At 36.0% G+C, this 72,089-nt stretch overlaps 1 pseudogene; it reads left to right on the top strand.

The window, feature by feature from the left end:
- Positions 1 to 26,068: 26,068 nt before the first annotated feature.
- Positions 26,069 to 50,375, top strand: LOC112447528 (tigger transposable element-derived protein 1-like; annotated as a pseudogene).
- The last annotated feature ends 21,714 nt before the right edge of the window (positions 50,376 to 72,089 follow it).

Below are 72,089 nucleotides of genomic sequence, written 5' to 3'. Positions count from 1 at the left end.
ACATTTAATGTTTTCTCTCTATCTGAACCCTCCAGAGATTGGAAACGCTCAGTTTCAGCAAATTTATTAGATGAGTTAGGAAATTTATCTCACTAACAGGTACAGAAATTTAATGGAATTTTGGAGACCTTGAGAAGGGAGGAATTCACTTAGATCTTTTAGGCAAAATCTGTGATAAGTCTTTGGCATGACTTTCCTAACCCTAAAGGTTTTATTTTAAAAGTTCAGTCTGAGACTTTGTAAGAGTTTCAGTAAAGCAAAAAGGTCTAGGATCAATTATGGTTATATAAATCATCTGCTGTTGCTGCTGCTAAGTCACTTCAGTCGTGTCCAACTCTGTGCGACCCCATGGACTGCAACCTACCAGGCTTCTCTGTCCATGGGATTCTCCAGACAAGAACACTGGAGTGGGTTGCCATTTCCTTCTCCAATGCATGAAAGTGGAAAGTGAAAGTGAAGTCTCTCAGTCATGTCTGACTCTTAGCGACCCCATGGACTGCAGCCTACCAGGCTCCTCCATCCATGGGATTTTCCAGGCAACAGTACTGGAGTGGGGTGCCATTGCCTTCTCCCATATAAATCATCAGTCCAAGTCTATTGAGACCAAACCTTTATCACAAACAAGTCTTAATTTGGTTATATTTGGTAAAAGTGATGGGTGATTTTAGGGAGAAAAAGATGTTTCAATGAATGTTAAATCACCATTTGTTAATGGAGGTCTGTCTCTACTAAGACTCATTTCCTTGATAGTTCTTTACTCTTAGGTTATATTAATGCAAAATTTAATTGAATTATTTAGGGATACTCTAGGGTTGTTTCTGAAGCTTAACTCAGTAATCTGTCTTTGGATGAAGACCAGATGCCTCACCCATGACCTACAACCAAGACTGGGAGAAGACATAATTTAAGGAACTGTCTTCAACCTGAATGGAAGGAACTTTCTATCAGGTACTCTTAACTAGCTCATGCACAGTGAAATTGAAGGGAAAATTGACTCTTGCATTAACTCCCACTTCCAAAGACCCCTAAGCTGGGCTAGTCTATAGAGGGGACTGCTGACCTCAAACTCACATGGAAACAATGCTCAGAGGAAACTACACGATACTAGGACGAGAAGAAGACATCAGAAGTAGACCACTTGCCCAAGATGGTGATCTGACTTGTATAATCATTTAAAATGTTTTCTTGATTCTTTGGACCTATGCCTATCAATCAAATGTTTTCTATCATGGACATGATTCTATGCTAATTTAAAACTCAACCCACTTGTTGGGTTGTGGCCAATTACCTGTGTCTAGTACCTCTGGGTTACCTTAGTGGATTTCTGTTCTCTAGGAATCTGATTGGATACCCCCTAGGAAATTTATTTTAGATGAATGTTCAGTCCTGTTCTATCTATTCATGACATTACTAGGGGGGATCCTCTCACCTGGCCAACTAAGAATACTTGCTCTGATTTTGGCCACAGACTTAAATTTTCTCTTAGTGTCATTCAAATTCAGAGTGACGAGATAAGTCTCAAAAAAAACATTAATCTCTCATCTATTGAAAGGGAAACTCCCAAGATTATGGGGTGGATCTACATGGTTAACACCAGGTTATCATTAGAAGGACTGATGTCCAGTGAAACTCCAATACTTTGGCCACCTGATGCGAAGAGCTGACTCATTTGAAAAGACCATGATGCTGGTAAAGATTGAGGGCAGGAGGAGAAGGGGACGATAGAGGATGAGATGGTTGGATGGCATCACCGACTCAAATGGACATGAGTTTGAGTAAACTCTGGGAGTTGGTGATGGACAGGGAGGCCTGGACTGCTGCAGTCCATGGAGCCTCAAAGAGTCGGACACGACTGAGTGATTGAACTGAACTGATGGCCATTTAAGTTTAAAAGCTCCTCTATGTTGGGAAGGCTTAAATCATACTAAAAATGATCAACCTGGTAATTATGAGACAAGACTGGGTGCTTTATGAACTATGCCTATTATTACCCTTAGAGAGAGTGATTGGTATGGAATTCAGTGGATTTGTGGCACTAATTTACAGCCTTGACATCTACAGGGATGAAATTGAAGGTGTAACCTAGTATTCCCATGAATTTAAGGTCATACATATTAATAAATTAGAGGTAACCCCAAACAATCTACCACTAGTATGATCTCAATGGGTCAAAGATCTGTATTCTATTGGTTTGATCATTTAACAGCTTTTTGTACATGTGTACATGTGCCTTCAGTGGGGTTAGAGGATGTAATTGGCCATATCTAACAACTTTCATAAGCTTTAAATGATAGTAATCGGGCTATTAGACTATTGAATTCTGACATCTCTATGCTGAGAAAGACAGTGCTACACAACTGCAAAGCCTTACAGTATCTCAGGGAGATGTCTGTGCTATAATTCAAAGTGAATGCTATATTTTCATACCTGATAAATCCTTTAACACATTTGATGAACCACATGAAAAATCAAATTTCTGCTTTGTGACCCATTCCCTAGTATTCATGATCTTTAAAAAAAATAAATAAAACCAATTTGGTGTGGGAGGCTCATGGTAAAAATTAAAGTATTTACTTTTAATTCCATTAATATTATTAACTATACCATTTGTATTTGCTTGTTTCACAAGATTGTTATTTCTTGTATTACCAAGTGTATGACTGAGCCTCCAAAGAAAATAATGATGACTAGACTTGAAGCAGTTGATCAAATATATAGCTCAATAGATGATCAATGATTATAATAGCATAACTTTGGATATGGGAAGATGCAAAGAAAGGGAACACTTTCCTGGGCTATAACTAGAAGACAGATGTCCAGAGATCTTTGACCATTAACACCTAGTCCAATAATAGCACACTGAATGGCCTATCAACAAAAACTTTCTTCAGAACTGGGGACGAGCCTTCCCAGCAACACAGTACAAAATGGTCATGAAATGTCCTCCAAAGTATGGTTGGATTTATGACCACAAGGGGGTTGTGTCAACTACAAATTGGCACTTATGGCTGAACAACAAAGGCATTTACCATCTGCCCCTATGGAGATTGAAACCCATGGTGCTGTAGCTGTTGATCTTCAACAACCCCTGAGGGAGTTCCGGACGGGATGAGGCACTCTGTGCTCCAGGGAATCTGGTGGGACAGGTCTTTAGGTAGTTGGATATTTTTAGGAACAGATTTTATGATCTCATTCCTTGCATCTCCTCATATCTAGAGAAGCACTAAATCTCTTCATGGTGACATCAGATCCTCATGACTAACAACAACAAAAAAGCTTTTTGTAAAATGGGTATTTCATGGTATGGAACTCCCCCTTCACCAAAACCTTATATATTGACCTTCCCCCACTGCCGCTTTGGAGCAGTCTCTCAGAGCTATCTGAGATGCTGCCTCCCAGGCTGCAGTCCTCATTTTGCCCCAAATAAAACAACTCACAACTCTCAAGGTGTAAATCTTTTTTAGTCAACAGTGTTCAGGACTGATTTCCTTTAGGATTGACTGGTTTGTTCTCATATACATGTTACTAAATTTATTTTTGATTTCCTTCTATTAATCTGTCTCATGCCAGTTGAATTATTAAAGGAGGCAGAAGAACCTGAAAGGGGAGAGGACATCTTCCTCTTTAATTTTGTCTACTCTGTATGTCAGCTTTCTTTTCTCTTGTGTTGTTCTATATTCTTTCAAGTCATACCCACTAGCTGTTTGTTCTCCTGAGGGTTTGTTCTTGGCTCTCAGAAATCTTTATCTAAATGGTTTTAATTCACCTATTTACCCTGACAAATTCCAAACTACCTGCCAACCCTCAAATCTCTTATGCTCCCCACCTAGTTTTTGGGCTGCTCATAGTGCTGTCTTAAAACTCAGTTAGTCCCAAAATTTAATTGTTTCCCTTGAATCTTATTAGTCTTCTTCTCCATTGTATTAGCGATAATTTTTATTACTATTTCTTTGGCTTTCTAACCTAGAAATACTGATACAACCTTTTTTCTGCCCTGTACTAACCAGTAGTATGGCCTCACAGATAAGATGAACTCTGAGCAGAGAGATGAGTAAACAAGGGAGGAAGTAATACCGGTATCTATGGGTAAAGCGTTTTAGCCAAAAACTGAGAGAGGAGGAAGAACAAAGTGTCGAAGGCAGTAGTGTGTCTTAGGAATGCCAAGGAGGTCAGTGTGAGCAGTCAGAAGCAGTGAGAGAGAAAATGTTAGAAGAAAGGACAAGCAGTCCACAGAAAACTTCAAGTCTTACACATCTATTCATTTTCTGCCTGAGCCTGAAAAGCAGAATGGCTGCAAATGGGCGCATATTTGCATAATTGTTTTCCTTTGTGCCTTTCTTCCTGGGTGACCTAGAATGCCTTTGCTTAAAAAAAAGAAAAAAAGCCCTCAATACTAAGTCTCAAGCTTCCCTGGTAGCTCAGCTGATAAAGAATCCTCCTGCAATACAGGAGATCCTGGTTCAATTCCTGGGTTGGGAAGATACCCTGGAGAAGGGATAGCCTACCCAGCCAGGCCAGTATTCTTTGCTTCCCTGGTGGCTCAATGGCAAAGAATCTGCCTGCATTGTGGGAGATCTGGGTTTGAGTCCTGCTTTGAGGAGATCCCCTGGAGGAGGGCATGGCAACTCACTTCAGTATTCTTGCCTGAAGAATCCCCATGGACAGAGGAGCCTGGCAGGGTCACAAAGAGTCAGACCTGACTGAGCAACTAAGCACAGCACACACAACACAGTAAACAGCAATGAAGGTTACTGGGGTTTTTGTTAGCTTTTTCCCAGTCTTCAGATACAAACAAAATGTTGAATTGTGAACCAACGTTGAGTGTAGTGTTGTTAACAATGTATGTCACAATCTATGTGGAATATTAATAGACAAGGAAAAATTACGGTGTTTGGATTTCTTCCAGTTTCTCCTACAGAAGTGTCAAATAGATGAGAGGGACAACTTGGGAGAATGATAGTGGAAGGAAGTTATGAATTTATTTTTGTAGTATGAAGAAGTTGGCTTAAAGCTCAACATTCAGAAAACGAAGATCATGGCATCCGGTCCCATCACTTCATGGGAAATAGATGGGGAAACAGTGTCAGACTATTTTTCTGGGCTCCAAAATCACTGCAGATGGTGACTGCAGCCATGAAATTAAAAGACGCTTACTCCTTGGAAGGAAAGTTATGACCAACCTAGATAGCATATTCAAAAGCAGAGACATTATTTTGCCAAAAAAGGTCCGTCTAGTCAAGGCTATGGTTTTTCCTGTGGTCATGTATGGATGTGAGAGTTGGACTGTGAAGAAGGCTGAGTGCCAAAGAATTGATGCTTTTGAACTGTGGTGTTGGAGAAGACTCTTGAGAGTCCCTTGGACTGCAAGGAGATCCTACCAGTCCATTCTAAAGGAGATCAGCCCTGGAATGATGCTAAAGCTGAAACTCCAGTACTTTGACCACCTCATGCGAAGAGTTGACTCACTGGAAAAGACTCTGATGCTGGGAGGGATTGGGGGCAGGAGGAGAAGGGGACGACAGAGGATGAGATGGCTGGATGGCATCACTGACTTGATGGACATGAGTCTGAGTGAACTCCAGGAGTTGGTTATGGACAAGGCGGCCTGGCGTGCTGCGATTCATGGGGTTGCAAAGAGTCGGACATGACTGAGCGACTGATCTGATCTGATCCTGAAATACCCTTAAATGCTCTCTCTGGATTGCCTCAATGATAATTTTGCCAGAGATCAGGAATTTCTTTCACATCATACCTATAAGCTAGTAACTTCTTTCCTGGAAGAAAAACTGAAAATTTCTCCAGGAAGCTCATAAAGTCAGCTGGTTTCTAACACTAGGCTAGCTGACACCAAAAGTAATTTGTCCCCTCATTAACAAGTCCCTCTTATGTATGCCCTAATAAAAGAGAAAAAACAACAGGAAGTCTGATTTCCTTTTCTGGAATATACCTTCAGGAGGCCTGCCAAGAAGAGCACTGCTGTCCTTTCATGAATCTCTTTGCAGAGGATAAGAGACTGGGGGCAGAGGGTGCAATCACTTCTTGCAGACTCCTGATTTGTTGTCTCTGATAAAATTTGTTCCTTATTCTGTGTACTCTGTTCTGCCACATGTCAACCCGAGAAGGAAGCAGTCTCATATAAATATTGAATTTTAATTCCCACAAATCTTTGTAAAATCTCCCTTTTTGTTGAGTCAGACTTGATCTTGGATATCGACTTGATTTCCATGGGATGAAGAAATGCCAGGAGGATAATTACACTTTCTAACTGTCTATAGCAAATTGATCTGTATTTCATAGATTTACATTCCTCCATACACGTAGGGACTGTGGCTATAAAAAGCTGGAGGTTTGGGGAGGAATCCTCCCCAGGGACTCGTACCATCCTTCATGTAAGCTTTCAAAGTGATATAAGCTTAGCTGAGACTATTACTCTGATTCATCACACAATCACACTTAAGAATTGAAATTGCAAGTAAATCAGAGATATGGTAAAATGAGAGGTTCCTGAAGGAAAAGGAAATGTCCTTTGATATTTCCAAGGACACTCCCTCTGCTATGTTCTAAGCCACACCAATTTGACAATGCTTTCTATAGTTAACAATGAAGCAGAAGCCTACACAAAGCCATCACTGAGAACCCCTTTATCTACATTGTTCAGCTGTCTTCATGTGCCTTTCCTTGATGGTTTTGAATGGAAAACATCCCTTGCTACGACAGACCACAATAGTTTCTTACTTTTTAATAGGGAGCAAGTTCTGCCTTTCTGCCTCTGCTCCTATACCCTGAATAATTTCATCTCAAAATGTTCTTTGTTGACTACAGAGGCAGTGAGAAATTTCATTTTACTATTTAGTAGCAAAACCTATAGTTATTTGCCACACTTCTTTCTGTAGAAAGTGTTTTATATCCTCACAATAATGGAACACTTTTCATACCTAAACAATCCACTGTGCAATATATAATATCAATGATAGGCTATATATATATATATATAATGATAGATATAAGCATACTCTTTGTACATATAGTTTCTACAGGTAAGTTTGTACCCAAGAGTTGCTTACAGCAGAGATAAGGACAGCCTAAAACTTTTAAATTTCTTATTTGTGTAATGCAATAAAATGATTTTAAAATTGCTAACACCCTGCCCAGGTATGATCAATCACTGCTAACCTGCCTACAACTTAGTAAATTATGAATCTGAAGAGATTACAACTGTCATCTTCATCTCTTGCATTGACAAGAGATTCATATTTCAAATCTGGGCTATCTTTGCATACAATTCAGTGTTATATTGTCCTGCCACCTACTAATCATGATTTGGAAAGATGATGAGTCTTCCAAATGCAAACATACATTTTCCTCTTATCACAGCAGCACAGTTCACTTTAGCAGAGTTAAGGTAGCATCAGTATTTCCATTATAAACTCCTGATTTCAAGGGGTTATGTTATGAAAGTCTGAAGTAGGAAGAAATATGTCATATGCAGTGTGTTCTGGAATACTTAATAAAGTAACACTATACTAAAAAATCTTAAGTCTGAAATTGTGTCTTTTAAATACGTTTTTGTGACTGAAAACTCAGTAAATTATTTTCATCTTACAAATGATATTGCTTTCCTCATCACAAAATGTGAAATTATTTATGAAAGGTAGTTTTGAAACAAAATAGATGGCATTGAACAATAAATCAAAGTTAAACATATCTTTCTACATCATGTGGGTCAACATTTGATCCAAACATAACCAATCAAAAGACTGTGTCCTCCAACCAAATCAGATGTCCTGGGATCCAGGACATGTGATCCAGCCCATGATCTATGCTGGCCGATGAGAATGACGTCCAATAATTTGCAGACGAGCCTACAAAGGTGTCCAGATCTTTTCTGTGAGACATGAGCCTCAGAGAAATTGATGTTGGAGCTCCTGTAGGCATCTTTACATCTAGAAAAGAGAGACTGAAACTGGCAGATGTGACGATGTGCAGCTCTAGGTGCAGGCCAGCCCAAAGTGAGGCAGATTCCAGAGGAAACTTAGTCCTAATGGCATCATTTGAGTCTCCAAAGTCATCATTTCTAACTGTAACTCCGCATATGAATGTTTTAGTTACATGACCTGATAAACTCAATTTGTTCTCTCCCTTTCCCTCCCTCCCTCCTTTCTTAAACCATAAAGTTAGTTTTATCTTTTTCTGTGACCTAAAGCTAAATGTCTCTTAATTGATACAGCATCCTAATCCATCTCTTCCATCTGGGCTCTAGGCTCTTTCAGTTTAGTTCCATTCAGTCACTCAGTCATGTTAGGCTCTTTAATCATCTGGAATTTTCTTATCTGACTCATTTTCCTAGGAGCATGCTTAATCATGTCATTCTCTGTTTTAAAAAAAAGAGTAAGGAAAAAATACATCACCTCCAACAAAGCCCACTGCATCAAGTCTAAAGCCAGATTCTAAAGCCTTCCTTTGTGCCTCACAAAATATGCAAGCTTATTCCAAGTAATCTGTATACATGTTCCAGTTAAAAAAGTATTTCTTTTCTTCTTGCTTTGTTTAAACTCCATGTTTCTGTTCATATTTCCTATTCCTGGAATGACCTATATTATCCTCTTCACATACAGAAACTCTTCTTAAATTTTAAGGACCTATATTCTTCTAAGCCTTTCTCAAATACTACATTTCAATGATCTTCAGATCCTTCTAATTTCGACTGTCTGTGTACGGTCTATATCTTTGCCCTAAATATTTTCTTACATTTCTAGATAATGTTTTTCCTGAATCCAGTGACCATGTTTTAATAATTAATTTAAATGCCCATATTAGGTAGGACTCTTTTACTTTAGGTAGTAGGATTTACCTTAAACAAGAGAGGAAACCATTTTATAAGGGTTATAAAATGTTTAAAGGAAGCCAGGGAAGGTAATTCAAGGCTAAGAAAACTGTACAAACAAACTTTCTTACTTGTTCAACAGTTTGCTATCCCAAACACAAGTCATTTTGCTAAATCTTCACAAGTAATCATTTCTCTGTCCAAAAATGATAGTGTTGTTTTGGCCACTTCGAGGGTTCCATTTCTATGAGATTTCCAGGCATTGAATTAAATTCTCTCTCTTTTTTTTTTCCTCTCCTGTTAATCTATCTTGTATCAATTTATTTATTATATCATCCAAAAGAACTCATAAGAGATGGGGGGAAATCCCCCCTTCCCTAACAGAGGCTAAGATGGGAGGAGTGGAGCCTAATGAAATGTTTGGTTTCCTATTCCAAGCAGACCAAGAGAGGTGAAGACTGAAATTGACTGATGCTGCAATGATCTGATGATCAAGTAGCACATGCTAGAGGGAGCAGTAGGAATAAGAGCTCATGGAACTAAGACTACACTCAGGGTTCCAATCCTGTACAGATTTGGAAGGAGTTAGAAAATGTTAAACAAATGGATAAAATTTATAGTGTTAATATAATTCATACTAACTCGCTCTAAGTGCAGGAATAAGAAAATCAAAGAAAAAGAAGAGGAGGAAGATGAGGAGAAAAGGAGGAATAAGAAGAAATCCAATTACCTTGCATATGAAAACATGTGCCGTGTTCTCTTCCCACATCCAAGGGATACCCTAGTTCATTGGTTCTCATACTATGACCCATAAACCCAAATTTGTCTGCTAATGACTAGCAGGTGCAGTGGTGTGGAGATGCAGAACAAATCTAGCTTTATAAGTAAAAATGCCATGCTGATCTACATAAATGATAGTATGCTTTTTAAAGAATAATATCTGAGAGGTAACAGAAACCCAGTGTCTTCATTTCAGTTCAGTTCAGTCACTCAGTTGTGTCCAGCTGTATGCAACACCATAGACTGCAGCACATAAGGCCTCCCTGTCCATCACCAACTCCCTGAGCTTGCTTAAACTCATGTCCATCCAGTCATTGATGCCATCCAACCATCTCATCCTCTGTCATCCCCTTCTCCTCCTACCTACAATCTCTCCCAGCATCAGGGTCTTTTTCAATGAGTCAGTTCTTTGCACCAGGTGGCTAAAGTATTGGAGTTTCAGCTTCAGCATCAGTCCTTCCAATGAATATTCTGGACTCCTTTCCTTTAGGATGGACTGGCTGGATCTCCTTGCTATCCAAGAGACTCTCAAGAGTCTTTTCCAACACCACAGTTCAAAAGCATCAGTTCTTCAATGTTCAGCTTTCTTTATGGTACAGCTCTCACATCCATACATGACTACTGGAAAAATCATAGCTTTGACTAGATGGACTTTTGCTGGCAAAGTAATGTCTCTGCATTTTAATATGCTGTCTAGGTTGGTCATAGCTTTTCTTCTAAGGAGCAAGCATCTTTTTATTTCATGGCTGCAGTCACCAATTGCAGGGATTTTGGAGCCTGAAAAAATAAAGTGTTTCACTGTTTCCATTGCTTCCGTGTCTATTTGCCATGAAGTGATGGGACCGGATGCCATTACTTTAGTTTTCTGAATGATGAGTTAGCTTGGTGTCTTAGCTTGGTCTATATAACCAAAAATACCATGGCCTGGGTGGTTTAAATTATAGACATTTACCATTTACAATTCTAGAGGCTGAGAAGTCCAAAATCAGGGTGCCACAATGGTTGAGCTTTCTTCCTGGCCTACAGTTGACTGCCTTCTTGATGTATTCTTATAGAGCATAGAGAGCTCCTCCTCTTCTTATAAGGGCATTCATGAATCTCATCAGGAGGCCTTCACTCTCATGATCTCATCTAAACCTAGTTATCTGCCAAAGGCCCCACCTCCTAAAGCCACCATATGCTAGGGCTTCAACGTATTAATTTGGAGGAGACACAAACATTCAGTTTTTAACATTCAGATTTTTTCTGTGAATTCATAATGGAGAATCTCAATTTTTAATTATTTAAATTATTTTTCTTAATGTAAATAAATATCTATCATTACATATTTGAAAAGTAAAGAACACAAAGAAGAAAATAATCTTTAATAGTCATGTATTTGACTATTGAAAATATTCTGGTGAATTTTTTTTTCTTCAGTTTCAAATATATGTGTGGAATTTAAACAAATTCATGTCTAAACACTTAAATTTAAATATTAAATTCATGTTTAAATATTTAAACACTCATATGTCTGGGGTTTAAATTCTATATGTATGGAATTTAAACAAAATAATGGTCACATGCAATATATTATAATCTTTCTTTTTACTTAACATGTTGCATGTCTTTAAATATTGCTTAAATTTTATTTTAATAACTATAACATATACCTTTCATATATTCTATATATTACTTTTTTTGTTTTGCTAACATTAAATTACTGTTTTTCCAATATGATAAATATATTTTTCATACTTATGTATTCCTATCTCTAAATATTTCTTGATAATAAATTTCAATCATAGGCATTTTAAGTATCTTCATTAGTATTTCAAAATTTATGTCAGAACTGTTACAACAAATTTAGACTCTCACTGTTTAGGATAAAGTGCTTTCATACTGGTCCTTTAAAAACCCTAATTCTTATTTTATTTTGTTACTTGCCAATTGTACTGAAATTCTTTCTAATATATTTTAACAAAGTCATAATTGTTTTAGATATTTATGGCAGCATAGTTATTGGTTACAAAACCTAACTCCAAATATAAAATTAAGGACACATTTAGACGCCATTTTACAAAAAGTGTTTTAGTCTACTTTAAAATATTGCTTGAGAAACAGAAATAATTCTTAGAAAACTTTCATGAGAGCAAAAGTACAGCAACAAATGTATTTCCTTTAACTACAAACTAGAAAAACATTAATTCAAACCTGAATTACCATCAAGAGCATAAGCTAATGCATTTATAGGTTACCACTTGAATTTTATTTTACATTTAAAAAATAATAAAAAATATAACTTTTCATTGTAGCAGGCTACATTTTAGTTTTAATGTGAGTATATCTCAAAGAAGCATCATTATATATGGAAAACTCCTAGTTTTTAAGAAACCTAAAATCTTATGTTTCTACTATCCCATTGCAATCCCTCTTAAAATAATTTAGTTCCTACTGGGGACTACTCAAGGGAGGGAATCTTTTCTAACAATTCAGATTAACTGTTAGATTAAAATATTGACTTTCAAAAATAATTCTAAAGTAAATTTATTTATTATCAATGTCATAAATCAAAGAATTTTAGAACCAGAAATGGCATTAAGGATTTTCTAGTCGAGGACTCCTCAAAAGATTTTTTCTCTCCCTCTCTCTCTCACAGTTCAGTGTCAGTATAACCATTTATTCAAATGTAGTCTTATAAGGAACCCCAATACAAAGATAACAGCAGAGGCAATCTGGGGTAAATAGTTGATGAGTCCCTCACTCCAGCTTCTGAGGCTGAGCAGGAATTCTATTGCTCCATATGGTGCTTCTGTGCCTATTTGAAAAATATAGTCTCCTTCAAGACTATTCTATTAGTGGACACTCATTTAACATACTAATTTTGTCATAAAATCACTTATTATTATACTTCGCCAATATTTTCTCAGCATGCATGGTATCTATGATGTACAGTGACACTGTTGTGTATAATTGAGCCTGCACATGTGATCAGTGAACCCTGATGTGAACACTGTGGTTCTAGACAGCATAGTAGTCTAAACAACAGATCTGGTCAAACTCGCTTGTTTTTCAAATGGAGATGACCCAGTTCAACTGAGCCAAGAGTCCCTTACTAGACAGACCTGCACTTAGAAAGTACATATTCTGCTTTTTTTTTTCCTTTCCATAATATCCCTATAGCTTTGCATGGAATAAAACAACTGAAAGGAAATACAGAGATAACCTTTAACAAAATTAAATTTCATATTGTGATTAATTGCTATCAAAATCAAAGGTGATGAGGAACAAGGGTTTCTTTGGCCTGTGAGGGATTAAAAAGGTAGATGAGGAAGAAGTAGTTGGCCTACTGGAAAGGAAATAGAAAATGCACAAACTCTCTTGAAATAAAGGCAATTCATTTGAAGAGGATAGGAAAAGAATCCCTATAAAAAGCATGATTATGGAGTCATAGCCTAGAAATAAGTGGACAGGATGATGGAAATTTGTCAGAGGCAATAGTATCTAGATGTAAGGTTATTTTGCTTTTCAGGAACAGGATAAATAAAAGTAGCTATAATATAAGTAAAGACATATGAGCTATTTAATTAGACTATTTGGTAAAGATGAGTGAGACAAAGAGAATAACTGACAAAAACATATGGGTGTAATTCCCTTTTAGCCAAAAGTTTCATAGTCTTTTCCATGGTTCCAAAATAAATATAACTACATATTATGATGGTCAGTCAGTTCAGTTCACTCACTCCGTCATATCTAGCTCTTTGCGACCCCATGGACTGCAGCATGCCAGGCTTCCCTGTCCATCACCATCTCCTGGAGCTTGCTCATATTCATGAGCATTAAGTCAGTAATGCCATCCAGCCGTATCATCCTTGGTCATCCCTTCTCTTTCTGCTTTCAATCTTGCCCAGCATCAGGGTCTTTCCTAGTAAGTCAGTTCTTCATAGCAGGTGGCCAAAGAATTGGAGCTTCAGTTTCAGCATCAGTCCTTCCAAAGAATATTCAAGACTGATTTCCTTTAGGATTGACTGGTTTGATCTCCTTGCTGTTCAAGGGACTCTCAAGAGTCTTCTCCAACACTACAGTTCAAAAGCATCAATTCTTCAGTGCTCAGCTTTCTTTATGGTCCACCTCTCATATCCATACATGACTACTGGAAAAACTAAAGCTTTGACTAGATGGACTCTGTTGGTAAAATAATGTCTATGCTTTTTAATATGCTGTCTAGGTTAGTCATAATTTTTCTTCCAAGGAGCAAGAGTCTTTTAATTTCATGACTGCAGTCACCATCTGCAGTGATTTTGGAGCCTGAGAAAATAAAGTCTGTCAGTGTTTCCATTGATTCTCTATCTATTTGCCATGAAGTGATGGGACCAAATGTCATGATCTTCATTTTTCAAATGTTGAATTTAAAGGCTACTTTTTCACTCTCCTCTTTCACTTTCATCAAGAAGCTCTTTAGTTCCTCTTTACTCTCTGCCATAAGGCTGGTGTCATCTGTAAACCTGAGGTTATTGATATTTCTCTCAGCAACCTTGGTTCCACCTTGTGCTTCATCCAACCTGGTATTGTGCATGGTGCACTCTGCATATAAGTTAAATAATAAACAGGGTGACAATATACAGCCTTGATGTACCCCTTTCCTGATTTGTAACCAGTCTGTTGTTCTATGTCTGGTTCTAACTGTTGCTTCTTGATCTGCATACTGATTTCTCAGGAGGTAGGTAAGGTGATCTGGTATTCCCATCTCTTTCAGAATTACCACAGTTTGTCATGATCCACAAGTCAAAGGCTTTGGCATAGTCAATAAAGCAGAAATAGACATTTTTCTGGAACTCTCTTGCTTTTCAATGACCCACCAGATGTTGGCAATTTGATCTCTGGTTCCTCTGCCTTTTCTAAATCTAGCTTGACATCTGGAAGTTCTCAGTTCATGTACTGTTGAAGCTTAGCTTGGAAAATGTTGAGCATTACTTTGCTAGTATGTGAGATGAGTGTAATTGTGAGGTAGTTTGAACATTCTTTGGCATTGCCCTTCTTTGGGATAGGAATGAAAGCTGACTTTTCCAGTCCTGTGGCCACTGCTGAGTTTTCCAAATTTGCTGGCATATTGAGTGAAGCATTTTCACAGCATCATGTTTTAGGATTTGAAATATCTCAGCTGGAATTCTATCACCTCCACTAGCTTTGTTTGTAGTGATGCTTCCTAAGGCCCATTGACTTCACACTCCAGGATGTCTGGCTTTATGTGAGTGGTCATGCCATTGTGAGTATCTGGGGCATTAAGATCATTTCTGTAGCGTTCTTCTTCGTATTGTTGCCATCTTGTGCTTCTGTTTTGTCCATACCATTCTGATCCTTATTTGTGCCCATGTTTGCATGAAATATTTCCTTGGCATCCCTAGTTTTCTTGAAGAGATCTCTAGTCTTTCCCATTCTATTGTTTTCTTTTTTCTCTTAGCATTGATCACTTAGGAAGGCTTTCTCATCTCTCATTGCTATTCTTTGGAACTCTGAATTCAGATAGACATATCTTTTCTTTTCTCCTTTGCCTTTCAATTTTCTTCTCTTCTCAGCCATTTGTAAGGCCTTCTCAGACAACCATTTTGACTTTTTGAATTTTTTCTTCTTCGGGATTGTTTTGATCACCACCTTCTGTACAATGTTATGAGCCTCTATTCATAGTTTCAGGCACTCTATCTTTCACATCTAACCCCTTGAATCTATTTGTCACTTCCACTGTATAATCATTTCCATTCTAGGGGTTTTCCTGGTGGCTCAGCTGGTAAAGAATTCGCCTGCAATGTGAATCTTCCTAACCCGATCCCTGGGTTCGATCCCTGGGTTAGGAATATCCCCTGGAAAAGGGAATGGCCACCCACTTGACTATGAGGAGCAGTGACCCCACAAGAGACTAAGCCAGATTTGCCTGTGTGTGTCCAGGCATCCCTAGCACAGGCATGGGTCAATAGTGGCCTGCCCTGGAGTCAGGGGCACTGAATAAAACAGTCCAGGCCTAAGTCATTTTGAAGGAGGACTTAGCTCTACCATTAGCCCTACCATATTTTGGCCTCAGGCCAAACTCCAGGAAGGGAACACAGCCTGACAAATCAATAGAAAATTGGATTAAAGATTTACTGAGATTCTCCCACAGCCAGTCCCTCCCATCAGGAAGCTTCCACAAGCCTCTTATCCTTATCCATTAGAGGGAAGACAGAATAGAAACCAGAAAACTAACCAAACTGATCACTTGGATCACAGCCTTGTCTAACTCAATGAAACTATGAGCCATGTCAGATAAGGCCACCCAAGATGGTTGGGTCATGGTGGAGAGTTCTAATGAAATGTGGTCCACTGGAGAAGGGAATGGCAAACCACTTCAGTATTCTTTCCTTGAGAATCCCATGAACAGTATGAAAAGGCAAAAAAATATATGACACTGAAAGATGAACTCCCAATGTTGGTAGGTGTCCAATATGCTATGGCAGAAGAGTAGAGAAATAGCTCCAGAAAGAATGAAGCAGTGAGCCAAAGCAAAAACACCCAGGTGTTGATGTGACTGGTGATGGAAGTAAAGTCTGATGCTGTAGAGAATGATATTGTATAGGAACCCGGAATATTAGGTCCATGAATCTAGGTAAATTGGAAGTGGTCAAACAGGAGATGGCAAGAGTGAACACTGGCATTTTAGAAATCAGTGAACGAAAATGGACCAGAATGGGTGAATTTAATTCAGATGACCATTATATTATGAGGGTAATTAACTTAAAAAAAACTTTAAAGGAAAAACCACTCCTCAAAACAAGAGAGATAAACCTTAAGATTATTTGCAGTCATTTTTGCCTAGGAAATAGCACAGAAAGTTTTAGAGAAATTTACAGGTATTTAGGGAATAACTAAGAGAGTAATAAAAGCCCAGAAGGGAATAGAGGTCTTCTAAAAAGCAGCAGTAGTAACGGGCTTTGTGCAGAGTGGACATCTGCACAAGACACAAGAAAGAAAACACACTTAGCCGCAGAATGCAGTAAAATGCCCAAGAAAGGAAAGACAGAGAAGGAAAGAAAGAATCTCAGAGGTTAAAAAATGGGAAGCTTATAAAATAAGGATAGCACTGTAATAAACAATAATAATTGGTCTTTGAGATATATTTGTCTGATTCATGAAATGGAGGGAAGGAAGGAGGGAAGGAAGGGAGGAAGGAAGGAAGGGGAAAGAAAAGGAGGTGTACAGGAAAAGGAGGAGGAAAGGAGAGAAAGATGATCAAAATAATAGGCCTAAAACATGACCTCACTAGAGAACATATATCAACTCCCTCCCTCTGTGAAGAAGGCCTCCTGGCCAAAGTAAACTTTACAATTCAATAGTATATTGGTAATTAGTTGAAATGTTTAATTTAATGGTTTAGTAAATTCAGTTAATAGTTTATCTCAAGTGTGTGATTAAGTTATTCTTGAGGAAATTCTTTTTTTTATTACAAATCTCAATTAAGATTTCTAACATGGTATTGGTTCTTTCAATACATCCCAATCCAGAAAAAGAAATAAGATGGATCTCTATCTTAATCTGTGTTTGAAAACATGTTGCAGATGGATCAAAGACCTAGATGCACAAACTAAATTCAGAAAATTGCCAAGAGCAGCAAAACTTACATAGTTGTATATAAAAACTTTTTACATAATCCGAGTAGGAAAGGCAAAATATTATATAAATCCAGGAGCCCTAAGGAAAAGATTGATAAGTTTGTTCACTTTGAGTTTTTAAAATTCTGATTCACAAGAAAAATCTTAAAGTAAAAGAAACAGTTGAATATTAGAAGGAAATACATGTAATGTATGATAGAAAAAAAGTAAATTCTTAATACTTACAAAGCTCTACATAATCAGCCTTTTTAAGAAGAAAAATCATTGGATGATAAAAATAGACAACTCCACAGCTATTAAGTACTTGGTTAATATTTAGATTTGCTTACTGTGTAATATAAAGTAAAACTACATTAATATTCCATATTTACTTAGCAAACTGGCAAATTATCAAAGGTTGGATAACACAATTTGTTAGTGAGATTGGAGAAAGAGAAACAGGCACTCTCAAATATGTTATATAATTATTAAAATTATTATTTTATAAAATTATAAAATTTTATATAATTATAAAATTATAATTATTAAAAATTAAATTTGCAATTTACTTAATCTTTGTCTCCCCCCCACCTCAAATTCCAACTCTAGGACTTTTTGCTACAGATTATCATAAACTATGAAGGGTCTGAGATTTTCCCCTACTTCTGAGAAAACAGTTGGCCTGCCACAGTTTCATGGAAGCTGGCAGAAGACTGGAGATTTCTGAGGCAGAAATGAACCACCTGTTCACTTTATCATGAGACAGAAGCAGCCTGAGTTGCCTGTTTCCATCAGTTTCCTTTCAGGTCCCACAGGGGTGAAAAGGAAGGACTCAAATGGATGTGCTGAGTCCTCTGTGCTTGCGTCACAGCTGAGGAATCTTGAGTTTAGGAATCTGAATCTTTTATGCTGACCAATAACCGCCCCTGCTCTCCTTCCACAGGGACTTGCCATCTCTATCTTCCATGGGCTATTTGCCGTACAAACCTTGACAAAACAGTTTGGAGTAAAATGGCAATGAGTACCTCTACTCACAGGCCCATAGAAGGTTGCCTCCTAATACAGACATCTCACATAGCTTTAAGTATGTGTGTTTCCACTGGAGCTCTGTATAACAACAAACCATTACAAATAGTTAAGTTCTAAATGTACTAGTGAGTTTGTATGTTTGTTGGTGACCAGGGCAGGCCACCCCAAAATATGACATATTGATTATTTTCAGTTAATGTTACTTTAGAGAAGGCCGACGCAAGAGGGACATTTTGACTCTCTTTTCTCTTTCCTTGAAAGCCAGAAACAAACTCTTACCACCAGAATAGAGAATTCTGGGCTAAGAAGCCTGTATAAACAAACTTTGTTCCTTCTTTAATTTACTACCCCATACCCAAACTCTATGTAGAATCTTCACTAAGCACCCAAACCCTAAATTTCTTTTCCTGTCAATTCCTCATAAATTTATTATTTCTTTGTCTAAAAGGTATAAAACTTGCTTGCTTTGGCTACTTTTCAGGTCCTATTTCTATGAAACCTCCATATGCACAAATTCAAATTTGTTTATTCTTCTCCTGATAATCTTGTGTCAATTTTATTATGAGTCCAATTGATTGGAATTCAAGAGGGGTAGAGGGGGGAATTTCTTCTTCCCTGACACTGGTATTATCAATGTATAATAAAGGCAGGAAATTGGTATATCTCTATCTCTTTTCCAAGTCTTATTCTCCAGAACTTAAGTTCTTCATATAATGAATTAAAAAAAAAAAAAACCAAACAGCAAAAGCATTGTACCTAGGAAAGGAAGCTGCATAGTTTGGGGCACGTGGGGAAGAAATTTACTTTTACGACTTTTTTTTGCCTTTTGAATTTTATCATATTTACCAATTCAGAAAATTAGTCATCTTTTAGAAATATCCTGATTTACTTAATTGTTCTTGCCACTGGACTCATGTTGAGGCGTGGCCCCACTCTGATACTCACTTATCCCTAAATAGTAAAGAGAAATAGGTAAAAGGCTTCTAAACCCCTGACTATATAGTGGAATATTACCACCATTATTTTTCATTTCAAGAACCAGTTTTCTTCCTATAAAATACTCATCACAAGTATAAATACTTTATCTAGTGGTTTATTTCATTTTATTCTGCTCCCTGACAGAGAGCACTGTAATCTCTACTATGTAGTTCATACACTAAAGCCACTGTAAAAATTAGAGAAATTATATTGTAACATGTAACTAAACAGTAAACTCCAGTGTATGAGCTTTTTTGTACTGCTATTTTGTTGTACAACTATAAGAGTAGATTAATCAGATTAATAAAGGGGTTGTATTAAGAGATTAATACAAATATTCATCAGGAATTATCCCAACTCTAAGGAGTGATAGCAATATCTCGTATTAATATATTGATGTGAATAAGAGCAATAGATTATCATTAGTTAGATGTTTCTTATTCTGGAGCAGAATTTACAGGACTACAGGCCACAGGCCAAATCCAGCCCACCACCTATTTTTTTTTTTTTAATAGTGTTTTAATAGAACACAACCACATTCATTTATTTAAATATTGTATATGACAGCTGTCACACTACAACAGCAGAGGTGAATGGTTGCAACAGAGATCACAAATCCTAAAATATTTACCATCTGGCTCTTTACAGAAAATGTTTGCTGACTGCTATTCTAGAGGTTCTTTGTGATGCTTCAAATAATGGGGAGAATAGATGCTTCCATCAACATTACAGAGAAACCGGATAACCAACAGCATCAGGACTCAAGCTATTCAAAGTCCTTTGTCTGGAAAGGAAAGGAATAAAATTCTCATATGAATACTCTCTAAAAAAATCCCTTGAAAATAATAGCTATTTAGTCTTAGGTTAAGATACAAGGCAAGAAGCACGGGCAGTGAGAAACTCATGTATGTTTCTAGACATGGTCTCCTGAGGTGATGCTAGTCTAATTGTTTATTCAAGGGATCATTTTGTATTCAGACACAACTCAGTCTCTAGAAATGGAAGGTGATTGCCATTTTCATGTTCTCAATGATTCAGAGTTTAACAGTCTTTTCTTCCTCAACATAATTTCCCTTATTAAAGTACTGATGACCAGCAAGCAATTTAAGCCAACAGGAGAACTAATTGCAAAGCAACATGGCTATATCTTTCAGGCCCACAGGCTCCCTTCTGTTTAAGGTGAGGCTCAAACTCTGAAATAGGTATGATATCTGTTCACCATCATTAAAGGTACTGCTTTGATTATGTGTTGTGAGTGTTTAAACATCCATCTATGAAAATCAGAGCTGAGATTTTCAGCACATTCATTTGGATTATCCTGAAAGAGCTTTGAAAGACGACTTTTAATCAATAGCAACTTAGCTGTATATATTTTTAAATGACCCAGAGGTAAAAATATTCTTCTGAAATCTATATTATTCAAGCCATACATCTCCTCAGCCTGAATGTAACTCATTCATTTTTGTTTATGTTTTATGAAATAATAATGTTCCAGACAGTGGGTAACACTTGAGCTTATATGCACCCTGATGAATAGGAGAGGGAGCTTCAATTTGCTTTAAAAAGGCAAGATAAAAAAAGATAAAGGAAGGGAAACAGCATTCTCAGTTGATCAGTTTGATCACTTTTATAGATTGCTTGTCAGAGCGAGAAAAGAAATCATAGACATTGCTTCAAGTTTTCAAAGGATTAGCATTGGACTAAGTTGTTCCCTAAACCCCTTCTTACCATTATACCTCAATTATTTGACTTTTCTGTTAGCAAACGCCAATCACTCCCAGGTGTCCTTCATTATCAAGTCAAAGCATTTTCCTTCTCAAACCTCAGAATGCAGCATTTCCCAAGGCTTACTGATGGTTTTAAGGGGGACCAAACTTTCAGATAAGATATTTTATACTTTGAAAATCCTTTTAAGAACAGCATGCTGTAAGTATGTGATATTAATTCTCTCTCCATCACACACAGATAAAGTTGGGGAGGTTTGTCTACTATAATCAAGAGAGCTTTTTCTGTTACAGTAACCCTTTCTGACTGTGATATAGCTTCCGACTGTTCACAAAATAAAGGGGAAAAAAGAGCTTTGACGCTGTAAGTCACAACTGTCGTATACTGTTAAAAACTGCAATGATGACAGGTGACAGATGACAAGTGACATATGTTAAATTATTTCTGTACATCAAATTAACTAGATTTGCTTTTTTTCAGATGGACATCAATGCTAATATTTTGTAGTTCAGTGTATATGTTTAGTTCAGTGTGTATGCAACTCAAATTCAAAGTACTGTAAAACAGAAAGAGCTAGTGTTTATGCATTTCTATTTAGAAATGTCCAAATTCAAGGTAAATATTTGCACATCAATGCAGGCTAATCAGGCATACTTATTAAGTGGTAAAGCTAGTGCTTTACTCAAAGTTTAACATGGAATGGTTAAAGGCAAGGACAACTTTCAGATGCCCTTATCAACATATTAGCCCCAATTGCATTTTCCAAATATGTTATCAAAATGGTAATTCTGTGCTTTCCTTTCTGTAGCTGGACTAGGTTTCATAAAGGTAGAATTATTACTATAAATATATTGGGGGGAAACTATTTCAATTACTGGGAGAATATGTAACTCCAAGTCTATTTATTTCAATTTATTCAACTGTCTTGATATATTCGTGCACAGAACTTTATAAAGAATGAATAAATTCACCTTGAAATTGTACCAATTGACTTTGGCTGGGCTAGACTGTGAGAGGAATCAGAGTACCTTTTTGAAATAAGCCTTGACAATACTGATCAAAACAAAGAGGCTATTCATTTATTAAACTGACAGCTCAACCCCAGCTTCAAGCTTATGGGATGATGGGGCCTGGGGTGTTAGTCATGGCCTGGGGTGCTGGCCTCTACCAGATACATTTTTGCTACTCACACACTCAGAGCCTATATCTGATAGTGTGACATTTCCTAGGGCATTGGCAGCTGTTCAGATGTCAAGCAGCTGGTGTGAGAACTGTCATCCACTTGAGGTTGTTATTCCATGAGTGACATGTTATCCCACAGAATTTTTTCATAAAACCATATTGGTTTCCCTTTAGTTACTTACAATCTATCAGAAATTTCAGCAAAGAGATATGTTGTGGATAACAACTCTATTAAAGCAAAATTGAGCATGCAACCATCAGGCCAGATAATAGTGTCTATTATTACAGGGTTGTGAAACTTGTTACTACAGTTAATGGACCAAATGTTGTGAATAAATCATTTATTTTGAAAGTGATAGTGAACCCAACTTTCCCTTTACTAATGTAAAAGATTAAAGCACTGTAATGCCATTCCGGATACTCTCGGAATACTGCATAAACCAGAATAATATCGGGTATGGTAATAAATGTGAGTTGGGCACACAGAAACATCACTATCTACCTGTGACCATCCAAAAGCTGTAAAATCATATGGAACGGCAAAACCATGATAAACATGGCAACAGTACATTAAGGTTCAGTCATCTAAAGCATTATCTTGGCTTGTTAAGTACAGTTAGCAACATTTTAGTGAAAGCTTTCTCTCTTGGGACACTGGTTATTCTATGCTAAACCAAAGGGTTTCTACGTCTAAGAATATTCTATTTTAAAATCAATACTAATTCACTAAATACAAGTTCTGAACCAGCATAAGTTGGTGTCAGAATGTGATTGTTGCTAGAAAAAGAGTAAAGTATCTTCTTTAAAAAATTAATAGTCTGAAAAGAATGAGGCTGATTAAGGACCAAAATGCTTGTATAAAACCTTTAAACGAGGATAGGAAAGCATAGTAACACTCCCAACTAGAGGCTAGACATCCCCAGAGCTTATAAAACATCTCGGGTCCCGTCAAAAGACAAGCTTACTCACGTTTACTCAAGATGGCAAAAACAAATTTATAAATGTAAAGCCCTTTTAGTAAAGCTAGAACAATGTGCTGTGATAAAAAATAGATGGTAATATTGCTAATTTCCATTCTTTCATATCATGCTGAACATTCACACATGCTCCTTCATGAACACACAAGTATTCACCATCATATAGTTGACTTTATATTTTTTTTCCTAGATTCCTCTCAAAACTTTTGTAACATTATAAATTTCCCTCAAGACCAAGGGGACAAGCATGTGATGTGAGTTTATATGAATCACTGCCTTGCACACCTCTAAATGTGGCATATGATTCTAATTGGGCCAAACTTAGTCCTGAAATTCTAATATGAATTAGTGAGGCTGTAAGTCAATCTCCTTACTGTGCTACAGAGCGGACTTCTCTGAAAAGTAACTTATTACAGAATGAAAACAAACACAGAAAAGAACCTGGTAACATACACTGAGATCCAGAATTTATCCTTATCTGAAACTAAACATACCTTTCAGTTATGTAAGCTAACAAATTCTCTATTTCATTAAGCCAATTTGCAATGATTTTGTTATTTGTACCTGACAATTGTTTAATTTTTATTAAGTACTCTTTTGAAAGTTCTTCTACAAACTGTGTTTGGAAAGGAAAAATATCAAAATAGATTTATGTCAATATTTGACAGATTTCACCTACATTTTTTGCCTATGCTGTAAGAGAAAAATATACTTTAAAATGGTGCTAGATAACTGAACATTCAGATGCAAAAAAAAAAATGTATCTAGACACAGAGCTTATCCCTTACAAAAATTATTTCAAAATGGACCAAAGTCTTAAAAGCAGCCAAGGACAAAAGACAGAGTATTTTCAAAGGACTGAAGTCTAGAATGAAATTGACTTACTAGAAAAACAAAATCCAGAAAACAGTGGAATGCTATTCTTCAAAAATCTGAAAATTAAATAAAGTCATTTATACAGAATTCCACATCCAGCAAAAAACATCTACAGAGAATGAAAATGAAATACAGATATTCTCAGACAAAAACAATGTAAATAATAAAAAGGGAAACCTGGGAGAATTAATCACCATCAGGCTTGTAGTAAAGGATATTTTGAATAGAATTGTTCAAGTGGAAGAATGTTGAGCACAGAAGGAAGCTAGAATGAAGGAAGGCAAATAATAAAGAGTTGACTAGGTACAAAAACAATCTTAAAATGTATCACAGACCCAAATGTAAAAAATAAAACATAAAACTCCTAGGAGCTAACATAGGAGAAAACCTAGGAAACCTTGTGTATGGTAATGACATTTTAGATACAACACAAAGACATGATCCATGAAAGAAATAGTTGATTAATTAGACATCATTAAAATTTTGAAAATGTCTGTAAAAGATAATGTCAAAAAATGAGAAGATGAGCCAAAGACTGGGAGAAAATACTTATAAAAAACATATCTGATAAAAGACTGATGTCCAAAGTATGCAAATAGCTCTCAACAAAAATTAAAAAAACAAAAACAAAAAACCTTATGGGCCAAAGACCTTAGCAGACACCTCACCAACAAGAGATAGAATATACAGATGACAAATAAACATGAAATATACTTCATGTCAAATGTCACCAGGAAATTACAAATTAAAATAACAGTGAGATACCAGAACATACCTATTAAAATGGTCAAAATCTGAAACTGGCAACATCAGTGCTGGGTGAAGAAGCAGCACTGTAAGAACTCCCATTCATTACTGGCTGGAATGCAAAAGGGCAAGGCCAATTTGAAGATAGTTTGGCAGATTGTTACAAAATTAAACATACTCTTATCATACAATACAGGAATCCCATTCCCTGGTATTACCCACATGAGTTAAAATTTTTTGTCACAGTCTTAAGTCCTTACAAAAACCTACACATGGACATTTATAGCAGCTTTATAAGTAGGGATGAGTAGACTAAGCACAGAGGGGTTTTTAGGGCAGTGAAATTACTCTGTATTTTTTGAAAACACCATAATACCACATAACATGTTGTTATATGTATACATGCATGCTAAGTCACTTCAGTCATGTCTGACACTTCATGACCCTATGGACTGTAGCCCTCCAGGCTCCTCTGTGCATGGGATTCTCTAGGCAAGAGTACTGGAGTGGGTTTCCACGCCCTCCTCTAGGGGATCTTCCTGACCCAAGGATCAAACCCGGGTCTCAAGTCTCCTGCATTGGCAGATGGGTTCTTTACTACTAATGACCTGGGAAGCCTCACATTTTGTTACACATTTTCCAAGCCCACAAAATGTACAATGTCAAGAGTGAACCATAATGTAAGCTATGAACTTTGAGTGATTATGATGTTTGGGTGTCAATACAGATGCATCCATTGTAACAAGTATAACTCTGGTGGAGAATGTTGATAATAAAGAATAATGGAGTGGGCTGTCCTCCTCCAGGGGAATATAAATATATTCTCACTTTTACAGTTATTTTTAATATCTTATTTAATCCTACCTTTTCTTTGAATGTTTCTACTGTTCACTTAACCATGATAACTGTTACCTAAATATTTTTTGCTTGTATTTTGGTTTCTTGATCAGATGTAATATTTAATGAACATGAAAGTGAAGTCACTCAGTTGTATCTGACTCTTTGCAACCCCATGGACTGTATGTAGCCTACCAGGCTCCTCTGTCCATAGAATTTTCCAGGCAAAAGTACTGGAGTTGGTTGCCCTTTCCTTAATATTTAATACTAATCACTAAAACAATATTTATCTGAAATTTTCATTTTATTCTTCTCATTGTTAGATTTTTCCTATTACATATTGAATTATAGTCTTTCAAATAAACATATGTATGTATATACATAGGTATTTGTATGTATATATATATATATAGATTTTTGTTGTCTGTCTACAGAGAGGAAAAAGGATAGAGAGAAAGAGAAAAACATACAGAGGGAGAGAGCACCATAAGCTAATACTTGCTGAAATTTAGACTATGGAGCTTCTCTCTTCCTTGATTTTAAAATATGCTCTAGTTACAGGAGGCAAGGAGGAGGAAGAGGAACACATTAAGGTATTTGCGTCTACTTTAAGTCAAAGGATTTAACTGTTTTTTGTTTTGTATTTTTAAGGGAACAAGTGATGCTAGGATGAGGCAGTAGAAGAGTTCATAAGCTTCTTTGACCCCTAGTCTTCTGTGATGTTCAATGTTATTAAGTGGTATCTGTTGCTGCTGCTACTGCTAAGTCACTTCAGTCGTGTCTGACTCTGTGCGACCCCATAGACAGCAGCCCACCAGGCTCCCCCGTCCCTGGGATTCTCCAGGCAAGAACACTGGAGCGGGTTGCCATTTCCTTCTCCAATGCATGAAAGTGAAAAGTGAAAGTGAAGTCGCTCAGTTGTGCCCGACTCTTAGTGACCCCATGGACTGCAGCCCACCAGGCTCCTCCATCCATGGGATTTTCCAGGTAAGAATACTGGAGTGGGGTGCCATTGCCTGCTAGACAGAAATAAATTACCATATGAGCAACCACGGTTTTGAAACCATGAAGTACACACAGCAGGAAACGATTACATTAACAAATGTGTTTATCTCCTGTATACTATGTAATATAAGCATGAGATGTAATATTGCAATATATTTGTAATTTTTCACTTTGTCCAAAACTTAAAACAAACTCGATTTTTGACTCAGTTAAAAGTGATAATCTATTCACAATCCAATTCCATTTTGGATTTCATGCAGTCTTCTTCATAATTACTCTGACCAAAGTGAGGAAAATTCAGCTTATGAGGATTCTTTTTTAGTTTATTTTCTTATTTAAGACCAGACTAGGAAAGTGGCCATTTCTTACAATTTTGTTTCTTGTTATATTACTAACAAATTATATATTATCTTTTTAATAATTGGATCTTGAAGAATCAGGCAAAAGCTTGATATTTTCTCTATCTTTTTAAAATATCCAGCTGATGGGAGTCTGATATTTTTCTGTTTTCAAAAATCTACATCAAAATCCATACAAATGTCTTGTCTCACATCACAATGAAAATAATTCAACTAGGAAAAAAATCCCTTTTTCTGTGTATGTACAAAGTACTCATTTATATCAGAGAAGGCAACAATTCTGTGGGGGGAAAATGTGATTTCTAAAGAATCTTTCATATATTTTTAACTTAGATCCTTATTTATCAAATACAAAGTTTCATGCATATTCCTTAGGAAATAAAGGGTATGAAACATCTCTTTATTATTTAATACTACCAGTTGACTTGATTTATGTTATTGAAAATACTGTTTCCTATTTACTACTTCCAAACATTTATCTTCCTTTCTGTCCCTTCTATTTTTGTCATTTGTTTGCTTGTTTGCTTGTTTTGTTGTTGTTTTTTATAATTTTATGTTTTTTAGAAAGAAGATATAATTGAAGAATTTGAAAATTTTGTGTGGAGCTGAATAGCTAAACCTACAGTCCCATCTTCATATCCTCTTACTCTTGAGAGAGAATAAAACTCTCCATATTCTTTAGATAACAAGATTTTGCTTGCATACGGCTGGTTTTTATTTCCCCTCCTCAGCAAAACTGCTGATCAAGTGTCAGGTTCCATTTGGATAGCTTAAAAGCACATTTTGTCGGTTATAACTCCGGAAAATGTCCCCAGTTTACTTTAATTGTCTTCTCTCAGGTAGCAGCAATCAACTGACAGTGATATCAGAAGTGTTTCCTATTAGAGCAATGCATTTAGATTCTCCAGCCTTCTCAGACATACCATATACAAGTGATAATGAGCAATCTGACAATTAAATAGATACCATTTTTGAGTTGCTATATAAACAGCAGGACAAAGACTTATTAATAATTACCAGAACACCAGCTGATAGAAAAAAGCCAACATTTTTTCTAATGTGTGGATTCCAGAAGAGTCCCTTGGAATTGATTCCTTTATCTACATTCTTGGATTAAAGCATGCCATGGTGAAATGAAAAAACACACTTCATATACTTAGCCTGCCAACATGTTCCCTTTCCCCTACCTAATACTACAGATATTAATTATCCATTATTTACTTGTAACTAAAGATTGAAAAAAAAAGTGTACATAGTTTCATAGTTGCTACTACTTATGAAAAAGGAAAGAAATATGTCCTTGCTTTAAAAATCATTTTCTACATTCACATTAAACTAATTCCCCTTCTGAATTCAGTATGAGGAACCAGGAGTAGATTGGAAGTGAAAACTCTTTTAAAAATTTAGTAATTCTAAGAGGTATATCAAATATTCAAATTCAGTTCAGTTCAGTTGCTCAATCATGTACAACTCTTTGCAACCCCATGGACTGCAGCACGCTAGGCTTCCCTGTCCATCACCAACTCCTGGAGCTTACTCAAACTCATGTCCATCGAGTAGGTAATGCCATCCAACCATCTCATCCTCTGTTGTCCCCTTCTCCTCCCACCTTCAATCTTTCCCAACATCAGGGTCTTTTCTGATGAGTGAGTTTTTCACATGAGGTGGCCAAAGTATTGGAGTTTCAGCTTCAGCCTCAGCCCTTCCAATGAATATTCAGGACTGACTTCATTTAGGATGGACTAGTTGGATCTCCTTGCTGTTCAAGGGACTCTCAGGAGTCTTATCCAACAACACAGTTCAAAGTCATCAGTTCTTCAGTGCTCAGGTTTCTTTATAGTCTAACTATCACATCCACACATGACTACTGGAAAAACCAGAGCTTTGACTAGACAAACCTTTGTTGGTAAAGTACTGTCTCTGATTTTAATATGCTGTCTAGGTTGGTCATAGATTTTCTTCCAAGGAGCAAGTGTGTTTTAATTTCATGGCTACAGTCACCATCTGGAGAGATTTTGAAGCCCCCCAAAATAAAGTCTGTCACTGTTTCCCTTGCTTCCCCATCTATTTGACATGAAGTGATGGGACTGGATACCATGATCTTTGTTTTGTGAATGTTGAGTTTTAAGCCAACTTTTTCACTCTCCTCTTTCACTTTCATCAAGAAGCTCTTTAGTTCTTCACTTTCTGCCATAGGGTGGTGTCATCTGCATATCTGAGGCTATTGATATTTCCCCTAGCAATCTTGTTTCCAGCTTGTGCTTCATCCAGTCCAGCATTTCTCATGATGTACACTCTATATAAGTTAAATAAGCAGGGTGACAATATACAGCCTTGAGGTACTTCTTTCATGATTTGGAACCAGTCTGTTTTTCCATGTCCAGTTCTAGCTGTTGCTTCTTGACCTGCATACAGATTTCTCAGGAGGCAGGTAAGGTGGTATGATATTCCCATATATTGAAGAATTTTCCAGTTTGCTATGACCCACACATTAAAAGGCTTTGGTGTAGTCAAAAAGCAAAAAGTAAATGTTTGTCTGGAGCTCTCTTGCTTTTTTGATGATCAAACAGATGTTGGCAGTTTGATCTCTGGTTCCTCTGCCTTTTTAAATCCAGTTTGGCCATCTGGAAGTTCATGATTCATGTACTATTGAAGCCTGGCTTGGATAATTTTGAGCATTACTTTGCTAGCATGTGAGGTGAGGGCAATTTTGTGGTAGTTTGAATATTCTTTGGCATTGCCTTTCTTTGGAATTGGAATGAAAATTGACTTTTCTAGTCCTGTGTCCACTGCTGTTTTCCAAATTTGCTGATATATTGAGTGCAGCACTTTCACAGCATAATCTTTTAGGGTTTGAAATAGCTCAACTGGAATTCCATTACCTCCACTAGCTTTGTTTTTAGTGATGCCTCCTAAGGCCCACTTGACTTCACATTCCAGGATGTCTGGCTCTAGGTGAGTGATCACACCATCGTGGGTATCTGGGGCATTAAGATCTTTTTTGTATAGCTTTTCTTGTACTATTGTTACCTCTTCTTAATATCTTCTACTTCTACTGGTCCATACCATTTCTGTCCTTTATTGTGCCCATCTTTGCATGAAATGTTCCCTTGGTATCTCTAATTTCTTGAAGAGATCTCTAGTCTTTCCCATTCTATTGTTTCCTCTCTTTCTTTGCATTGATCACTGAGGAAGGCTTTCTTATCTCCCCTTGCTATTCTTTGGAACCCTGCAATCAAATGTATATATCTTTCCTTTTCTCCTTTGATTTTAGCTTCTCTTCTTTCTCAGCTATTTGTAAGGCCTCCTCAGACAATCATTTTGCCTTGTTGAATTTCTTTTTCTTGGGGATGGTGTTGATCACTGCCTCATGTACAATGTCATGAACCTCCATCCACAGTTCTTTAGACACTCTATCAGATTTAATTCCTTCAATCTTTTTGTCACTTCCACTGTATAATCATAAGGGATTTTATTTAGGTCATACCTGAATGGTCTAGTGGTTTTCCCTACTTTCTTCAACTAACTCTGAATTTTATAAGAAGGGGTTCATGATCTGAGCCAAGTCAGCTCCCAGTCTTGTTTGCTATATAGAGGTTTTCCATCTTTGGCTGCAAAGAATATAATCAATCTGATTTTGGTATTGACCATCTGGTGATGTCCATATGTAGAGTCTTCTCTTGTGTTGTTGGAAGAGGGTGTGTTCTATGACCAGTGTGTTCTCTTGGCAAAACTCTGTTAGCCTTTGCCATGTTTCATTTTATACTCCAAGGCCAAATTTGCCTGTTATTCCAAGAATCTCTTGACTTCTACTTTTGCATTCCAGTTCTCTTTAATGAAAAGGACATCGTTTTTGAGTATTAGTTCTAGAAGGTCTTACAGGTCTTCATAGAACCATTTTACTTCAGCTTTTAAGCATTCTTGGTTGGGGCATAGACTTGGATTACTGTGATATTGAATAATTTGCCTTGGAAACGAATAGAGATCCTTCTGTTGTTTTTGATATTACACCCATGAACTTTGCATTTTGGTCTCTTTTGTTGACTGTGATGGCTACTCCATTTCTTCTAAGGGATTCCTGCCCGCAGTAGTAGATGTAATGGTCATCTGAGTTAAATTCATGCATTCCAGTCCATTTTAGTTCACTGATTCCTAAAATGTCAATGTTCACTCTTGCCATCTCCTGTTTGACCACTTCCAATTTGCCTTGGATTCATGGACCTAACATTCCAGATTCCTATGCAATATTGTTCTTCACAGCATCGGACTTTACTTTCATGACCCATCACATCCACAACTGGGTGTTGTTTTTGCTTTGGTTCCATCTTTTCATTCTTTCTGGAGTTATTTCTTCAGTGCTCTCTAGTAGCTTATTGAGACCTTCCGACCTGGGGAGTTCATCTTTCAGTGTCCTATCTTTTTGCCTTTTCATACTGTTCATGCTATTCTCAAGGCAAGAATACTGAAGTGGTTTGCCATCCCCTTCTCCAGTGGACCATATTTTGTCAGAACTCTTCAGCATGACCCATCCATCTTGGGTGGCCCTACACAGCTTGGTTCATTGTTTCATTGAGTTAGACAAGGTGGTGGTCCATGTGATCATTTTGATTAGTTTTCTGTGATTGTGGTTTTTACTCTGTTATCCTTATCCCTCTGAGGAATAAAGATAAAAGGTTTATAGAAGCTTCCTGATTGGAGAGACTGACTGAGGGCAAGTGGGTCTTGTTCTGATGGGGCTATGCTCAGTAAATCTTTAATCCAATTTTCTGTTGAAGGGTATGTTCCCTCCCTGTTGTTTGACCTGAGGCCAAACTATGGTGGAGGTATGAAGATAATGGTGAACTCCTTCAAAGATCCTGTGTATACACTGAGGCACTCGGTGCCTCAGACCCTACAGTGGGCCACTGCCATCCCACGCCTCCACAAGAGACTCCTGGACACTCACGGGCCAGTCTAGGTCAGCCTTCTAGGGGGTCACTGCTCCTTTCTTCTGAGTCCTGGTGCCCACAAAGTTTCGTTTGTGCCCTCCGAGAGTCTTTTTTCCCAGTCCTATGTAAGTTCTGGTGGCTCTATGGTGGGGTTAATGGTGACCTTCTCCCTTATGCCATACCCCAGCCTGTGGTACCCAGAGCCCCTGCCCCTGTCAGCCCACTGCTGACCAGTACCTCCACAGGAGATGCTCAAACACTCAAAGGCAGGTCTGGCTCAGTTTCTGTGGGGTCTCCTGGTGTACACAAAGATTTTATTTGAGTCCTTGGAGTGTCTCTGGTGGATATGGGTTTTGATTCTAAATACGATTTTGCCCCTCCTACCATCTTGCTGGGATTTCTCCTTTGCCCTTGGACATGGGGTATCTTTTATTGAATTTAATATTTATTTAGATTTAACATTCAAATTAAATTTTGTAAAAATTTTATTCTCTTATTAAATCTCCTACTACTGTCAGTGGATGACTGAATGATACAGAACTAGTAAGTAAGTTCTCACATGTATGATCACTCTCAGATTTCTTCAGACTCTGTTTGAAACCTAAACTCTGAGAATGTTGGGCTTCCCGGGTGGTGCTAGTGGTAGAGAACCCACCTGCCAATACAGGAGACGTAAGAGACGTGGGCTCAGTCCCTGGGTAGGAAAGATCCCCTGGAGAAGGGCTTGGTAATCCACTCCAGTATTCTTGCCTGGAGAATCCTATGGACAGAAAACTGGCAGGCTACATAGGGTCGCGTAGAGTCAGACATGACTAAGCAACTAAGACATACATACACACATATATTAGAACTTTAAGTCACAGAATGGTCAGTTAACATGACTAATTGAGTCACCTAGGTTTTTACACTTTAAAACATCATACAATGTATTGAAATGAAAAGTAAGAAAGCCTCTAGTGCTATATTTTGACTTAGAACAACTAATTTACTTGGGAGAAAATGGTTAAATCTTGATTTTTTTCTTCTCAATTTTGTCAAGCTCTTTGTTTAAAGCCTACTTTTATACAGTAAAATGGACAGTTAGAAAATGCCACAAATTTCATATAACTCATGTTTTTATTATTGCTTTGTTTCCTTTTACATTCAAGAAGCTATATGTAATATGAAGTAAAAACAAAAGACATGGGGAATATGCAAAGATGACTAAACTATTTGTTGTTGCTGCTGTTTTGTCACTGTTCAGTTGCTAAATGATGTTTAACTCTGTGACCCCATGGACTGCAGCACACCAGGCTCCTCTGTCCTCTACTGTTTCCAGGAGCTGGCTCAAATTCATGTCCATTGAGTCAGTGATGCTATTTAAACATCTCATTCTCAGTTGCCCAGTTCTCCTATTGCCTTCAGTCTTACTGAGCATCAGGGTCTTTTCCAATGAGTGGGCTCTTCACATCAGATGGCCAAAGTATTGGAGCTTCACCTTCAGCATTATTCCTCCAATGAATATTCAGGGTTGATTTCTATTAGAACTGACTGGTTTGATCTCCTTACAGTCCAAGGGGCTCTCAAGAGTCTTCTTCAGCACCACAATTAGAAAGCATCAATTCTTTACCAGTCAGCCTTCTGGACCAACTCTTACATCCATACATGACTACTGGAAAAACCACAGCTTTGACACTTTGCTCGCAAAGTGATATCTCTGCTTTTTAATATGCTGTCTAGGTTGGCCACAGCTTTCTTTCTGAGGAGCAAGTGGTTTTTTGTTTGTTTGTTTTAAATTTCATGGCTGCAGTCATCATCTGCAGTGATTTTAGAGCCCAAGAAAATAGAACCTGTCATTGTTTCCACTGTTTCCCTTTCTATTTACCATGAAGTGAAGGGACTGCATGCTATGTATGACTTGGTTTTCTTTTCAATGTTGATTTCAAGCCAGCTTTTTCACTCTCACACTCATCAAGAGTCTCTTCAGTTCCTCTTCACTTTCTACCACTTGAGTGGTAGCATCTGCATATGTGAGGTTGTTGATATTTCTCCCAACAATATTGATTCCAGCTTGTGATTCATCCAGCTGGCATTTCGCATGATGTACTCTGCTTGAAGTTAAATAAGCAGGTTGACAATATATAGCTGTGTCATATACCCTTCCCAATTTTGAACCAGTCTAATAAACCTCTGTGAACAATAGCCTCATACCATTAATACATATGTATGGAAGACCTTTACAGAAATAGTTAAAATCCTTGTTTCCCTAAGCATATCTGTTCTTTTACACTTCACTTGAAAGCTGCAACATCATTGCAATTATCTGTCATAATTATAATATGAAATTGCATAAACTGCTTATGATTTTAGGTTAACTGTTTTCTTCTAAGAAAGGGGTATATAATAAATTCTTTAAAATGTGCCAAATGTTAAAATATAAAATGAAATAAAGTGAGCAATGAAGAAAATTATTTATCAAATGGAATAATTATTTACTAATTATTCACTTTAAGCTTTCAAAATGTGGTACAGTGTTTGTATTTGTAATAACTCTTTCATTTTTCATATGAAAGCATATCCATAAATATTTGTCTAAGTAAAGACCTGCACTGTGTACAAATGACTGTTGAAATTGAGTGCTTGGAAAAAGATCTTCAATGTTTTCACTGAGAAATAATGAAAACATATTTGATAAATAATTCATTTACACCTGCTGTGCATAATAATCACTCATGATGTTGGAGCTCTTTCTGAAATAGTTCCCCAAACAAGTTGTCCTTTGCAGTGTTGTTTCCAGTGAAGAGACTTGAAAGTTTGTGATATTTCAGTAAGCATGTTGGTCTAGGAAGTAATACAATAAAATTACTCCCTGAAGCTTTGTGTAAATGATTTTATCTTAAATGTGCAAATGGCTTGGTTAAGGTTTAAATAAAAATTCTGTGAAAAGAATAGCATTATGCAGATCCTAAATCAAGCTACACTTTTTGCTTTCTTCAAGTATCTATTGATGTGGCATATTAAACATATAGAATGTTTTTAAAATAGATGTGAAAGTATTATTAAAGTATTATTAATATTATATGCCTAAGCTTCCCAATGGGTGGTCTTCTAAGAAGCCTCAACTAGGAATGTGCTAGAAATGCAAAATCTCAGTCTCTTCCTCAGATCTACCACTGTATCAGAAACTTTGAGGGTGAGACCCAGTGATCTGAGTGTCACAAATCCTGCAGGGAATTTTGATGCTTGTTCAAATTTAAGTATTCCCAGTTACATTATGAGGGTGCCATATTGGGGGTGGGGGGCAAAGATTTCTATACTATTAGTATGTCATAAATATTTAGCATGTCTTGAAGATTAAGAATTTATGAAACCAACAATATACACAAACATTTCCATTTGCACTTGAATGTGAAAAAGTATTTTTGTAACTTTCTATTTAAATAATTTTCATATAAGCAGATACTAAGTCTTTTCACCTTTCATTTTCAAAACTTTTTTTTGTATTTCACATTTCATAAGAATCTGCCTGCACTGCAGGAGACCAGGGTTAGGTCCCTGTGTTGGGAAGATCCCCTGAAAAAGGAAATTTCAATCCATTCTAGTATTCTTACCTGGAAAACTCCATGGACAAAGAAGCTTGGAGGGCTACAGTCACGGCGTCTAAAAGAGTCAGACACAACTGAGTGACCGACTTTCACTTTCAAGAACATATATTTTAAGAGGGTTCTGAGGAGGTACAAATATATAACATTTTTCACAGTAAAAAAAAAGACCTTTGTTTGTTTCTTTTTGGTGTTCAGCTACTGAATATAATACAGTTCTTTCATACTTTCATAATATTTATATTGGTGAAAGATCATATAATTAAGATTTCCTGTACTGGAGGGTTAATAAAAAGAATCATGACTCATACACAAAAACAATGAGATTTTTAGATGAAATAAATTGAGATAAAATGTAATAAGCTGCCAACAAATTCAAATAAAGGAGAGCAAAAATTATCCCTTTATTCTGATCCTTGGTTTTGAACAGTTACTCATTGGTTTTGAATCTATATTCCTTAGGCATTTACTTAGTTGAAATTATTTCTTCCTACCCAAACATGCTTTCTCATATACTAATGTCACTGCTAAAATAACTTAGAAGTTTCTTTTCTAACAATAACTGTTTTCAACAAATCTTAGGGTGAATAAATGAAAGAGGTTGCCCTAGCAGTTGCCAAGTTCTGGGATATCTTTGAGGAGTAAAGACTGTTAATATGCATATATTGCTTACTACAGTTATCTAGGGTATAAAAACTGACTTGGTAGCTACTAGTAATAGATGATAATTAAAATTATGGAGTGATTGAGACTCAGGGAAAATAGAGCTAACAGAAAACCTAAGACAAAATGTAGATGCTCAATAACACAGAAAAAGTCAATAACACAGAAAAAATCATAAAATCAGAAAAATACAGGAATAATAAAAATTATATTTAAGGCAAAATGCCAGGCTAGATGATCACAAGCTGGAATCAAGATTGCTGGGAGAAATATCAACAACCTCAGATATGTAGATTATATCACCCTAATGGCAGAAAGAAAAGAGGAACCAAAGAGCCTCTTGATGAAGGTGAAAGAAGAGAGGGAAAACACTGGCTTAAAACTCAATATTCAGAAAACTGACACCCAATCCCATCACTTCATAGCAAATAGTTGGAGGAAAATGGAAACAATGACAGATTTTATTTCCTGGGTGCCAAATCACTGTGGAGAGTGACTCTAGCCATGAAATTTAAAGATGTTTGTTCCTTGGAAGGAAAGCTATGACAAACCTAGACCTATTAAACCTAGCATATGAAAAAGGGAAGACATTAGTTTGCCAAGAGAGGTCCACATAGTCAAAACTATAGTTTTTTCAGTAGTCATGTATGAATGGGCGAGTCGGACCAGAAAGAAGGCTGAGCTCCAAAGAATTGATGCTTTCAAACTGTGTTGCTGGAGAAGACTCTTGAGCGTTCCTTGGACAGCAAGGAGATCAAACCTATCAATCCTAAAGGAAATCAACTCTGAATATTCATTGGAAGGACTGATGCTGAAGTTCCAATACTTTGACCACCTGATGCTAAGAGCCAGATCATTGGAAAAGACCCTCATGCTGGGGGAGACTGAGGGCAAGAAGAGAAGGAGGCAACAGAGGATGTGATGACTGGATGGCATCACTGACTCAATGGACATGAGTTTGAACAAACTCCCAAAGATAATGAAAGATTTATAAGCCTGGCATGCCACAGTCCATGGGGTCACAAATAATCATATACAACTTAGCAACTGAACAACAAAAATAAAAGCGATTGGGTTATAAGACAAATCATGGTTTCATTGCTATGAGTGGCATAAAGAAAACAAAAATGAAAGAAATAGAAAGGAGAGTCTCAAAAATCAAAGACAACCTAAACAGGAATTTGAAAAAAGTAAGAGCAAAATGTTGAGCAGACACTAAATAACAATTGCTATTTTTATGCAGAAAGTCATTTTGGAATTTTATAACCATAAGAGAGAAAATTTTCATAGCAACATGAGAACTTCACTGAATAAAGTGGAGCCTAAATTTAAGGGTGATATAATATCTAAAAGGCTGATATTGTAGAGTTAACCTCATTAGATATATTTTACCATTAAGTCCAGTATACTTCTAATATCTTAATTAGGCTTAATAGCCAAATATTTCAAATATGCTTGTTATATAAAGTTATATATAATCCTCCTTAATAACTGAGACTTGAACCAGATGTTCTGCTAAAACCAGATTTTTAAAACTTTTAAAAACTGCAGGAAAGATTTGATTTTATTTGATCTTAAAAATCCATGTATATCTTTTGACAACAGGGCCTTTTTATTGTAAGTATTGCTAACAAGCTGTGAAACTTTCTCAATTGGTTTAGAAAGTAATTTAATGACCACCATCCCAACCATGGCACAGTCTTAGTGATCAACTAAATACTGGTCATGAAAGCCAATTAATCCCACCCTTGAAAGCTCTGTTTGGCAGGTACATTAGAGATGCATTAGAGACTGGCCACTTGGAGAGACCATGTAGGAGATTTGCATGCAACTGTGCAAAGACATCTCCTGACAGAATGTAAAGCTGAGAACTGCCTTCACAAGTTTAGTTTCTCTGAGTTTTTGTTTGTTGATTTGGTTTGGTTTTTAGTTTGTTTTGTCCAGAGCAGCGGTGCTGAGAGCTGCTGCTGTGAATGTTTGTTTCTGCAGAACTGCACACCTGATTGACATGTCTTGATACTAGTAATTTGCCTTGGTGCAGTACGTTGTCACTTATGGAGGTAACCTTGACCACAGCTCTGGTTTGTTAGTATATATAGTTTTTCCAGATCGTCTTCACCCCAACAATCTATTAGGTGTTTCTGAAAGAAGATGCTAAAATTTAAATATATTTTCTTTAACCCTTTTTATTGCAAAATATCACTTGTAAAAAAATATAGCATACAATTTTATCATAAATACTTGTGTATTCATCATTTAGATTAAGAAATAGAGCATTGCGAGCAACCTAGAAATCTAATCCCATACTCCCTCCCAACTATCCACTCCCAACAGCTAAAAGATAACTGAATTTCATAGCAGTCACTTTATATAGTCTTTATAATTTATACAAATCAAGCTTAAAACTCTAATACCCACTTGCTTAATTTTTGAAATATGTATAAATGATATCATAGTCTTTTATGTCTGGTATCATCCAACCAATATTATATTTGTAAGGTTTAGTCATATTGCTCAGTGTAGCTATAGAGCTTTCATTTTCATTAATTTATGGCACTCTTATTTGCATGCATGACAATTCCATTTATCCAAATGTTCTACATAACGTTGCTGTGAATATTCTTGTACATGTCTCGTATACCTATTATTCTTTGCTACATATCCAGGGGTATCATTTCTGGAGGAGGAAATGGCAACCCACTCCAGTATTCTTGCCTTGAAAATCCCACTGATAAAGGTCTGGAGGGCTACAGTCCATGGGGTTGCAGAGAGTTGGATATGACTAAGCAACTGAGCAGGAGTATAATTGCTAGGAAATGGAGTATGCAAGCATTCACAATTAGGAGAGAGCACCACATTGATTTCCTGTTACTCTCTCTTCTGTAATGTATGAGAGCTCCCAGGGTTCTACACTTTTGCCACACTTTTACATTTTAACCATTCCAGTGGATACATAGTGGTGTCTCATCAGCTTTCCCTGAATACCAGTAAGATTTGAGAATTTCTTCAGATTTTTATTCAATAGCTTGATATCTTATGGGATATCTTTCCCATATTCTTACAAGTTCTTTTGGGTTATTTTCTTATTAATTAGTAGCAGTTCTTTGCATATTCTGGATACTAGTCCTTTGCCTGTTTATGTATTGTAAATAAATTCTCCCACTTTGTGAACTTTTTTTTTCATTTCACTGGCATTGCTTGAAAATAAGTTCTTAAATCTAATGTCCAATTTATCAATATTTTCTTTTATGGTTTACATTTTGTGTGTCCTATTTAAGAAATATTGCCCCATTCCATTATAAAGATATTCTTCAATAGTATCTTTTAGAAGTTTTGTTATTTCCCACCTAAATTTATAATTTCCTGGAATTAATTTAATATATGGCACAAGGTAGCAATCAAATTGCACTATTTTCCATATGGAAAATCAACAGCTGCACCAACATTTGTGAAGACAACTTTATTTCTTATTGCTATACATTACCACTTACAGTTGAATTGGGTCCATATATGAACAAATCTACTTATTCACTGTAGTATTTTATGTTCAACTGATTATTTATTTATTTTTGCAGAAATGACACATGTTCCCTTTACTGCAATGTGATATCAGTTCTGATATCTGATAGAGCATGTCCTCCCTTTTGCCCTTCTTCTTTGAGGCAGAGTGTAATGGCTATTATTAGCATTTGGATTTTCATGTCAGTTTTAGGGTAGGTCCATCATATTCTGTAAAACTCTACTGGAATTTTTATTGAGATTGTAGTGACTCTAGAGGTGAACTTAAGGAAAATTAGAGTCTTTACAATAATGAATGTTTTACTCCATAAACATGATAGACACATCAATATATTTCCTTTACATTCTCTCAATAATGTTTTGTAGTTTCTTCCAGAGAGGTATTTCTCTTTGTCTGCTAGACTTATTATTTGATATGTTTAATGTGATTTTATTTTTAAATATATTTATTTTATTGTATTTTTTAACTTTACAATATTGTATTGGTTTTTCCATACATCAACATGAATCCGCCACAGGTATACACTTGTTCCCCGTCTTGAACCCTCCTCCCTCCTCCCTCCCTGTACCATCCCTCTGGGTGGTCCCAGTGCACCAGCACCAAGCATCCAGTATCATGCATCGAACCTGGACTAGCGACTCGTTTCATATATGATATTATACATGTTTCAATGCCATTCTGCCAAATCATCCCACCCTCTCCCTCTCCCACAGAGTCCAACAGACTGTTCTATACATCAGTGTCTCTTTTGCTGTCTCGTACATAGGGTCATCGTTACCATCTTTCTAAATTCCATATATATGTGTTAGTATACTGTATTGGTGTTTTTCTTTGTGGCTTACTTCACTCTGTACTGTTTTAGAATTTCTTTTCCTTTGCAACTGAGTTTTATGATTTAACTTGCAAACAGAAAATCTGCTAAAGTAGTTTATTGATTTTAATACTTTATTTGTATTCTTTTGTTTATATCTATATATTATCATATGTGGATAAAGAAGATTCCTTTTCAGTTCCATTCAGTTCCATTCCTTTTGTTTCTTCCTTTAGCTTGGTGCACTGTTCAAATCTCCAATAAGATTCTAATGGCTGGTAGTAGCAGGTACCTATGTCTCCATTTTAAAGGGATGACTAAAATATGGTTTTACCAGTAGTCATGTATGGATGTGAGAGCTGGACTATAAAGAAAGCTGAGAGTGGAAGAATTGATGCTTTTGAACTGTGGTGTTGGAGAAGACTTGAGAGTCCCTTGGACTGCGAGGAGATCCAACCAGTCCATCCTAAAGGAGATCAGTCCTGGGTATTCATTGGAAAGACTGACGTTGAAGCTGAAACTCCAATACTTTGGCCACCTGATGCGAAGAGCTGACTCATTTGAAAAGACCGTGATGCTGGGAAAGATTGAGGGCAGGAGGAGGAGGGGACGACAGAGGTTGAGATGGTTGGATGGCATCATGGACTCAATGGACATGAGTTTGTGTAGGCTTCCGGAGTTGGTGATGGACAGGGAGGCCTGGCGTGCTGCAGTTCATGGAGTCACAAATTTGGACAGGACTGAGTGACTGAACTGAACTGAACTGAAAAATTTCAATATCAAGAACTATTTTTGTGATAGCACTTTTTTTTGTCATATTCATTTATTGAAGGCATTCATTTTATTCTTGATTTTCTAGTTTTTTAAAATAATGAGTATATATGAAAGGATATAAATTAAATTTATCAAATATTATCCTGTAACATTTTGAAGATGATACAATTCTTATTTTTCCTGTTAATGTTACATTAATAGATTTTCTGATATTAAACTAACCTTACACTCTCCAAATAATATTAAACTAGTTATGATGTATTACCCTTTTTACTAATTTCCTAAGTTTGCTAATATTTATTAGATTTTGAATTCTATATTCATACTTAAGATAGGCATAAAAATGTCTTTTCCAGAAGTATTGCATTATCACAACATGAATTGAGAAGCATTGGTGCTGTGGGATTTTTAGTTCCCCCAGAGGGTTTTGAACAACACTAAATTATTTATTGCTTAAATATTTGGAATTGTTCACCAAATGAAAGCATCTAGACCTAAATTTTTGTTTTGTGTGGCTTTGTAATGTTTTCCTTAAATTTGAAGAAAAAAAGTTTGTTGAAAGGCTTTTAACTAGGGATTAAATTTAGTCAGTATTTACAGGATTGCTCAAATTACTATTTCTACTATGTCGGCTAAATTGCCATATTATTGATTTCAAGATTTCATTACATTCTCTTATCTCATATATTTCTGAGAATTTTTCTATTAAAGTTTTATCTTTTAAAGCAGTTTAGGTTCACAGTAAAATCAAGAACATACAGAGATTTCTCATATACTCTCTATCCTCACACATACAGTTGTTATTTAGTCCCTAAGTAATGTCTGTCTCTTTGCGACTCCATGGGCTGTAATGGCTCAGTGGTTAAAAAAATAAATAAATAAATCTGCCTTGCCAAGCAGGATATGCAGGTTTCAATCCCTGGGTAGGGAAGATCCCCTGGAGGAGAAAATGGCAACCCGCTCCAGTATTCTTGCCTGGAGAATCCCATAGACAGAGGAGCCTGGTGAGCTACAGTCCATAGGGTCACAAAGAGTCAGACATGACTTACTGACTAAACAACAACACACATGCAAAGCCTCTCCCGTTATCAACAACTCACACCAGAGTGGTGCATATGTTGCAACACATCACCATCACCCCAAGTCTATAGTTTATATTAAGGTTCACTCTTGGTGTTCTATAGGAGAAGGTGATGGCACCCCACTCTAGTAATCTTGCTTGGAAAATCCCATGGATGGAGGTGCCTGGTAGGCTGCAGTCCAAGGGGTCGCTAAGAGTCGGACATGACTGAACGACTTCACTTTCACTTTTCACTTTCCTGCATTGGAGAAGGAAACGGCAACCCACTCCAGTGTTCTTGCCTGGAGAATCCCAGGGATGGGGGAGCCTGGTGGGCTGCCGTCTATGAGGTCTCACAGAGTCGGACTGAAGCGTCTTATCAGCAGCAGTAGCATCTTGGTATTCTATATTATATGTGCTGCATACGTGCTCAGTCACTCAGTCATGTCCAACTCTTTCCTACTTTATGGACTGTAGCCTGCCATGCTCCTCTGTTCATGAGATTACTCCAGGAGAGAATATTGGAGTGAGTTGCCATTTTCCCTTCCAGGGGATATTCCCAATCAAACCTATGTCTCCTGCATTGGCAAGCAGATTCTTTACCACTGAGCCACCTAGGAAGCCCACTCTGTTATATGGATTTGGACAATGTATATTCATTGTACCCATCATTATAGGATCAGAGAGAATATTTACACTGTCCAAAAATTCCTGGTCCTCCACAACTATGCCCTTTACCCTAACACTCCTAATCCCAGCAACCAATGATCTTTTTACTGTCTCCATAGTTTTGTCTTTTTCAGAATGTCAATTAGCTGGAATTTCTAAGAATTTTATTCTTGAAATTGGCCATTTTCTCTCTCTGCTCTCTCTCTTTCCCTAAGCACACCAAGGTTTGTCAGTTTTATGGATCTTTTGATTGTTATTTTATTCTTTCTGGTTTATTAACTCTATTATTTTACTTTAATTCTCCTATATTTGCAAAACATACAAATTACTGTTATATAACTTCTTGAGAAGGATGCTTGGTCCATTGATTCTGTCTTTCTTCTTTTCAAATACATGCATTGAAAGACAAAAATTCTTTCTAAGCAAAGATTTTTCTGCAAGCTTTGGTGTGTTATTTTTATTATCATTCAGATTAAAATCTATTCTAGTCTATATTATGACTTTTCCCTTTGACTTTTGAGTTATTTGAAAGTATTTCCCTTAGTTACCAAATATATTGAGGCTTATTTAACTTTATAACTTGTTTTTATAAAAATAATTTGTGGCTAAAGCATTTTCTTTTTATGATATCTAATTTTTGGCCTTAAATAAAAATTGATTAACAACCAGTATCCATGTAACTTTCGTAAATGAGTGTACTTGAAAGAACGCTTGTTTCTGTATTTGTTGGGTGTCACATTTTATATATAATATCCATTCTATCAAGTTTGCTAATTGTTTTTCAAATATTCTATAGCATGGCTGATTTTTGATCCAATTGTATAAACAGTTCTCACTATCTGTAGACCTGCTTTTTTCTGCTAGAGTGCTATAAATTTTCCTTTTTATATATTATTGAATACTAAAAATTTATATAATTTTAGACATATATCTCATCAGTGAATTAAAATTGATATGGACTGTTTACCTTTATCTCTTTTACCTTTAATTATAATATTTCTATCATTAATATAACTCAGAATTTAAGTATTTTGTATGAACTACCTTTTGTTCCCTCTTCTTTTGATAATATCTATCATTTTTTAACAACTCACTAATTCAAACTGTATATCTTTATATTTTTGACATGTTATTCTAGAAGTTATTTTCTGCAATCTGAAAATCCTTGTGTTTTAATTGAAACATTTAATCTATTTGTTGTTGCTGCTGTTCAGTTGCTAAGTTGTCTCTGACTCTTTGTGATCCCATGGTCTGTAGCATGTCAGGCTCCTCTGTCCTCCATTATCTCCTGGAGCTTATTTAAATTCCTGACTATTGAGTCAAGGATGCTATCTAACCATTTGATCCTCTACAGCCCCCTTCTTCTACCTTCAATATTTCCCAGCATCAGGGTTTTTTCCAACTAGTCAGATCTTTGCATAAAGTGGCCAAAGTATTGGAGCTTCAGCTTTAGCATCAGTCCATCCAATGAATATTCAGGACTGATTTCCTTTAGGATTGACTGAATAGATCTCCTTGCCATCCAAGAGACTCTCGAGAGTCTTCTCCAGCACCACAGTGTGAAAGCATCAGTTTTTGGCCCTCAGCCTTCTTTACGGTCCAACTCTCACATCCACACATGCCTACTGGAAAAAGCATAGCTTTGACTAATTAGACCTTTGTCAGCAAAGGAATGTCTCTCCTTTTTAAAATGTTCTCTAGGTTTGTCATAGCTGTCCTTCCAAGGAGCAAGAGCCTTTTGATTTCATGGCTGCAGTCACTGTACACAGTGATTTTGGAGCCCAAGTAAATAAAATCTGTCACTGCCTCTACTTTTTTTCCCCCGCCTTCTATTTACCTTGAAGTTATGGGATCAGATGCCATGATCTTGGTTTTTTAATGAGTTTCAAGCCAGCTTTTTCACTTTCCTCTTTTACCCTCATCAAAAGCTTTTTAGTTCCTCTTTACTTTCTGCCATTAGAGTAGTATCATCTGTGTATCTGCATATATATACACATATATATATTTATATAACTGAATTTAAATATACCATATTTTTCAATCTTCTCTATATATGCCATTTTTCTGTTTTCTTATTTCCCATCTCTCAACTTTTTGCTTGAAAGCTTTATTATTCAATCTCTCCCTCTTTTTATTCTAGTTATGAACTCTTTTTTTTAAACTCATGTGCCTAACCTCTATTACCGTAAGCTGTGCTAAACCTTATAAGACATCACTATTTTTGTTTAATGAAATTAATATTCTTACAGATATACCCAGATATTTCCCCCTTCCTGATATTCTTATGTCTGTGTAATTTCCTGCTGTCTTTGAAGCAAGTTTCCTTCCCCTGAAATAATTTCTTTAGGGTTTTACTGTGCATCTTCCTGTAATAAATTCACTCATTTCTCATTTTTTCTGAAAACATCTTTATTTTTACTATGTTTCTGAATTAAGTTTTGCTGAGTATAAAATTTGTTGAAATTTGTATTCTTTCATCATTTAAAGATGCCATTCCAATGTATTCTGGTTTCCATCATTTTTATTGAAAATCCAATTGTTAATCATACTGTTCTTTGGAACATAACATGTCTTTAATCTCTGATGGATTTTAACTCTGGTTCTTTATATTTTTATCTCAGCAGTTTTTAAATATAAAACTGAGTTTCATTTTATTTTTATCATATTAAGGTTTGTAGTGCTCCCTATTCTGTGACTTGATAACTTGATACCTTTTTCCAGTTTCGTTCAGTTCAGAGCCATCTTCAGATATTACTTCTGCCCCATTTCCTATCCAATTTTCCTTGGATTACAATTTCAGAAAGGTAGGCCTGCTTTCTGTGTGATCTATGTCACATTCCATTATTCTGTAATTTTCATTTTTTGCTTCTCTGTGCTTCATTCTGGACATTTACTTCTAAGATATCCTCTTTGGATTAATTCTCTTTTCAACTGTGTCTGGCATGTGTTGAACTTATCTTACTGGTTTCTTCATTTGAATTTATTGAAATTCTATATTTTTATTTGGTATTTAAAATTTTCCAGTCTTCTGTAAATACTCAATATTTGCTTTGGCTTCTTTTGACAGAGAGAGATCATTATTTCAAGACCTGTGTCTAATAACCTTACCATTTGAAACTTAGTGGGCTTGTTTCTATCTTCTACTGCTTTTATTACTTCTCTTCATCATGTGTTCTCTACTCCTATTCTTGGTGACTTTTCTACTGTGTACCTTTTTTTTTTTTTAATGTTTATAGATCATTTGACTTTTAAGATGATAACATCTTGCTCCAGAGTTTTAATATTTGTTCTGCCTGTCTCTAGAGAGACCAGCAGTAAGATTACCTCAGTTCAATTCCAGATATGAGAGAATAAAAAACTGAGCTGCAGTCACTTCTGGGTACTACATTCAGCTCTTCCATATCCCTGTGATGTCATCCTGGACACCTATCCTTTCCCTCTTAGTTCAAAGAAGCTTTCAGAAGAATTGTTTAACCCTTTATCAACCCATTCCAGAACTGGAAAACATCCATAGGGAAAAACATTCTGGCATGAATCTTCCTTTTGATAGCTACCTATTAATTCTGTTGCTCTCTATAACATCTCTCCATATTCTATTATTCTAGTTGTCCTCAGCAGAAAAACTTTGTCTGAATTATTTACTCTACCTTTACTAGAAACTCCACTGCACTGATTTTGCTTTTTTTCTTTTAGTTTATGACACTGGCATGGCTCAAAACAGAACCATAAGGGAGCCAATAAGAACACGTAGGTGTTACAAAAACTGCAAAGAATGTTGTTGTGGAATTTTTTTTTTTTTTTAGTTGAGACTATTATCCTCATTGAATCAAACTACTCTTTCCTCAGCCAAAATATCAAAAATAAGAATACAAATAAGATTTCTTGTGAATTTCAAAGTTTTCATATTATTTTCTCTTGCTAAATTTTAAATTAAAAATATGAGTTTATTATAAATCAAAACTATTATAAAATATTTATCAAAATTTTGAATTAAAATGTAAAAGCAACCAACTTTAAACACATTTGCATAAAATACATTTGTTAATTTTTTTTCCTTTTTCATATTGAACTATCCTCAGATGATTTGCATTATAATATTTGAGAGTTTTAGCTTTATACTTGTGTTTCAGGACCAAAAGAGAAGGACATATTTGGAAAATATAAACTTTGGATTTTTTTTTTTTTAATCAAATGATCTTGAAAACCAGTAGGTACTTGCAGAGTAGCAGGAAACTGGGAAGTGAACTGGGAGGCAAAAATAAGTGGAGAAAGAGGCAGAGAAGAGTTCGAGTCAAACTATGATCTTGACACAGAATGCTGCTGCTGCTGCTGAGTCACTTCAGTTGTGTCCGACTCTGCATGACCCCATAGACGGCAGCCCACTAGGATGCCCCATCCCTGGGATTCTCCAGGCAAAAAAAACTGGAGTGGGTTGCCATTTCCTTCTCCAATGCATGAAAGTGAAAAGTGAAAGTGAAGTCGCTCAGTCGTGTCCAACCCTCAGCGACCCCATGGACTGCAGCCCACCAAGCTCCTCCGTCCATGAGATTTTCCAGGCAAGAGTACTGGAGTGGGGTGCCATTGCCTTCTCCATACAGGGGCATAAATGAAAAATGTTGTTTAAAAACTATTCAAGTTAATATATAGTATTTCCACTCTCTGCTGTTTATTATCCACCACCACCAAGTAATTCTACAGTTTACACTGAACCTTGATGGGTTTCCTACAAATTTAGCTCAGTCCTGACTGCCAACCTACTGTCAGAGTCCACAGGTGAAGACGCTGTCCTACAAGACTGCTCCCAGTTCAGAGGCCATCACAAGTTCAGGTTGTTATCTGTTCTTCTGACTGACAGGCTATGAACTGAAGGTTTCTATTGGTCCTTCCTGGGTTCTAATAGCTCTTTAGAGCAGAGGTTTCCAACCTTCTTGGTGCTAGGAACCGGTTTTGTGAAAGACAGGTTTTCTATGGATTGGGTTGTGGGGGTGCTTTCAAGATGATTCAAACCTATGATTTTACTGTGCACTTTATTTCTATTCTTATTACATCAGCTCCACCTCAGATCATCTGGCATGAGATTGCAGAGACTGGGGAGCCCTGGACTAGATTAGCTTACAGAACTCTGGAAACCAGTTTACTAATCAATTTACTGCTTTATTACACAGGATATTCAAGGATATAAGTGAGTAGGCTAATTAAAAGATGCAGGAATAGTTCATTTTATCACTGTTTGCTTTATTGCACTTCACAGATATTGCAGTTTTTACAAATTAAAGGTTTGCAGCAACCCTGCATTGAGTAAGTCCATGGGGCCACTTTTCCAACACCATTTTCTTGCTATATATCCGAGTCCCATTTTGGTAGTTCTCACAATATTTCACACTTTTCCACTATTGTTATATTTCTTATGGTGATCCATGATCTTTGATGTTTCTATCATTATTGTTTTGATGTGCGACAATATTGAATAATGTGTTTTAATGACTGCTCTACCAACCAACTGCTGTCCTCTCCCTAACCCTAAGACAACAATACTGAAATTAGGACACCTGCAAGGCTTTGTGGGCAGGGAAGGGTAGCACATCTCTCACTTCAAATCAAAAGCTCTCACTTCAAATCATTAAGTTTACTGAGGAAGGCATGTTGAAAGTTGAGATAAGCCAATGTTAGGTCTCTTGTTAGGTCTCTTCACACTTAACCAAGCTGTGAATACAGGAGACAAGCTCCTGAAGGACGCTGACAGTGCTACTCCAGTGAACACATGACTCATAAGAAAGCAAAACAGCCTTATTGCTGACAACAAGAAAGTTTCAGTGATCTGGACAGAAAACCTAACCAGCGACACATCCCATTAAGAAGAAACTGGATCCAAAGAAAGGCCTTTTCTTCAATTCTATGAATGCTGAGAGAAGGGAGGAAGCCACAGAAGAAAAGTTTGAAACTAGCAGAAGTTGGTTAATGGGGGTTAGGAACAGAAGCCACCTCCATAACATAAAAATGCAAAATGAAGCCTCAAGTACTGATATGAAAGCTGCAGCAAGTTATCCAGAAGATCTAACTAAGAAAATTCATGAAAGTGGCTACCCTAAACAACAGATTTTCAATGTAAGCAAAATAACCTTCTACTGGAAGAACACGCCATCTGAGACTTACACATCTAGAGAAGAGACGTCAACACCTGCCTTCAAAACATTAAAGGAGCGGGCTAATTTTCTTGCTAGGCACTAATGCCACTGGTGAATTTAAGGTGAAGCCAATGCTCATGGACCATTCTGAAAATCCCAGCACCCTCAAGAATTATATTAAAAATACTTTGGTTGTGGAGTAACAAAGACAGAATGACTGCACATCTGTTGATAACATGGTTTATTGAGTAGTTAAAGCTCACTATTGAGACCTACTCTCAGAAAAAAAAAAAAATCCAAAATAATAGTGCTCACTGATAATATACCTAATCACCCCAGAGCTTTGATAGATATGTTAAATGAGATTAATTCTGCTTTTATGCCTAATAACACAACATCCATTCTGCAGCCCTTGGATCAAGAATAAATTTGACTTCAAGTCTTATTATTAAAGAAATACATTTCATAAGGCTACTGCTGCCATAGATAATGATTTCTCTTATGGATCTGGGAAAATTCATTAAAAATATTCTGGAAAGGATTCACCATTCCTGATTCCATTAATAACATTTATGATTCATGAGAAGAGGTCAAGTCATCATGAACAGAAATTTGGAAGCAGTTGATTACAACTCTCCTGAAGTTTTGGAGAGGATAAAGACTTCAGGGGTGGAAATAATTGCAGATTTGGTAAAAACAGCAAAAGAACTAGATTTGAAAGAATCTGCATATATGACTTGAATTCCTGAAGTCTCATGATGAAACTTTAATAGATAAGGGGTTGCTTCTTATGAATGAGCAAAGAAAATGGTTTCTTGAGATGGACTCTATCCCTGATGATATGCTGTGAAATTTGTTGAAAACAAAGTATTTAGCCTATTATATTAACTTAATTGATAAGTTAAGGCAGCAACCCTTTGAGAGGACTAACTCAAAATTTTCAAGAAGTTCTACTGTGGATAAAAGTTATGGGATGGGGAATGAGGTGGGAGGGGGGGTTCAGGATGGGGAACACATGTACACCCATGGCTGATTCATGTCAATGTATAGCAAAAACCACTACAATATTGTAAAGTAATTAGCTTCCAATTAAAGTAAATAAATTTTTTAAAAAGTTATCAAATAGCATTGCATGCCACAGAGAAACTATTTACAAAGGGAAGAGTCAATAGACACAGCAAACTTCATTTCTGTCTTATTTTACAAAACTGCCACAGCTACCCCAACCTTCAGCAACCACCCTGATCAGTCAGTGGCCATAACATCAAGGCAAGACCCTCCACTAGCAAAAAGATTCCAACTCACTAAATGTTCAGATGATGGTTAGCATTTTTTTAGTGATAAAGATTTTTTACTAAGTATCCACATTATTTTTTTTAGAAATACTGTTATTGAACACTTAATAGACTATTAGTACAAGGTAAATATACCTTTTATATTCATTGAGAAACCAAAAAATCGTGTGACTCACTGTATTGAGAGATTCGCTTTATTGCAGTGGTCTGGAAGCAAATGTGCAGTATCTCAGGGATATGTCTGTGCATGGTGCAAGGTCTGGAAGGGTCTTGAATACTAGAGCTTCTGTTCCAGTCTTTAGATTCATTCTGGTTCAGTAACCAAAGTTCAGGAAGCACATCAAAGCCTGTCCTTTAAAGTTTTTATGAAGTCGTCATTACAGGGGCAGGTATCAGTAAATCATCCTTGAACTCAATGTCCAGGCCTTCTTCCTTTCCTGGATCATTTTTCCTGGCAACCAGCCCCTCCTTAAGGGTTTTCCAAAAGTTACCTCATTAACATAACCTCAGTATTGGTTGAAAGGGACATGTTATGAATCACAAAAGGTATTTTTCACCCTTATTACTCTATCATTTATATTCCAAGGTTTTAGGATCTCTGGTGATAGAAAAGGACTAAGACCAAATATGTATTTCTTTTTTTAAAAGTATTTATTATAAATCATAGTGTCACAAATGCAAAAACAAAAACAATTTGTGAAAGCTAGAAAATGGCATTAAAAATAACTTAAAAGTAAACTCATCTAATGTTTGTCTTCTTATCTTGTAGACAACCCATCCACTCTAAATATCTGATTTGATTTTATTAACATATGTGTATGTAAACTTTGATCTATCAAGAAAGGATTTATGTTTATTTCCAAGTATCAGATATTTCAATGACAGCATAGGTCTGTGAGGATACTTGAAGTTTATGAATTCCATCAATATAAGCAGATTAAAGGCAAGTAAGTGTCACAAATGGTAGGAATAATGTTTAAGAAGGAAAATTATTCTTTTCAATTATTTATTTATTTTTGCATGTAAGTTATATCCTTTTTGTTTACTCAGTAAAGCTGCCTGTTACCCAGTACGAGACCAGAAACAAACTCTTAGAATTACCTTAAGTTCCTACTGAAAATGAAGATTCCACGGAAAGCCTATCCTACAACTGTTAATAGCATACAACCCAGAATTCCCTTTATAACATGCTCTCAAGATGATTGTTTACCACTGAAGTTTTCAAATCATACTAGTAAAGCCTTAAGGACCCTCTCCATCACCAGTAAAATCCACTGATGAATTCTATAGTGAAGATTGCTACTGATTACTATCTGAAGCCCATGAAACAAAAGCAAGACATCCTAATACTTTGCCTTAGATATTAACCACATCCTTGGGGTTGTGATTGGCTGAGCATGAAGAACATGGAAACAAAATCTTTTGTTTACTTCTAAAATTGACAGCAACAGTTTGAACTGGACACGGAACAATGAACTGGTTCAAAATTGGGAAATGAGAACGTCAAGGATGTATGTTGTCTCCCTGCTTATTTACTTCTATGTAGAGTACATCATGTGAAATGCCGGGCTGGATGAAGCACTAGCCAGAATAAAAATTGCAGGGAGAAATATCAGTAACCTTAGATATGCAGGTGACACCACGGTTATGGCTGAAAACAAAGAGGAACGAAAGAGCCTCTTGGTGAAGCTAAAAGAGGAGAGTGAAAAAGCTGGCTTAAGACTCAACATTCAAAAAATGAAGATCATGGCATCCAGTCCCATCATTTCCTGGCAAATAGACAGATAGATGGGGAAACAATGGAAACAAGGACAGATTTTTTTCCTTGGACTCCAAAATCACTGCAGATGGTGACTGTAGCCATGAAATTAAAAGATGCTTGCTCCTTGGAAGAAAAGCTGTGACAAACCTAGAAAGCATATTAAAAGCAGAGACATTGCTTTACCAAAAAAGGTCTGCTTGGTCAAACTATGGTTTCTGCAATAGTCATGTATGGATGTGAGAGTCAGACCATAAAGAAAGCTGAGCACTGAAAAACTGATGCTTTTGAACTGCAGTGTTGGAGAAGACTCTTAAGAGTCCCTTTGACAGCAAGAAAATCAGATCAGTCAATCCTAAAGGAAATCAGTCCTGAGTATTTATTAGAAGGACTGATGCTGAGGCTGAAGCTCCAACAGGTAGACTTTGGCCACCTGTTGCAAAGAGCTGACTCATTGGAAAAGACCCTGATGCTGGGAAAGATCAAAGGCAGGAGAAGAAGGGGATGACAGAAGATGAGATGGTTGGATGGCATCACTGACTCAATGGACATGAGTTTGAGCAAGCTCCAGAAGATGGTGATGGACAGGGAAGCTTGGTGTGCTGCAGTCCATGGGGTCACAAAGAGTTGGGCATGAATGAGTGACTGAACAACAAGATGACTCAGTTCTAGGTTCCTGAGGTTGAAACATAATAATTTGTTTAACAGATAAATAGATATAATAGATTATAGATAGATATACTCCTTTCACATTACTCAACTATTTAAATAGAATGTCTCTATTTTCCCTTCTAAAAAGTGACATCATGTAACACATCATTATACGAGATAGGTTTCTAAACTATTGCATAATGACTTAATTTAAATTGTACCCTGAATAATACTTAGCAAGCAAGGTCTTCACTTTTTGGGATAGGTTTATTTTGTTTAAAAAGACAAAAGTTTAAACTATTAAAGCAATTCTTTTGAACAGCTTCACCTATAATCCAGCCTCCTGTGTAGTTTATGATTCTCATATTGCTCAATATTTTTATCATAAAGGCAGCACATATAGCGTGTGCACATATCATCCATAGGCAAAAGTACATGAAGCCCAAAAAAGAACTGAGTAATCAGAGATGACAAATGTAAAGCATAATTCAAAAGACAAAGTATTAACACATGAGCTATTTGAATAACATTTTAAATAACATCTGAAGTATAATATTGATGCATGACTAAATAGTATTTTAGTGCTTGTAATTGGGAACCAAACAAACATGAGTTGAATTCTGGCTTTGCAAAGTGATTTGGGAAAGTGACTTACTTTCTGAGGAAACCCTAGAGCTCTCAGCAAAAAAAAAAAAAAAAAAGTAGGATAAGATGCTATTTATTTCCCAGTAGGTACTGAGGTCCAGCAGAGTATTCATTACATAAAGGCAAAAACTTTTCTGTCTTTTTCATTGCTATATTGCAAGCACCTACAACAATATCTAGGATATGGCAGGCAGTCAACAAATAAATAGTTAATGGATGAAATAACTCAATATGCAAGATGTTTAGTGCACTATGTAGCAATATTAGTAAGAACTAAATAAGTCATAGTTATCATTATTGTTATTGCTATGGGTTTCAAGATCCTTATAATAATATATTGACCATTTAATAAAACCATCTGTGTTTATTCTCTATATATTTCTAACACATTCCAAATAGGTTAACTTAATAATAAAAGTGAAAAGTGAAGTTGCTCAGTTGTGTCTGACTCTTTGCTATCCCATGCACTATAGCCAACCAGACTCCTCCATCCATGGAATTTTCCAGGCAAGAGTACTGGAGTGGGTTGCCATTTCCTTCTCCAGGGGATCTTTCTGATCCAGGGATTGAACCTGAGTCTCCCACATTGCAAGCAGACACTTTACCATCTGAGCCATCCTGGGAAGTGAAAAATATTTAGGCTGATGTAGAGAAATGATACAGAAATTAATCTTTTTGGACTCACATCTCTCTAGAGGAAATTGCAATTTACTTTGCATGAACCTTGTATAATCGGAGACTGAGAAGTTTATTAAACATTTGGATATTTCTAAGTTATCAAGAAACATTTAAGGATATACCTTATATTCATATTATTACCATGAGAAATCTAAAAAGGAAAATAAAGAAAATTTTCAGATATAAAGGTTCATTGGAGTTGTTTCATAACAGAATGCACAGATCTGTATTAAAATGGAAAACTATAAAGATATCATCAGTCATATTGGCCTTAAGAAGTAAGTCACAAGCCAGCACAAATTCTGCCTCCGTCCCAAGATTCATGTTTCCTCTATGCATATTTTATATGTCTGATATTATAACACTAAAACATGCAAAAATTATGTATTACTATCTATAGTATTAAAATATCTACATCAAAAAACCCCTCAGCAACACATGTGCTTTGCATTGAGAACCTTGCAAATTTAGAGAACTGAAAGATAAAGATAGATGCATATGAATCTAGCACTGTGGTTAGGAGATTTACATAGGAACCATATATTTTGAACTCAAATGTTGAGATTTTCTCTTATTAGCTGTGTGATTTTGCACAATTTAAACTCTAAAGCCTTAGTTTCTCTATTAAAAGTATATTCCTAAAATAAGAACCTGATAAAAGCCAAATTTACTTTTTATATAAATTCAAGACAATGCACAACTGTACATACATATTCAAGATTAGGAAATTAAAATTAATTGCAAGATTATTGTGGAATGAATCTAGCTGATAAAGTCTTCTTATATACACTATTAGGAAATACAAGTATCTTCTAGGACTATATAAACTATCAATTCCCATAAAAATTCCCAGAAAGGCAAGTAAAATAGAAAAGGCAAAAGGAAAAGATCTACTACATGTTGCCCATGAGAACTCAGCAACTTTTGTAAGCCTTTTGTACTATCAATAATGCTTATTTTATCACAATAAAAAATGAAAATTTATTTCCCAGAAGGACATTTAAGTACAAGATATTAATTGCATGTTATTTTAGTTATTTTTTTTGCAATATCCTTGGATTATACAGAATGAAATATACTAAAACTTCAAGATTTATTAATAGATAAGTTCAAATTATGGGCTGGTCTATTTTTTCTTTCAAATGCGATGTAAAATCCATTCCACAGGTTCAACTTATTTCCACTAAAAAATATCCAAGCTAGTTTTAATTAAACTATACTGTTTTTCATATGTCAGGTCAATTCCTTTCTAACTTGTTTGAATGGTCACTGTCTGTTTAATAACAGCATTAGAAATGAATAGAGACAGCTTTGTTTCTTGGTATATAATCATTATTAAATTATTTACTACTAAATATAAAGACTAGGCTTCTAATAACATCATTCACCAGTCTAAACCACACAATGCTCTTCAACTAATCATCAACTATTTAAATAGCTCCCATTTCTGCATAAATTACTAATGCTAAAATTGAGACATTTGTCATGGATATTATCATACAGAATTTTTACCTAACTTTACTTTTCCTACCTAACTTTTACTCTGCTTATCTTGACAAAACAAACAAAATATATTTTGGTTTCTAGTGGAGTAGTGTGAGTGAGAAAGACTAAGAGAAGCTTCATGTTTCTGGATAAGAAATCTTTATCACAAGTAACTTAAATACATGGGCAAAATTTCATTCAAATCATAGTCCTTCTCCAATCCACTTCACATTCAGATTATTACACAATTTTAACTTCACCAATCTAAATGTAAAATATTCCAGAACAAGCCAGATCTTTTCACAGCTCCTTGACATTGTTTCAGCACCTTCATCTATATATTAATTCTCTACTGTCAAATAAGAGTATATTTCTAAGATTCTAGTGGATTTTACTTAATTTTACAAATGAGTTTATATTTTATAAAGTTAAAGATCAGACACATTATCCTTTTGTGTCATTCAATGCATCTGCCCCCATCTTCTTAGAACTTAATTTCTATAATAGACTTTCATTTATTTTTATCACTCATTCACCAATAATAGTCTATATGCTTATGGTATTGGAGAAAGAGTACAGTGTGGTGAGGCACTCCAGCTTCAGTGTCAAACTCAAGTTCAACCACAAGTTCTACTTGGTGAAACTGTTTCTCCTTAGTCGTGTTCCTTGATATCTCTACGTCTCAGTTATTTCTTCTGTAAAGTATAACAAATAGAAGGCAAAATTTAGCCATGTTAAATATTGTGTAATAGGTTCCTTAAAAGATTATGAAGAGATATAAATGAAATAATGGGGACAAAGCACTAGGAAAGTGTCTGGAAAGAATGAGCTTTCAATGTCGTTGCCACTATTACTACAGTGTTGCTGCTATTTCAGCATATCTGGCGTGTTTTACAATACTGTCTTTTCCTACTGCTTTAAATGTGTCAGTGAATCAAAAGTCAGTTCTTGTGTATGTAAGGTTAACAACAATCCAACCTAATATGGAGTGGCCCCCAACATTATACTCAGTTTTTCTTCTTTGTGCCTCTCACAATAGCATTCTCATTTTTGAACTCTCTTTCCTCATGCTGTTTTTCAACTTGTAATTTTTCCCTACCACTTGTTGTTAATGAATTTAAGGAAAAGAAAGGGCATGAATAGAGGAGTCCATGGAGGACACTGTCCTTGGTAAACAATATGGATTCATAGGTTATTCATATGGGATAGAGGAGAATATAACTTAAAGAGATACAGCAAATACTAGAGTTGAAGAAGATACTGCAGAAACCAAATTATAAAATAAAGGTGTTGAGAGCTTAGACAAAGTTCATGGCAATCAAAGTGGAAAAATAAAGAATCTAAGAATCCTTGCTAGTAAAGAATTCATAAAATTAGAGGCTGATTCTCTATATAGCTCATTAAAATATGAATACGTTTTAAAATAAGAAATATAAGCATGAAGTACACAAGAGTTAGCAAAAACAACAATCAACTAAGAAACATCTGTGTCCTCTAGATATGCTCACTTTAAAATCTGGGTAATGTGTATGTAAGTGTGTATATTTATATGTGTATGTCTGTGTTTGTATGTCTGTGTGAGTGTTGACAGGGGAGAAAAAGGAATGTGCCAAATGAACACATTTGTGACACTGCATTAAAAATGCTTCAGAAGAGTAAAGTGAGCTGAACCTGTGTTGCTGGGACTCAATATAGTTTCCAACAACAGTTTATTAGGTATTTACTATGTGCCAGGCACTGGTAAAGACTGCTTATACAATACTAAACAAAATAAAATATGTGACTACCTTCATTGTCCTCTATTTTGCAAGGGGAGGCAACTGGGGAAGGTAAGACAATAAACAAATAATATAAACTTGGTTATAAGTATTCATTATATGTGGATATTATTGTAGATCGACTTTTATAGCAGAGAATGGGGTCTGTGTGTATCTATTGTAAGTGTACTACATAATAACATGTGTATGTTTACAGTAAATTAGCAGTGGTGATCAAATTTAACCTGAAATTCAGACTGTACAACTTTACATTACTATACACTGCATACAAGAAAATTAAAGAATAACAATATTGTTATCAAAAGTAGTATTGATAGCAGCATCAACACTCTAAAATGTATTTTTAGATCTCAAGAATAAGATGCAAACTGCACTCATTATTAAGGGCCAGATATATTATATGTGCCATATATTATTGCCATATTTAACCTTTAAAACAGCCTTATAAGTTTCATAATATTATTCTTCATATGTGATTATATTCTATGACATTTCATTATGGACAAAACTTTTGAGGTAAATGCCTTATTTTTTTCTGAACAATGAAAAAAAGTGACTATACAAATGAAAGAAATTATTACAATTTTCAGATCATGACATTTTCAACATTAGCTTTTATATAAAATTTATATTTTGACAGTAGATTATTAAAACCCTATGAGAAAAGATGGTGTTGCCAGAAAAGAAGCCCCAGTTACCTCTACTTTCTATACTCATACCTCTCTTTCAGAGATTTCCAATCATGTATAGACTTGGTGGGACGGAGTTAATTCCTACCAACAGAAAAAACACCAAATCCTCCTTCTCCCCAGTACATGGAAGAAAAAAACTGCCTCAAGCTCAGTTAGACAAACTCTTTCTTGACAAATTTTGAGAGTGATATAATCTTAAGAGTGAAAATTTGAGAACACAACATAAGGACATGAGGTCACATTTACTGGACCAAAAGGCAGCTTCTGGAGGACTAGACTGTCTAGGGAATGAGATCTATCCTGCTTCTTTCTGTATTTTCTATTAGTCTCTAAGCTGGGCTCCAACTTTAGGCTAACGATGACTCAGTTCAGTTCAGTTCAGTCGCTCACTCATGTCCGACTCTTTGCGACCCCATGAATCGCAGCACTCCAGGCCTCCCTGTCCATCACCAACTCCCGGAGTTCACTCAGACTCACGTCCATCGAGTCAGTGATGCCATCCAGCCATCTCATCCTCTGTCGTCCCCTTCTCCTCCTGCCCCCAATCCCTCCCAGCATCAGAGTCTTTTCTAAGGAGTCAACTCTTCACATGAGGTGGCCAAAGTACTGGAGTTTCAGCTTTAGCATCATTCCTTCCAAAGAACACCCAGGGCTGATCTACTTTAGAATGGACTGGTTGCAGTCCAAGGGACTCTCAAGAGTCTTCTCCAACACCACACTTCAAGAGCATCGATTCTTCAGCACTCAGCCCTCTTCACAGTGCAACTCTCACATCCATACATGACCACAGGAAAAACCATAGCCTTGACTAGACGGACCTTTGTTGGCAAAGTAATGTCTCTGCTTTTGAATATGCTATCTAGGTTGGTCATAACTTTCCTTCCAAGGAGTAAGCGTCTTTTAATTTCATGGCTGCAGTCACCATCTGCAGTGATTTTGGAGCCCCCCAAAATAAAGTCTGACACTGTTTCTACTGTTTCCCCATCTATTTCCCATGAAGTGATGGGGCCAGATGCCATGATATTCATTTTCTGAATGTTGAGCTTTAGGCAAACTTTTTCACTCTGCAATTTCACTTTCATCAAGAGGCTTTTGAGTTCCTCTTCACCTTCTGCCATAAGGGTGGTATCATCTGCATATCTGAGGTTATTGATATTTCTCCCAGCAATCTTGATTCCAGCTTGTGTTTCTTCCAGCCCAGCGTTTCTCATAATGTACTCTGCATATAAGTTAAATAAGCAGGGTGACAATATACAGCCTTGATGAACTCCTTTTCCTACTTGGAACCAGTCTGTTGTTCCATGTCCAGTTCTAACTGTTGCTTCCTGACCTGAATACAGATTTCTCAAGAGGCAGGTCAGGTGGTCTGGTATTCCCATCTCTTTCAGAATTTTCCACAGTTTCTTGTGATCCACACAGTCAAAGGCTTTGGCATAGTCAATAAAGCAGAAATAGATGTTTATCTGGAACTCTCTTGCTTTTTCCATGATCCAGCGGATGTTGGCAATTTGATCTCTAGTTCCTCTGCCTTTTCTAAAACCAGCTTGAACATCAGGAAGTTCACGGATCACGTATTGCTGAAGCCTGGCTTGGAGAATTTTGAGCATTATTTTACTAGCGTGTGAGATGAGTGCAATTGTGCGGTAGTTTGAGCATTCTTTGGCATTGCCTTTCTTTGGGATGACTTAATTAGACTAAATTCAACTGGCCCATTATGAAACATAATTAAGGATATATGAGATTAACTGATAATATCATCACAGATTCACCCTTTAAATGGCTACATACTGTATCAACTTTCTATTTATATTTAAGATAAATAATATTTTATTGTGTAAGTACAATCTTCCTCTTAATATTACTTAGGATAAAAATTCCATATTTATTTCCAGGTACTACTGCTATTTGCTATTTGATTGCCATACTCCATTTTGAGTTATAGGAACAAATCAGAAAGGAAAAAAAAAAAAAAAAAAACACCAGAAATCAGGAAAAAGCATTCTTAAAAATGTAAACCATGCACATGTATGACACTGATATTTCTTTTACAACAGCATCCCTAATGTCAGCATTCTTCTCCAGTATGTACTTTTCTTGAGAATATAGAGCAATACAGCTAAGTTATAGTGAAGGGCAGGGAAGCCTGCAATGCTGCTGTCCATGGGGTCTCAAAGAGTAGGACACCGCTTAGCGACTGAACAACAACAACAGATAAGCTACAACCTAAAAAGAATCATCAATCTTCTCAAAACCTCTATTTGGAAACCTAATATATCAGTATTTTAAGTTGCCTTCTAGTCTTTTCCTATTACTGTTCCATAGCTCTTTCAAAGCATTTGTTTTACTAATTTTGGCTAGAGTTTGGTTGTTAATTGATTTTCCCCATACTGTTTCAAAATTTTTGCATTTGGGTTCATATTAGACAGAGGCTAAGGCCATGTGAGAATCAATATCTAATACATTTCTGAATGTAGTTCACAGTATTTTTATCTTGAATTAAAACAACTTGAAGTGTTCACAGTACCACCTTTAATCAAGTGTAACTATAAACTACAAAGAATTGAAAATGAAATGAGTATAAGACATTTCACACCCCAAGCAGTCAGATGATAATAAATTTCCACCTGTTAACATATTAATAATAGTGTTAAAGAGCACAATGTGCCTGAGGTATTACAAGTCTGTGCAATTTTCCATGTGTCAAGAAATGGTTTGCTTGTTAGCAACTGGTTAGAGTATCAAAGCAGAGTGAATTCCATGGGGAAACTGATTGCGTAATAAGGAAATGGGGGAAACCTTCATTTTCTTGAATCATTTCAAATAACCCGTGAAAAGCACAGGATAATACAGCAAGGACTGGCCTCTGGAGGGTATTAGATGACCTACAGTAATAGATCATTTCCATCCTTAATGTCTGTGATTAATATGTCATAATTTTGAATGGTGTATTCAGGAAGAAGAGAGCTACTGAATACTAATACAAAGAGACAAGCCATAGCACAGAGAAGGGGCGTGCAATACTAGTGACTGAAATAATAAGGGCTAGGAAGAGCGTATGGAGAGATCTTCTCTTCATAAGAGATTGGTTAAACTATGCTTCTAAGATTATTCTATTTTCTTCTTATGTGTTTTTCTCTGCTTATTAGCTTTAAATATGTTTTAGCACTAAGCTCAAAATGTGACTATAAAAAAATAAAGCAGGTCCAGCAGAACATGATATAGTTTACCTACAATTTTTAAAAATAATATTCGATGTTAAATAAAGGTCAAAGAAAAAAATCAAAGTGTAACAATATTACCATTAAGCTCTTTTATTGTTGGAAAGATGAAAATAAATGTTTATGAAATGGAAACATTCTACATTAATGTGAGGAACAAGTATTCCTTTTTGTTTATTTGCTTTTATACATTTATTGATGAATAAACCCTACTTTAAAAAAAATCAAGATGATTTTGTTCAGCATATTGTAAAACATTTGGACTTCTCATAATCTGCCAGCATATTTCCTAGACTATATCACATATTTTTTCCTTCAATGAGATAACCCCAAGAATAATACCAATCCCAACTAGTCCATAACTAAAAATTGCTAATTTATTTGTTGACTGCTCATTGATTATTCATTTGGGCTATTATCTATATCTAATTAATATAAAAGAGAATGTTTAATGTTGAATGGAAAATGAAGCTAGCTATTGAATTTTAGGTAACTTTTTACATTTTATATTCCAGAATAATATGAAAACCATGTAAGATCATGACAGAAATCAAATAATGTAATAAGACAAACTAGCACAATAAACAGTAAAGAAATTGTTATTAAAATAATCAAGGTTTCCCTAAAAAAGAGAGGTGGCCTTAACGATCACTTATTGTGCAGCAAGACTAAACCTATATTTCAAGCAACTATAAACAGTATTCATATAAAGCCAGCTATAGAAAAAAGAATATATATATATATTTCTATATATAAGATTTATATACATATATATATATATATGTGTGTGTGTTTATGTATATATGTGTATAGGTATGTATGTATGTATATCTTCCTTGGTAGCTCAGATTATAATAAATCTGCTTGCAATGTGGGAGATCCAGGTTCAATCCCTGGATTGGAAAGATCCTTGGAAAAGGGAATGGCTACCCACTCCAATATTCTTGACTGGCAGGCTACAGGCCACGGGGTCATAAAGAGTTGGACATGACTGAGTGACTATCACTTTGACTTTTCATATATATGTGTGTGTGTGTGTGTGTGTGTGTGTGCCTTCTCAAATGGTGTTCTGTGGGATAGGGGTGAATAGCACTATTTGAAGCAAAAACTGTCCTATATGGAAATATGCATGAGAAGTGCAGCTTGTATTCTTTCTTTTAAAACTGTACAGTGATGTAGGTTACCATATTAAAGGCTCAACTGATTCAACACAGGTCGAAATGAGGTCCTCTTTTTGAAGATGTCTATCAAAAATTTTTCTAACAATATTTCTTTAAACAAATCTGAGGAGCTCAATCTAATCAATTACAGAATTGAAGATGGTTTTTAAGAGTTAGAAAAATTAATAGTTTTCCATACCTAAGAGAAAGATCAATAGAAAATAATTTGAGTAAAACAGAGTGTTTGAAATATTTTTGGTCTTTATGTTCTTTGAAGAGCCTGTTATTCTTTCCAAAAGTCCAACATAAAATCCTTTATCTTATCCTACAAGAAGCTTGTACTATATAAACTACTATATCTCCTAAAAAATGTTAGCAAGACACACACATATATATCCATATATATATATCATTGCTTTTTTTTACTTTATTATAAAAAGCTGAAAAGTATTGTCAAAAGATTGCATAGAACATAGATTAAACATATCATTCAAACCATCTGAAACTAAAAGAAAAAAAAGATTCAAATCAATTTCTCTCCTAAAATATTTTTTCCCCAGATAAACAGCCCCTGGCAAAGATAATTTTAAACAATTGCAGTATTTGTAGCTATTGCAAACACATTTGGCCTAAACCAGAGTAATAACCTATAACTGGTGTCTGCAATTTATTCTCTATACCAAACTGAAATGCATTTGAAATGTCACTCAGATCATAATGTTCCCTTCCTATTATATAGAGACTATAATTCAAAGTTGTTGCCATGTCACAAAAAGGCCCTTTTAGTAAACTAGTCCTTGTCTACTTTTGCACTATGTATCTTACCATTTCCCCACCTTGCTTTTTAGGATTCACCAGCACTGGCCTTATAATTGTTCTCATAATGACTACGTTATGGCTCTTGCCCCCATTGTTCATTCTGCCTGAAAAGTTCTTTTTCTAGACCTTGATATAGTCCATTTCTAGAACAGAATTCAGCTCATGTAATTGTCATATCTCAAAGAGAACTTTATTAACCACAATATCTAAATAAGTATACCTGCAGGCTGAGTCATTGTACATAATTTTATTTTATCATAGAGATTATTGCTATCTGAAGTCATCTCATTCTTTTTTCTCCTCTCTCCATCAGAATATAAACTCTGAAAAGAAGTAACTGCTCTGACTTCACAACTTCATCTCTAAAACCTAGAGAAAATCACCTGAACTATAAAATATACTCAATAAATATTTGGGGGATTAGTGGCAATCCTAGTGGCAATGTAGTTTAAATCATCATAAAAATGTAAATTTGATTAAATTTTGACTCCTACAAGGCATATAATTAGACAGCAATCCAAAGTAAAGGCATTTTTATTGATATCATATCCCTAAGGTGTATGCATGCGTGCATGTGTGCCAAGTCGCTTCAGTCGTGTCGCACTCTTTGCAACCCTATGGACCACAGCCCGCCAGGACCCTCTGCTCATGGGATTCTCTAGGCAAGAATACTAGAGTTCTTTGGCATGGCTCCTCCAGGAAACCTTTCTGTCCCAGGGATCAAACCCACCTCTCTTAAGTCTCCTGCTTTGACAAGTGGGATCTTTACCACTAGCTCCACCTGGGAAGCCCCTAAGGTGCAAAGTTAACTCAAAAACGTAATTTTACTTTTTGTTTAAATTATGTATGCCTTCCCCTCACAGATGTTCACTTAATTTGATGAACATAATAAAAACTCATACTTCTCTTAATCAATTTTATTTCTAAGATTTGTTTTTTGTTAATGAAATATAATTCAACTAATGAAGCATGTGACTCCTAAGAATTTGCTTTAGAAATCAAACTCTGTATTCTATAAATGTATTAGAACAGATCAGATGGATATATATTAACCATGTATGAACAAATACTAGGCCAACATTCTCCAAGCCAGGCTTCAACAGTATGTGAACTGTGAACTTCCAGATGTTCAAGCTGGATTTAGAAAAGGCAGAGGGACGAGAGATCAAATTGCTAACATCTGCTGGATCATCGAAAAAGCAAGAGAGTTCCAGAGAAACATCTATTTCTGCTTTATTGACTATGCCAAAGCCTTTGACTGTGTGGATCACAATAAACTGTGGAAAATGCTGAAAGAGATGGGAATACCAGACCACTGACCTGCCTCTTGAGAAATCTGTATGCGGATCAGGAAGCAACAGTTAGAATTGAACATGGAACAACAGACCAGTTGCAAATAGGGAAAGGAGTATGTCAAGGCTGTATATCGTCACCTTGCTTATTTAACTTATATGCAGAGTACATCATGAGAAATGCTGGGCTGGATGAAGCACAAGCTGGAATCAAGATTGCCAGGAGAAATATCAATAACCTCAGATACACAGATGACACCACCTTTATGGCAAAATGTGAAGAACTAAAGAGCCTCTTGAAAGTGAAAGGGGAGAGTGAAAAAGTTGGCTTAAAACTCAACATTCAGAAAACTAAGATCATGGCATCTGGTCCCATCACTTCTTGGGAAATAGAAGGGGAAACAGTGTCAGACTTTATTTTTGGGGGGTCCAAAATCACTGCAGATGGTGACCGCAGCCATGAAATTAAAAGACACTTACTCCTTGGAAGGAAAGTTATGACCAACTTAGACAGCATATTAAAAGGACCTTTGCCAACAAAGGTCCATCTAGTCAAAGCTATGGTTTTTCCAGTGGTCATATATGGATGTGAGAGTTGGACTGTGAAGAAAGCTGAGTGCCGAAGAATTGATGCTTTTGAACTGTGGTATTGGAGAAGGCTCCTGAGAGTCCCTTGGACTGCAAGGCGATCCAACCAGTCCATCCTAAAGGAAATCAGTCCTGAATATTGATTGGAAGGACAGCTGCTGAAGCTGAAACTCCAATACTCTGGCCACCTGATGAGAAGATCTGTCTCATTTGAAAAGATCCTGATGCTGGGAAAGATTGAAGGTGGGAGGAGAAGGGGATGACAGAGGATGAGATGGTTGGAGGTCATCACCCACTCAATGGACATGAGTTTGAGAAAACTCTGGGAGTTGGTGATGGACAGGGAGGCCTGGAGTGCTGCAGTCCACGGCAATCTAGCAAACCCTCACCGCATAGGACTGCCAACAATGTATTTTGTATATTTAATATTTTTATAATTTAGAATTACAAAATGATCTCTGAATATCAAATTCTAATTATAAAACAGTTCTATCTTAATCTGGAATAAAGCTATTTCTTACCAGTGCCAGCCAATGGAACATTCTGTGTGGTGGAACAGCCTAATTTTCAAAAGAAGGGAGTTGTGAATTGCGTTAGAAATAAACAAAAAGGCCATTAACATGATTCTTGAACATGTTAAAATATTAGATGCCATAAATGAAATTTTTGTTTTGATTTTCAGAATATTATAAGCAAATTACTATAGAAATATCTTTCATTTGATGTTCTTCCTATTGTAGCAAACATGTGTGATTCAAAATAATTATTACCAAATGACATCTAAAGGAAGAAAATAATATTCTGTGAGGGAACTTAGATTTTAGAAAACTCCCTATATTATTTTTTATAGGTGATGGCAATATAATGAATTCCAATAGATTTGTTTATTTCTCCTCAAATAGAAAAAGACTGCACCATGCCATATATGATCTTTTTATGAAACTGGCCATCTGTGAGTGGTAATCATGAAACAGTTTGATGCTATCATCCATTATATTTTTGATAAACTTATAATAAATCAAGTTAATTAGGTTTGACATTCTCTACCACATCTTCAAAAGAAGATGCTCTCATCTAAGAATTGGATATTGATCGTTCTTTAAATGCAGACAAATAGCCTGTGTAGCTACTGTAGCCATAGTATATACACTTCTAAAATTCAGGCAAAAATACAACTGTACCTACTGTTTTTCAGCAAAAATGTAATTTTATTAATGTTACACTGATCTATTTTTATGATGGTTTGGGAGATGAAAACATATTGTAAAATGGAATATCAATAAAGTTACTGCCACCATTGTTTTATAAATTATTTTTAAAAATCTAATAGAAATACTATTTTAGAATATTAAGTACAGCTTATTTTCAACATATTCATTTTTAAAACCAAAACACAATTTAGCAGTAAACACTCTATTTGAAAGATAATGTAGTTTCTTAAAATTAAAGAATTCATGCAAATATATATAATTAAGTCTAAATCATACCTCAGTGTCTATCTTTCTTTTCCCCAGATGACACAGATTAAACTCAAGGTATGTTTCCAGAAGGTGCAAATGTGTTTGTCCAAAAAAATTTTCTAAATATGAGGTATGAAATCTCAAATCAAAGTAATAATCTTTGAAGTACTTGTATTTTGTATCCCTTTGGTACTTGGTCTTACAGCAGAAGATTATGTATACATACATATAATAAATATGAGTATATATATATATATATATATATGTTTTTAAATTAAGACAATTATTGGCAAAATACCCTTTACACAGTTAATTTATCAAGTAGTCTTTGTGAAATGGAGCTGACTTTATCATTTCTGTCCACCTACGTATTATAACCTTTCCAAACTTATCCCTGAGTCCAAGTTACTTTTTAGACTTTATTTTGTAAAATAATACAATAGAGGAAAGTTTATAAAATATAAATGATTAGCTTAGCACATAATTATAAAGAGATTGGCCATGTAATTATCACAGTAAAGATGCCTGTGGTCCAGAAGTGCCTTACCTTCCCTATTACACCTCTTCCCAATTGAACCTTTAAATCCACTTTCACTTTTATCTTAATTCCTCTTTTTCAGTTTTACTAGCTGGTTATTCATACTTCAAATGTTGTTTAACTGTGTTTTCAACTCTATAGTTTTTTTATGATTCATTTCTATATTGCATGGAACTATAATTAATTAATTCTAACTACAATAGAGTATGCTGTGGATATAATATATAATATTTTATTAAGAAAGTTTGCTAAAGCATTTTAACTTTAATAATATGCTTGTTCAGTTCAGTTCAGTCGCTCAGTCATGTCTGACTCTTTGCCACCCCATGAATCGCAGCACGCCAAACCTCCCCGTCCATCACAAACTCCCGGAGTTCACTCAGACTCACGTCCATCAAGTTGGTGATGCCATCCAGCCATCTCATCCTCTGTCGTCCCCTTCTCCTCCTGCCCCCAATCCCTCCCAGCATCAGAGTCTTTTCCAATGAGTCAACTCTTCGCATGAGGTGGCCAAAGTACTGGAGTTTCAGCTTTAGCATCATTCCTTCCAAAGAAATCCCAGGGCTGATCTCCTTCAGAATGGACTGGTTGGATCTCCTTGCAGTCCAAGGGACTCTCAAGAGTCTTCTCCAACTCCACACTTCAAAAGCATCGATTCTTCAGCGCTCAGCCTTCTTCACAGTCCAACTCTCGCATCCATACATGACCACTGGAAAAACCATAGTCTTGACTAGATGGACCTTTGTTGGCAAAGTAATGTCTCTGCTTTTGAATATGCTATCTAGGTTGGTCATAACTTTTCTTCCAACAATTTCCTAACACATATCCATATTACCCACTTCAATGAAAGCTGGCATCTTCTCTTTAGTTCCTTTAGGTTTTATATCTTTTTCCAGCCTGTTTGCTCTAAGACTTCCAGAATGAAATTAAACAGCATTGGTGATACTGAGAACCCACATCTTGAGCCTGTACTTGAAAGTAAAGATTTTAATGTTCTTTTGGGCGATTAAGTATTTTAAGTTTGGTGTCTTCAGTGGAGTGTTATAAGATACTTTTGTTATTTTTAAAGGATTAAAAAAATTTCCTTTCTTTTCCTACTTTGCTGTTTTTTTTTTTACTATTATTACAAATAGATTATGAATTTAATATTTTTTTCTTTAGGATAAAACTCTTTAGATAATGAGTTATTTTGTAATGTTGCAAATTATAGTTATTAATTTTTAAAAAGCTTAATGAACCATGACTATCTGAAATAAGCACCAAGTGAGCATAGCTTTTATTTGTTTGTTTATGGATATGTCTTTCTCAATTTACTTAATAGATTTAAATTTGTGACTATGACTAAGATTACCTAACAATAGTGCTTTCTTAACCACTCCTTGTTAGGTTTTAGTGCCAAAGTTTTGCCAGCCTGAAAAAATGCAGAAACAAATATCCTTTTTTTGTTTCTGTTTTTTGGAGTAGTTTATGTAAAATCAGTATTTTAAAAATTTCATGCACATCTGTGAGAAATTGCTAGTGAAGGCAACTGAATTGGAAATTTTTGGCCATTTAATTACTCGTTCAATTTATTTAGTTAAGTATACAATATTCAGATTATCCATTTCTTCTTGTGACCATTTTACTCTACATTCCTATAAATTCAAATTTTCATTCTTGGCATAAAGTTCATTTATAACTTTCTTTTGTATTTGTAATGTTTACTTTAAGTAGATATTTAGTGATTTTTTTATTTCTAGTATTAGTTATTTTTGTCTTGTTTTCTTTGTTTTGTTCACTCACACCAAGGATTTATCACATTTATTAAAAATGCTTGTGCCTTTTTCTCTTTCTACTGCATATATATATATATATACACACACCCATATATATATGTACGATATATGAATAGAAAAAGAACATAGAAAGACTCATTATTCAGTTATACCAGGGTTAAGTTGCAACCCACTGCATTTAACCATCAATAGTGCACCTTGAAACGAATTCAGAATGAAATAAACAAACGAAAAACAGGATCAGACAATCTATGCTTTGGATAAACAGGCCTCTAGAGTTAGATATATATCTCAGAAGGAATTTCAATGACCTCAGTTTCTTCCATATTCCCATATATAGTAAAGCACTAAAATCATTAACTTAAGATATTTGTTCTTTGTGATACACAGTAATCTTTTACCAAGGCATATGCTTGCCTATATATATTTCCTAACCAAAAAAAAAAAAAACTCGTATACATACTATGTGCTCTATCTTTGGAGCAGTGTACTCAAAGTTACTAAGTGGATGTCCCCCAGATTATAGTCTTCAGTAAGACCCTGAGTAAAGCTTAAACTCACAATTTTCATGTTGTGTGCTTTTCTTTAAATATATATATATACACACACACACACACATACAGACACACATATATACACTTTTATAGACTTCTTCCAATTACTATAGTTTTATTCATTCCACTAATTTTTACTTATACCTTTATTATTTCTATCCTTTTCTTTCCCATTGGCTTTATATTTCTTGTATTCTAACTTCTTAAAGTGGTTACATCAATTAGTGATATTTAGTGGCAATCCAAAGAATAATAATAGTTTTGTTTTCCTGTTCCTTGTTATCTGTGATGATGTGGTGGATATTATATTCAAAATGTCATTTCTAGAAATGTTTTAAGGTCAAAAACGGTGCTACCTTTAATCAAAGATGATTCTTTCCCTGGATGCTGTTTTGCTTGTTTTCCCCAGCTACTTACAAGAATTAGAAATCTAGAATTATTCTAATTTCTGTTAATAGTTTGAGATGTTCCAAAGTTTCAAAATGTCATGAATATACAGCCCTTGCAACGATAACACAAATTGACTCTGTTTTCCAATTTTGTCCATCTATGCTTGCAAGTTTTCCAAAAGGTCAGCTCAACCTCTTTGCCACCTCATATAGGTTGACAAATGCCTCCAGGAAATTCTCAAGATCTTCACTTCATTATGCATATATACATACGTACATATATACACAATTGACTGAGCAGAACCTTGTGGGCCAACCCTTCACCAAAGTAAAAAAGGCCCCTCCCTGCCCTCTGCCTCTTGTTTCTGGAAAAACTGAAGTCTCTCAGGCCTCCCAGAGTCACAAAGGAGCAGACTCAAGCAGTTAATGATCAGGACAACAGAGTTACAGCATCTTTCAGTGTCTGATGCCCATTTCCAAGTTGCTTTAAAGATCTGCCACCAGAGGAAATGAACTAGCAATGTGATGACCAGACTGTATCCATGTCATCAGCTTCACCATCTTGACCAATACTGAATCTATGGCTAGCACAATTTTAAGAACAGGCCTCAGGAGACTTTCCACACAATATTAACATTATTGCTCACAATAATCTATATCTTTGTGGGCATCAAAATAATTATAGCTTTCTCTGCCATATATGTAAGCAGGTAACTAAAATTGTCAGCAAAGACTTGCTAGAGACCGATGCCAACATTTTCCACTCAAAGAATACAGTGCCCTATGTCATCATGAAGAAGTTACAAAAGAGGGACTCTCACCCCTAATCTCATAGAAATGGGATGATGTTTGACAGTGTGGATTTATAAGCAGCTCTTTTGCCCCTTTCCCACTTGCTCATTCCTGTTTCCCTCTAACCCTAGAAGAACCTAATAATGGGAATGAGATCACCAGGTAGTTTAATCTATCTCCTGATTTATGCTCTACTGAATGCATACGATACCCTTCCTGACCTGTTGATTCTTTTCTTAGATTAAAAGATGTAGAAATGAAGAATGAAGAAGTTAAAAAATGACTGTGTCTTGATCCCCAGCAGCCCCTTTCACAATCCTGCAATCAAACCACACAGGTCATGGGGAGGCGGAAGCAGGGTATGGATTGAGAGTTTGCAATTGACACACAAACTCTGCTATGTGTAAAATGGGCTTCCCAGGTGGCACTGGTGATAAAGAACTCGCCTGCCAATGCAAAAGACATAAGAGATGTGGGTTCGATTCCCTGGATCTGGATTCCCTGGAGTAGGAAATGGCAACCCACTCCAGTAATTCTTGCCTGGAGAACCTCATGAACAGGGGAGTCTGGTGTGCTACAGTCCATAGGGTCACAAAGAGTTGGACACAACTGAAGAGACTCAGCATGCACTTGTAAAATAGATAGCTAGTGGGAACCCGCTGTATTGCACAAGGAGCTCAGCTAGGTGCTCTCTGGTGACCTAGAGGGATGAGGTTGGGGAGGGTGTTGGGAGAAGGGCTCACGAGGGAGGTGATATATCTATACATAAGGCTGATAAGCTTCATTGTACAGCAAGAACACAACATTATAAGGCAGTTACACTCAAATAAAAAAGTATTAAAAGTAACCCTTTCTTCTAATCACAAATTACAAATTTGTTGTTCATCCTTTTACTTACATTTTACACACACATATTAATATGTACATATATTATTATTCATTTTATGGCCTGTGAATCATCTTTTAACTTTCATTTTCAATTTAACATATTATTTTGAGACTGTGTCATCATATAAATACACCAAATTTTATAGAGCAAGTCTCTTCTCATGGACATTATTTCACATTCTACAACTTCAAAATTCTTAGATCACTTAAAGGTTTTTTTTTTTTTTTTCTGAGTGGCTGCTTTCAGGAACCAAAACTTCCACAGGGTAGGTGCTTTGAGTTAGACATACAAAGACTCCTCAACATGTAAAAAACCTGTGAAGACAGATCTGAAATGGGTTGTTAGGAGTACCGCTAAAAGATAGATAACTAGTGCCAAAAGAAGGCTCAGAAACCTAGAGGAAACAAAGTCTCCAACTCTCCCTTCAGTAAAGTATCCTAATTTTGATATTAAAACCCCATGATGAGAACTTTAAATACTTATGTATGGAGACCGTATGAGGATTTTTTTTTTTTAACAATGGTCTCTTGGTACTAGGAACTTATCAGATTCTATTCCTATGCCATTGCTGGGTACAGAGTTAG

The sequence above is a fragment of the Bos taurus genome, chromosome 7 (assembly GCF_002263795.3).
Source record: "Bos taurus isolate L1 Dominette 01449 registration number 42190680 breed Hereford chromosome 7, ARS-UCD2.0, whole genome shotgun sequence".
Lineage (NCBI taxonomy): Eukaryota > Metazoa > Chordata > Mammalia > Artiodactyla > Bovidae > Bos > Bos taurus.
This window is presented reverse-complemented; position numbering and strand designations above follow the sequence as displayed.